This window comes from Coffea arabica, chromosome 5c, assembly GCF_036785885.1.
Source record: "Coffea arabica cultivar ET-39 chromosome 5c, Coffea Arabica ET-39 HiFi, whole genome shotgun sequence".
NCBI classification, from domain to species: Eukaryota; Viridiplantae; Streptophyta; class Magnoliopsida; order Gentianales; family Rubiaceae; genus Coffea; species Coffea arabica.
The window spans coordinates 32421935-32494023 of record NC_092319.1 but is presented as its reverse complement, the minus strand read 5'-3'; the positions used below and the strand labels follow the sequence as shown (position 1 = coordinate 32494023).

Genomic DNA, 72089 nt, shown 5'->3' with positions numbered 1-72089 from the left:
TCATTTTTGCTAATCTTATATTCTCCATTTTCTAGTTATTCATTTTGGTTATGTCTATGTATTAAATTCTTCATCAAAGGCACAATTTGTTTCAAGAATTAAACACGGCGAGCAGAAAAAGAAGACGCATCCAACAAGAGCAAATTGAAATGGAGAGTATAGGTGAAACATCCATTGAAATGGAGGAGCAACAGCCAAGCCTTTGAGGGATTATACTTTGCCAAATGAATCGGAAGCACAAACTAGCTTTGTAAGGTCAGTAATTAATGCAACTAATTTTGAAATCAAAATCTCACTCATCCAAATGGTTCAACAAAGTCAATTTAGAGAAAATGCAACAGAGGATCCTAACAATCATCTAACTAATTTCATGGATTTGTATGGTACAATCAAAATAAATGAAGTGAAGATGCAATTAAGTTATGATTGTTTCCCTTTTCCCTTTGTGATAAAGCGAAAATATGGTTTAATTCTTATCCATCTAATACTTTCACTTCTTGGGGTGAGTTGACAAAAATATTTTTAAATAAATATTTTCCTCCCAAAAAAATGGCTAAATTTGGCATGGATATTACAGGTTTCACTCAACATGAATATGAGTCGCTATATGAAATTTGGGAGAGATTTACAGATCTTCAAAGAAGATGTCCCCCTCCCAATGGTCTCCCTGATTGGTTAGTCATTCAAACCTTCTATAACGGCCTCAACTATCCAACCAAAATTAACATAGATACCGTCGTCGGTGGAGCTTTAAGGGGAAAATCAACCGAAGATGCTCAAACTTTGATAGAGGAAATGGTCTCTAACAACTATTAATAGGCAAATGAAAGAGGTAACTCAAGAAGAGTAGCCGATATGTATGAAATTGACACTCTCAAATTTTTAAGTGCTAAATTAGAAAATATGTTTAATTATCGAATGGATAATTTTGAGAGATTGCCGCCAAGTAAACAAGAGGAAAGTGGTTCAAATTCTCATGTAAATATTGTTTATTATTCAACATGTGGTGGTAATTATGATAGTACTAATTGTTTTCATATGAAACAAGTTCATGATATTAACAAGGGTAAAATACACAAAACTCCCTTGTGGTTTAACTAATTGACACGCTACCTCCTTATTATTGAAAAACACACACACTATCCTCTCGTACTTTAGACTAAAATGAAATTTGACCGGCAACCTGTATGCTACCTACAAGTGATGTATTATTATTTTTTAATATTTTTTTATTTTATTGTCATTTTTTCTTTCAATTTTGGTGCTTTGACTTAACTATCATAGGTATTTTTATAAATTTTATAATTAGTTATGCACTTTTAAAATTTTCTAAAAATTATTCATATCCTCTCACTATTTTGCTCTGCCATCTCTCTCTACTAACGCCAGTCGCCACCACCGCCCGCGGCTTTGTCTCCAAAGATTCTTTCAAAACAATGGCCCCAAAATCCTCCCTCAATTTATACAACACAGGGTCCTCATTAGATGCTGAACCAGGAAATTCCTATGGGTTCGCTCTGGCCCCATTACTCAAATTACGCAGATTAAGGTAGTAGGACATACTCTCAGAAGTCGGGTCAGACGGGCCAGATTCAACAACTTCAAATTGGAGCATCGGTTGCTCTTGAGCATCAATTGGAGTGGGAGCTTGAGGTTCTTCATCTTCTTAGTCAGCCTCCATTTGTTGGGCTTAGGAGGAGTTACCCGATTATCCCGATTTTTTGCGGTTGGGGCCTTGGAGAAGTCGAATTTGGTAACGAATTCTTTTGACTCTTTGACGTCGGTGGCGGTAGCAGAGGGTTTCTTGAGGGTCGAATTTTGGGGCTTTGAGAAGAGGGAGAAAGAGAGCTTCATCTTAGCAAAGAATTGAAAGAATATTCTAAACTAAAATCTCTGATCCCCTAAAAACCTACAAATAAAGGCGAAGACTACCTGCCAATGACTCTCCAATGCAACTGATGCAGCAATTTTGCCTGCAGTTATATAGGGCTAGCAAGAACCCAACCCCAAGGCTAGCAAGAAGCCAAAGAAAAGGTCGCCGCCTCCTGGGTTTCACCAAGAACCGTTGTTGGATCGATTGACAGGAGCCGATCCAATGGCGGCGGACCCCGTTATCCCACTGGTAGGGTGTCTCCGGCGATAGAGAAGCCGTCTCTGAAGGTTTCGGTATTTGGGTTTTGCACTTGCAGTGCTTTTGGGAAACCACCACCTAAAAAGATTCGTCGGAGACCTCCCAAGCATGCTTCGATAGTGTGAGTTGTGGAGAATGTGAAATGGAGGAAGTAGGAGAGGAAGAATAGAAAAGAAAAGGAAAGGAAAAGAAAATAAAATAAAAAAATTAGTAATAGACAGACTACCGGTTCACAACAGATCAAAAAGCGTAATTCTACTCTAATCCAAAGCACGAGGGGGTAGTGTGGGTGTTTTTAAATAATGAGGAGGTAACGTGTCAATTAGTCAAACCACAAGGAGGTTTTCTGCATTTTACCCTATTAACAATTACAATTGACCACCTCAAAATAACCCCTTTTTCAAATACTTACAATCCTAGTTGGAAGTATCATCCTAATTTAGGGTGAAGAGACCAATCAAATGCACAAAAATCTATCAATCCATCCGATTTTCAAACAAGGCCACTTGAGTCACGTTTTCAACTTTGGAGGCTAAATTTGAAAATCATATTCATGAAACAAAAACAAACATGAACAACATGATGACCATGATTAGGGATATGCAAGGACAATTAGTACTATTGGTAATTCCATTAATTTGAGGCAACTGGACAAAATTTTAAATAAAATTTAGGTGAATCCTAGAGAATATGTGAATGCAATCACTCTTAAGAGTGGTAAACAATTAGAGAATAATTACCTTGGTAAAAGTGAAAAAAATGATGAAAGTGGGGGTAAAAATGAACAAGAAAACAAAAAGGATCATGTTTCAAATGAATTTGATATGTCTTCTTCTCATATTTCTCATAAGAATGCTAATAACTCTATTTCTTTTCCCGATAGGTTGAAGCAAAGCAATAAAGAGAAGAAATTTGGGAAATTTGCTCAAATGTTTAAGTAAATTAGAATTAATATTCCTTTTGTTGATGTTATCTTATAAATTTCCTCTAATGCCAAAATTTTTAAGGATATTATATTAAAAAAGAGGAAATTGAAGATCATAAGATAATAGCATTAATGGAAGAATGCTCGAGTGCAAGCGTATCGTTGATGCCACTTTTCATTGCAAGGAAACTTGATTTGAGAGAGATGAAGAATGCAAATGTCACTCTTCAATTGGCGAATAGGTCCATAAAGTGTTCGGTTGGAATAATTGAAAACGTCATCATTAATGTGAAATCATTTTTTATACCGGTTGACTTTATTGTACTTGATATGAAAGAAGACATGCATTTACCTATTATTTTAGGTATACCTTTCTTAGCCACTATCGAAGCTTTAATTGATGTTCAAAAAGGTAATTTGACCTTTAGAATTAATGGTGAAGAGTTAACGTTTAATCTTAATGAAAGTAGGGATTTTGATTTATGGCATGGAAAAACTTTTAAGCCAAAAAAGGTTAATGTTATACAAGAGTTGTGTAAAAAATGTTATCATATTGAAACTCTTGATTCTCATGCTTATAACATGCCTACTATAAAGAACAAAGGAAAAGAGATCCTTAATCTTAAACTTCAAGTAGATAAAGGTAAGAAATCAAATAAACTTTGGGATTGTTTAAAATGTTTCTCAAGAAATCCTCATACACATTGTGATCATGCTCACTCTTTTTGTTTGATGATTAGAATGATTTAGAGATAGCGCAAGTGCAAAATATGGTGAATGGAAAAAGAGGTTTTAGCCCTTGGGAAGAAACTAGTTCCTTTTCCTCTCCAAAGTGAAGTTCAAGAAGAAATGCTGTTGAGTCGAGCCAACGACTATAAACAAAAGTGCTAATTGGAAAGCAACCCAATGTTTTAAGTCATTTCTTTTATTTTAGTATGTTTTCATATGTATTAGATGTATTAAGTTATGTTTGTTATATTTCTTTCGAAGGTTTCAAAAGTTAAGGCAAAAGTTATTTTTTGAAGGTTGGCAAGGAATAAGAAACATGAAGAACTCAACTCCTCATTTTGTATTTTAGATATTTTTGATTTGTTATGAAGGGTTAGATTGCATGTTTAGATCATTTGAAACTTGTTTGAGGCATTACACTTCACGAAAAAATGATTAGAGTCATGTTTCTGCAGAAGTTGTGTGACGACCCCACCGTACCTAGAGGCGTACCAAAGGGCTTAACAGATCGTCTGCCTAACTCACGGCAGAACTCGACACTTAAAAACAAGAAAATAGACTTCATGCAAAAGAGAGTTCTATTTCCACTATTACGTCTTTAAAAGTTGCATAAAACTACTACATTAAGTCATACACACCACTAGTACTAATAAGTAAACCCTATCGAAGTTACGAACTATAACCGCTGCAACAAATATATATATCTTATTAGTCAACTTACATCAAGTATCAAGGCAAAATCAACTATTCTACAAACCAAAAGTCACCTATACTATACATCTTCCCGAGCGATCCCCGCATCGACCCCTGTTAAGGAAAACAAATGAAATGAGATAAACTATATGCTTAGTGAATAATCGGGGATAAAAACGTAAAATCACATCCAAATAAACATATAAACCAAGATATTTCACATCAATAAACAGAAATGTAACATCACAATGGTAGAATACAAGCGGCTTCAAAGCCAACTCAATTCCCCGAGCTTAATCACCTGTTAACACTTCGTCAACTAAAATACTCATAGTCCGTAGACTCCACTTACTTTCCCCGTTCACCTTATGATACGTTTCTCGATCCACGGTCGAGACACGTAGCACGTTTGCCCAAGGATCTAGCGGGGATGTCCTACGCTTGGATTGCGGAACCTTTACTCAAACGAACAACTCGATTTGATTGGAGGTGGTAGACGACACTCCGATGAAGGTGAATACTCCAGGGGAATAGGTCGGATGAACAATCAAGGACAGGACGCGAGATTGCTCAATAACCCTTGCCAAGCAAGTGAAAAGGCACGAATTCTTTATGAAAGAAAATGAATGCACTAAGAATTATATTAATTAAAAACTAGTTCTTAACCTTACAAAGCTAGCCTATTTATAGGCTAAGGAAAACAATAAAGAAACCCTAAGTGGTCGGCCATCTTAGTGTAAGGTGGGCCGGTCCATTCTACTAAGTAAGATACTCCAATAAGTGTCAAAGGCTAAGGCCCTACTCGGCCGATTCTCTTGGAAACCCACTTGAGTCGTCATGGGCTTGGATCAAGGTGTAATTGGCCCAGTGGTCTTTCTCTAAGCCCTCAATATCCTTGTGAACTCCATGATGGTCTTGGACGACTCTCACCAGGGCTTGGAGTGATTCTTTGAACAGCTTGGCCCGTGAACGTGTGACTGGGCCCAGTGGGACTCGGACTGGGTCATTGCGTGGGCCGAGACTCGTGCACACATCAGTCCCCTCCTCTTGAGAAGGATTTGCCCTCAAATCTGGATCCTGCTCGTCAAGGAATGGGCTGAGGTCCCCAACGTTGAAGGTTGCACTGACATTGTATTCCCCAGGCAGCTCCAATTTGTAGGCATTGTCATTAACCCGTTGGAGTACCCGAAATGGTCCATCACCTCTTGGGGATAATTTGCTTTGACGTTGCTTGGGGAAACGCTCTTTTCTTAAGTGTAGCCACACCCAATCTCCAGGCTCAAAAATCATCTTGCGGCGGTGCTTGTTGGCTTGTTGGATGTATTGCTGCGTGCGCTTCTCGATGTTTGCTCGCACAGCTTCATGTAACCTGCGTACAAAACCAGCTTTCTTTTCCCCATCTAAGCTTGTTTGCTCAGAGGAAGGTAAGGGCACCAGATCAAGGGGGGTGAGGGGGTTGAAGCCATAAACAATCTCAAAGGGAGAATATTGAGTTGCACTATGCACAGTGCGATTGTAGGCAAATTCAACATGAGGTAAGCACTCTTCCCAAGACTTAAGATTCTTTTTAATCAAGGCCCGAAGTAAAGTGCCAAGAGTGCGATTGACAACTTCAGTTTGTCCATCGCTTTGAGGATGACTAGTGGTGGAAAACAATAACCTAGTGCCAAGTTTGGACCACAAGGTCTTCCAAAAGTAACTTAGGAACTTCACATCCCTGTCACTAACAATAGTCCTAGGCATGCCATGCAGACGGACAATCTCTTTGAAAAATAAAGTAGCAACATGAGATGCATCGTCAGTTTTGTGACAAGGAATAAAATGCGCCATCTTAGAAAATCTATCAACCACAACATAGATGGAGTCATTACCCCTTGGTGATCTAGGCAATCCTAATACAAAGTCCATAGACAAGTCAACCCAGGGATGGTGTGGAATAGGTAATGGGGTATACAAGCCATATGGATTTGTCTTAGACTTTGCCTTGTGGCAAGTAGCACACCTACCAACCATGCGTTCAACATCTCTACGCATATGGGGCCAGTAAAAGTGCTCTTGCAACATGGCCAGAGTCTTGGCGATGCCAAAGTGGCCCATGAGACCACCACTATGTGCCTCTCGGATCAAAAGGTCACGAATGGAAGAATTAGGCACACACAGTTTATCTACATGGAATAGAAATCCATCATGCAAAAAGTACTTTCCATGCGGGTTCTTAACACAAGCAGCATAGATATCACCAAAGTCATGATCATGTGTATAGAGTTCCTTAACCATTTCGAACCCTAGTAACTTGGCATCCAGAAGTGCCAGCAATGAATGTCTACGTGATAATGCATCAGCCACTACATTCGTTTTGCCAGTCTTATACTTAATGACATACGAAAAGGTGTCAATGAAGCTTACCCATTTGGCATGTCGCTTGCTTAGCTTGGGCTGTCCCTTGAGGTACTTCAATGACTCGTGATCAGTGTGTATCACGAACTCCCGAGGGCGAAGATAGTGTTGCCAAGTCTCCAAGGCCCTCACTAGTGCGTACAACTCCTTGTCGTACGTGGGGTAGTTTAACGCAGCCCCTCCCAGTTTCTCGCTGAAGAAGGCACACGGCCTCTTGTCTTGCATGAGGACTGCTCCAATACCTACACCAGAAGCATCACAGTCAATTTCAAAGGTCTTGGTAAAGTTTGGTAATGCTAACACAGGTGCATGGGTGAGTGTGTCCTTAAGGGCGAGGAACGCTTGTTCTTGGGATTCCCCCCAGTGGAACTTGTCATCCTTCTTTGTCACGGCGGTCAATGGGGCGGCAATAGTGCTAAAGTTTTGGACAAAACGCCGATAAAAGCCCGCCAATCCAAGAAAGCTGCGCACGTCAGGAACGGATGTAGGGGTTGGCCATTGCTCGATGGCCTCGATCTTGGACTTGTCCACCTTGATGCCCTGCGAACTCACAACATAGCCTAGAAACACAAGCTCGTTAGTACAAAAGGTGCACTTTTTGAGGTTAGCGTACAGACGCGCCTGTCGAAGTGCCTCGAGGACTAATCTTACATGCTCCAGGTGCTCATGCTCACTACGACTGTAGATCAGGATGTCATCAAAGTAAACAATGACAAATTTACCAATAAAATGTCTCAAAACATGGTTCATGAGGCGCATGAAGGTGCTAGGGGCGTTAGTCAAGCCAAAAGGCATAACTAACCACTCATAGAGACCATGTTTGGTTTTGAAGGCTGTCTTCCATTCATCGCCTTCCTTCATCCTAATTTGATGATAGCCACTCCTCAAGTCAATCTTGGTGAAAATAATAGCACCATCGAGTTCATCCAACATATCATCAAGTCTAGGAATGGGATGCCGATATTTGACAGTGATAGCGTTTACAGCCCGGCAGTCAGTGCACATGCGCCAAGTGCCATCCTTTTTGGGGACAAGGACCACAGGCACAGCGCAGGGGCTTAGACTCTCCTTCACCCATCCCTTACCTAACAGGCCATCGACTTGCCTTTGAAGCTCCTTGGTCTCCTCGGGGCCCATGCGGTAGGCAGGTTTGTTGGGTAACGGTGCTCCAGGAACGAGGTCGATTTGGTGTTCAATGCCCCGAATGGGTGGTAGGCCATCAGGGACCTCGTCAGGGAAAACATCCTCAAATTCCTGCAAGAGAGCCACTATGCTCGCAGGCAGCGCCTTGTCGAGTTCAGCAACATCCAAGAGCACATGCTTGCAAATCATGAGTAGTATAGGCTGATTAGAGTTCACCACTTTTCTAACATCCTTAGCCTTAATAATCATGTTATGCTTCCTAGTGGGAGGTGCGGCAGGTGGTTTGTCGCGCATACCCCTAGATGTGCTCCCTTGACCCTTGGTGGGTGGCTCATTCGTAGATGTGGAGCCTTGACCAGGGTCGGCCGCCTTGAGTTTCCTCCTTTGACGGTCTTGTTCACACTCTCTTTGCAACAGTAGTTGGTCCTCATAAACTTGTGCAGGTGTGAGAGGTGTAAGTACCTTACGTTTGCCATCGTGCAAAAGTGTGTACTTATTTGCTCTTCCATCGAATGTGACGTGTTTGTCAAATTGCCAGGGCCGTCCCAAAATGATATGGGTAGCATGCATTGGCACTACGTCGCACACGATTTCATCAATGTAAGTACCAATGGAGAAGGGAATGCGTACTTGTTTGAAGACTCGTACTTCACCGTCCTCACTTAGCCATTGGAGGCGGTAAGGATGTGGATGCCTGGTAGTGGTGAGTTCTAGACTTTCAACCATGAGCAAACTGGCCACGTTCGTGCAACTCCCACCGTCGATGATGAGACTACATACTTTGTCGCCTACCTTACAGCGAGTGTAGAATAGGTTTTCGCGTTGTAGCTGCTCATCCTCCTTGACGCGGGCGGTTAGCACGCGCCGTGCTACTAAGCAACCTACTTCTCCTCGTGTAGGTGAGCAAGCCTCCCCAGCTGGCTCTTCTTCTAGGCAGTCATCTTCTACTAGCTCGGGCATGTCCTCACATTCGTCATCATCCGACACGATTTCGCCATTGTGAGTTATCAGCATTACCCGTTGGTTTGGACATTGAGATTGAATATGCCCAAACCCTTGGCACTTAAAGCACTTGATGTCCCTACTCCTAGCTTTAGGAGTTTCTTGCGGTGCCTTAGAAGTAGACCTGGACACATCAGAAACCTTGTTAGGTGTAGGATACGCATTACGGGTAGAAGCATTACCTTGGAAGCGGCTAGAATAGGTTGGTGTGGTCGCATTTCCAACTTCGTGGGTCACCCTTCGTGGTTGATTGCCTTTCCACGAGGTGGTGGTAGAAGATTGGAAAGGACGAGCTCCCCGTCTTAATTTCTTCCCCCGTTCGGCCTTAATGGCAAGTTCTAGAAGGTCGTGCATGTCCAAGTAATGTTGAAGCTCCAAGGCATCCTGAAGGTCAGGGTTGAGACCCCTAAGGAACCTAGCCATTGTGGCTTCATTGTCTTCTTGAATGTTGGCCCTCATCATGGCCATCTCGATTTCTTTGTGGTAATCCTCCACACTCATGTTGCCTTGCGTGAGTGTTTGCAGCTTAGAGTGGAGATCACGATTGTAGTAGCTAGGAACAAACCGCTTGCGCATCAGTGCCTTGAGTTCTCGCCAAGTCCGGACACGGGGTTCTCCCATCCTCCTCCTCGTGGTCCTCACTTGGTCCCACCAGACTAGTGCGTAGTCGGTGAACTCCACGGTGGCAACCTTCACCTTTTGTTCCTCGCTATAGTCGTAGCAGTCGAAGACCATCTCGATGCGGCCTTCCCACTCCAAGTAAGCCTCAGGGTCACTTTTGCCTTTGAATGCGGGAACTTGAATTTTAAGCCCCTTGATTTCGTTTTTGGGCATGTCCCTTGTAGGCCTCTCGGGTCGTTCCTCATCCTCACTAGCGGAGTAGTCTTCGCCATTTGTTTCTTTGGTGCCATGGTGACTCCGGTTATGGGACCGCGAACGGGAGCCTCGCGTAAGGCTCCTAGACAACTCATCAAAACGAGTGTGTAGTGTCTCCATTTGTTGCTCACTGATTCGCCTGAGCTCATTCTTCATGGCGGCGAATAATAAAGAAGGATCGGTGGTTGCTTGTTGTTGATGGTGGTGTTGTTGCTCCATGCTTCCCTTGTTGCCCCTGCAAGGGTTAGAAGAAACAAAGAAAAATGCAAATATAATCCTCACTTCACTCCCTTAGTATATCCCTCACGCTCGTGTGTAGTGTGCAAATCACTCTATAAAGCTTACCAAGTACCTTACCTGTTGGTTTATGTAGTTGAGTAATGTTGCTCGAGTCCAGTAATTGGCACCAACGTTTCCCCACAAGAGTACACAAGAAAGGACGGTTTTAGGGAAATCTTAAAGTGTTGGACAGATTTTGGAACGTATTGCCAAGAAAGGAAACTCTAAGAATCCTAAGAGGCAGGAGTGGTTTCCTAAAGAGGATGAGAGAATATAGGAGTGTATCCTAAAATGGGGGAGAAAATATAGGAGGTGTCCAAGAGTTATCCAAGTATATTACTTAGTTTCCTGAACGAAGTGGGAAACAAGTTGGAGTTTGGAAACTTCCTAATTCTGCTCGGTTCCTCCTCTCTCTTACCCGCAAGCTTCCAGAAATTCCCTCACAAAAACCCACCCCAAGGTCGGTTCAAATCCCACTCACAAACCAGAATTGGAACCCTAAAATTTCCAGAATTCCTCCCTCTTATTCCTTTCCTAAAGTCGGCTACAAGAAACCTTGGAAGGCCTCTTAAGCAGCCGCCCGCTATGCTCACAACACAAACCAGAATTGGGCCACTAAATTTTCCAGATTTCTTCCTTCTTGAAACCCTTCCCAAGTCGGTTATCCTTCCTATAAGATTCCCTCTTCACAGCCGCAACTTACCCCAAACAATTCGGCTCTCTCTCTACTCCAAGAACAAGAAATTCGACCCTCTTTCTAACAAGACAGTTTCGGTCCTTGGCACTCCAAAAATTCTGCTCCAATGGACTCCCAAGGTCAAGCAAGTGATGTTACTCAAGAATCTCCCAAGAAATTCACAACTAAGCCAAGAAAGCCTCGTATGGATGCAAGATCTTACAAGAAACTTTTTATACGAAGGGAAGTGCAATTGTTCAAGGTTCAAGGTGATCAAGTTGTTCAAAGGGTGGTTCAAGTTTCCAAGACTCAAGATCAAGAACTTCAAGAAGAGGTTGGCCAAAATTTCTGATTTCTTTTCTTTGCTTGATGTGATTTTCTGGTTTTGAAAACAAGAAATACGCGACAGATTTGACAACAAAGGGTCACGGCTCAATGCTTTTCTTTTCTTGATGTAATTTCCTGGTTTGAAAACAAGAAATAACAAGACAGATTTGACAATAAAGAGTTACGGCTTCCTTCTTGGTTTCTTGTTGGCCGAATGTTTCCTTTGTTTCTTTCTTGTCTTTTGCGTTTCTTTTTTTTTTTTTTTTGTCTTAACAAATGCAACTAAACCTGGACGGGGAAAGGTTCACACACCAGATTTCTGGTCAGCCCTACGTCCTACAACTAATCAGCCAAGAACTCCAAGAGTTACCAAGAACTTTCAAGAACTTCAAGATTTAATTCCAAGAACTCAAGAAACCCTAGATGGTTGTAGTTTCCTTCAAGATTCTCAACTCCAACAAGTTTGATCCACAAGTCAGTTTAGAAAACTAATTAAAACAGCTTGGATGACCCAAACAAAACTTGGACAGCTTGACAACAAAGACAACCCTAGCGCAAGGATTTGGAAAACCCTAGCCGCACTTGGAACCCTAGCCGCAACTTCTTGTTGTTTTTTTTTTTTTTTTTTTGTATGCAGATTCGGCAAGGCTAATTGCTGGGCAGAATGGATGTCACTAGAGTAAGAAATCTGGGCAGATTGGGATTAGCGGCAACAGCTCACGACTGTCCAGAAATTTGCGCGACACAAGGACAAGAACTAACGGACAGTTTTTTTTTTTGACAAGCGATGCAAACAGATTTTTGTTTGGTTTTTTTTTTTTTTTTTGACTAACAAAGCAGCAACGGACAGACTTGAAGACACAAACGAACAGATATGGATACGTAACAAAACACAAGCAACGACCAGAATTCTAGATAGCAACGAAGGAAACGGCACAAAGTAACAAAACTAACGAACAGAAAAAATTTTTTTTTTCTCCTTTTGAACAAGGCAGCGGAATTAATGAAGCTAAGATATAACGGAAGATACCTCCACCAATGCTCTGAAGCCAACTGATACGTTCCTCGATCCACGGTCGAGACACGTAGCACGTTTGCCCAAGGATCTAGCGGGGATGTCCTACGCTTGGTTTGCGGAACCTTTACTCAAACGGACAACTCGATTTGATTGGAGGTGGTAGACGACACTCCGATGAAGGTGAATACTCCAGGGGAATAGGTCGGATGAACAATCAAGGACAGGACGCGAGATTGCTCAATAACCCTTGCCAAGCAAGTGAAAAGGCACGAATTCTTTATGAAAGAAAACGAATGCACTAAGAATTATATTAATCAAAAACTAGTTCTTAACCTTACAAAGCTAGCCTATTTATAGGCTAAGGAAAACAATAAAGAAACCCTAAGTGGTCGGCCATCTTAGTGTAAGGTGGGCCGGTCCATTCTACTAAGTAAGATACTCCAATAAGTGTCAAAGGCTAAGGCCCTACTCGGCCGAATCTCTTGGAAACCCACTTGAGTCGTCATGGGCTTGGATCAAGGTGTAATTGGCCCAGTGGTCTTTCTCTAAGCCCTCAATATCCTTGTGAACTCCATGATGGTCTTGGACGACTCTCACCAGGGCTTGGAGTGATTCTTTGAACAGCTTGGCCCGTGAACGTGTGACTGGGCCCAGTGGGACTCGGACTGGGTCATTGCGTGGGCCGAGGCTCGTGCACACATCACCTTATCAACCCCCACTGGCTAGTCATCAGCACACAGCAGCTCGAGCAAAAGCAAAATCACTTTGCTTTTAACAATGAACAAAATCCCAAGGTTAGCATAGGACTAATTTCGACCAAACCCCGACCGGCTCGAATAGTCCGTCTACCCTTGGAACCGGACTGGAACCAAGTCCTGAGATATCCAATCTCTCAACAAAGGATACTTCTCAACAAAGTACTCATCAAAATATTCAAGTCATGTAATCACCTCCAACAGCACACAGCACAAGGGGTGATACTCAACACAATGCATGTATTCTCACATATTAAATCAAGAACAAAGAATGGACTTAGATCGAGTGAGATAAAGTATACTCTCGCCTAAGTACCCATTTAACATATACAAAGCACTTTGACAATTTATTACATCAATAAACCCAATCACTCACCCAAAACAATTAGCACGCAAATCAATTTATACGGGTCCACCAACTCCGTCCGGGTCGTCACTGCCTGTGATAGAAGATTATACTCAACTATCAGTCAAACAACTATCACAATCGAAATAAGGACTAAAACGGCCAAAACAGCAAAAAGGGCAAAAAAATGCATGCGCGTTTGTTTTAGTTTTGACAATGAAGCGATTAAAACTTTGGAATTCCCATTTGAGCATCATAAACCAAGATTAAGAGTTTCTATCCAAACTTTAGCAAGATTAAGTACAAGAAAAGGAAAGGAAACAATATTCTCTCACCAAGGCTTCTTGCGAGAGAAAACCACAACCTTTCCTTCCAAAACTTTACCACACAAAGCTTCCTAAGTTCCCAAGTGAGAGTTTAATCGGTTTAGATTTTGGATTCAACTTAAACTAAGCCAACAATCAAGATTGAAAGTGTGGTGTTTCTTCTCTCTTTTCTCTCCCTAAATCTCGGCCACCATGGAGGATAATGAGGAAGAAATGAAGCTCAAGGAAAGATAAGAAAATAGGAATTAGTTTGGTCAAAGTTGGTTAGATGACCGCCAGTGTCGCCGTAGGATCAAATCTCCTATTTTTCTTCTTTTCCTCTTTCTTTTGTGGTCAACATTTTCTGCTGACTTGAGGGATATTTTGAGCTAATTTTGCTGAAATAAAATTGAGAAAATTAAGGTAATAAAGTAGTGTTCAAGTGGTGTACTCACTTGATAACAAACGGTACATGTCGGTTCACACCATTTTCCTTAACTCGCACGTATTAGGGTTTTCGCTTATAATTCACTAATTTATTATTATCACTTCTAATCACACACTTTTTCTTATCTAAAACTTACTCTTAACTACCAAATTTAGTACACACATCTTACCAAGTGATCACATGGGCAAAATATGCAAAAACTCTAATTTACCCGAACTATAAAACTAAGGGTAAAACTCTTAAATCTCTTATTTATTACAACTATTGAGGGAGTAAATAAGTAGTAAAGATATTATAAAGTAATTTAATCAAAATAAGAGCAAGTTTTAAGAAAATATGAATGAATTTTCCAGTCGTCACAAGTTGGAAATGAATGGAGCAGTGAAAAAGTGCAGTTTTTTACACTTTAATTGCAGAAACCCAGAGATCCACAAGATAGATCTGAGAGGCTACCTCGCGAATCCTGAAGGATTGTTCTTAAAAAAAAATTGTTCCTTCTTTATCCTTTCCTTTCTTAACCGCACTCCAAGTTTGTAGTTTTTGCATCTTAACTAGTTTATTTGCCATTTTGCATTAAAGATTTTTATCACAAATGGTTATATGAAACTTTTTGCACTCTTTGACTTTCATTTACGCAGGAAATGGTTGAAATTCAACAAAAATGAAGCCATAGAAGGATGTAATCAAGAGATCATTTCACCATAGAGGGAGTATTTCTTTTACTCTTACTTTTTCTTTTCTCACATTGAGGACAATGTGCACTCTAAGTGTGTGGTTGGAGGGGATGGTTTCTTACTCTCTTAATTGTGGTGGTTTGAGAGAAAATGGTTCAAATTTTTTAAAAATTTTGTCAATTTTCAAAGAAGTTCCATGACCATTAGTAGTCAAATTCTCGGTTTAGAATACAATTGATGTATCTTAAGCATTTCATTTCCTATTTAACTTGAAAATAACTCTAATATGACTAGACTTTTACTATGAAAAAAGTATATCTTGTAAAGTGAAAGTAATTGTGCCTTGAATTTTACATGATTGATAAGTTTCCTATCTTGATTGAATTTCACAAATTAAGTGATGAATATGGTCAATATTTGCACTACTTTTTCTATGATCATTCTATATGAGGGAAGTTGCTAGGAAAAAAAAGAAAAGAAGAAGAAAAGAAGAAAAGAAGAAAATGTGAAAAAAATAATGAATAAATATTTACTCCAATGATTCTTGAACCTTAGTAATCGGGAATCTTCATCTACATATGTCGACTTTTGTGTAAAACGGCTCTTGAATTATGAGTATGCAAAGCAACTCTAATTAGTGATGAAGTTGAGTAACTAGAGGTCTTCATCTACTAATGTCGATCTTCACGTCAAAAGACATCTTCACTATTTGAGGAACCTATTTATTGTGTATTAAATAAATTCCTCTTTGTAACTTCTTGAATCATCCTTCACATATTTTCATAGAGAAAAGGTAAGAAACAAGTTAAATAAACTTAATGAAACTATTGCATGAATCCAACCAACCATTATCCACTACTTTTGTGAGAATAAGGCTAATGTGTAAGAATTTAAATCTATTTGAAAGCAACTTTCATTGCTTAACAATTATCAAATCATTCATAGTTGATGGCCAAACAACTATAAAGCATAAACACAAGTTCTCAAACTAACAAATCATGAAAAAGTATAATCATTTCCTAACAACTTAATCAAAACTACAAGAAGTTCATTTTCACCCTAGGATATGAAAAAAATTAGTTATACATCATATTAAAAACATCTAATTAAGTATAAAATAAATTTGTAACAAAGCATGACAAATAAGAACAAGCAACAAGTTTAGGAAGAAGAATTCTTTTTTAATTTCTTGAAGGTTGAATCCTTGAATTCTTTCACAAGTTGATCTCCTAAATAAGTTTGATAAAAGAGTGCTCTCACTTTCTTCTCAAATCTTTTAAATTAAAAAAGAAACTCTCAATATGAAACTAGAACTAAAACTACTTTTACCTCTACTTCTACTCTATTATACTTCATACTACAAGATGTTACAAGATGCTCAAATCAATGAGATACAAGAGGTATTTATAGATATTTTTTAAGAAGAAAATGTGGTCATCATGCAGTCATATAGTTGTTCTTCACTTTTCCAACTCAAGTAGCTAGATCCAACCGGATTTTATGAGAAAAATTGGTCCACAAAATAGTGTACAAACAACTTGCACCAGTTACTCAGGGATTTGTGAGGTGGGTCCGTGAGATATACCTCACAGATTTGCTTCACAGTTCTTCCTCTTTTACATTTTTGCACTTTCTGCTCAAAATTCAACTTTGCTTTATTTTTGGACCAAATTCAAATGCAATTTTCTTGATGATAAAAGCCAAATTACTCTTGCATAAAAAATGAAAGTTGTAGCTTGAGTCAGCTTTTCAATGAATGAAGAATCATCTCATTTGGATCTCTGTAGACTGTAAAATGACTAAAATACCTCTAACTGATCAATACTTTATTTCAGCTTTCAATAGAAAATTTGTCTGACTGTATTTTGACTTTTGATCAAGAAAATCAATGAATTGAATTTCAATGTCTCATAAGAATTGTAGAGATATGTCTTAACTTCAAAATGACTCAGGAATTATGATACGAACGTCGCCAACCTTGTGACGAAACCGGTAAAAGATTAGCTTCAGGATCGACAAGAGGACACCAAGTTTGAAGCGAATGACCTCAACCCGTTAATCACGTGGTTAACGAACCTTGGTATAATGGTAGAAGACGCCACAACCTAGTGCGATTCTAGATTGATAAGTCACGAACACCTAGAGAAATTCTAATGCATTCAAGAAGCCTTGGAGAAACCAAGAAAACTCTCAAAATCTGATTTATTGATTGAATGCCTAAAACCATTGGAAGTGTGGGCTATTTATAGCCTTACATAGAGATGAACAACTAAATGTGGAACTAGTCTTGAGTTGTGGTCTTGACTAAGACTAACAATTGTAGGCTTGACTATTTCCATAAAACTAAAAATTGTGGGCTTGACCAAACCTTATGAGGTCATTGCTTAGGTAAATAACCTTATGAGGTCATCGCTTAGGTAAATAAAGCAAGGCTATGGACCATAAAGCCCTTATTACAAACGACTTAACTAAAACAATAAATGTGATTAGATGGGCAGACGACTTGAGCTTATAAAGCGTGCCCACGCCTTATAATGACTTTGCTGCGGTGAATCAATTAAATGGCAGAAGACATATCCTTATAAAGCGTGCCCGCGCCTTATAACGTCTTTGCTGCGATGAAGCTGAATGAACTGCTCGAGCTCGTGTAACCAGTCCTAGTGGGACTTGAACCTTATCCAATGGCATAGCTTAACTCGTATCATTCCCCTCCTCTTGAAAGCAATTTGCCCACAAATTGAAGCATGAATGATGATAAGAAAAGTTACATGCCGTCGAGTCAATTTTGTTATGATTACCACAAGTTTCATCCAATGCATAAACCACTTGCTAAGCTGGAAAGTAAACCTTGTTGAACTTTGAATCTCACGAACCAGTTTCAATGTATGCCCAACTTGATCGCTTATGATCATGAGGTAAGGATCCTCAAAGTGATGCGATGTAGATCCTATGAAATCAGACTCCTCAAACTTGAATAAGCTTGCAAAGTATGGAAGCTGACTTGGTGAAGTTGGAGCTTCAAGTGGACTAGGTACAAGATAAGCATAGGTATTGTAGTGACCATTGAAGACCTCGCTCCTTGTGTAAACTCGTGGAACGTGGTCGATTCTAATGTCTTGAGGGTACACATAGTTTGATCCTCCAAAGACGTGAACAGCGTTGAAATCATCCGATTCCATGAATGGGAACCAAATTGATCTAACTCCTAGAAGACAAACTCCATGGAAACTCGCAAATTGTACAAGTGACTTTGGGATGGAACATTGTAAGATCAAAGCGATTGCACTTTGCTTAACCTGCACAAAACAAGGAACACTAGACAGAGCAATGTTAAGGTGGCAATAAACCCCCTCACTCTCATTTTTGTTGAAACTTAAAATCTCAGTCAATACTTTGGATGTTTCAATCTCTTTCTCATGCTCAATAGCTGTCTTTTTCCTCTCATTATTTTCAACCTCTTTCTCCTTTTCAACTCCCTCGGATTTTACCTCATCAGTCACAATTTCCTCATCTAGCTCTTTTTTCATACTATAATGCTCATGCTCACTTTTCATGTATGCTAGATCAGTACAAAGTTGGTCATAAATAAGTGGTACAAGTGCAGAACGACGACCATTAAATAAGAAGGAATACTTATTAGTATGTCCATCATATTTAACTTCTCGCCTCAACATCCACGCCTTGCCCAGCAACACATGTGTCATTTGAATTGGGACTACATCACACAACACCTCATCCACATACTTGCCAATTTGAATAGGTACAAGTGTGTGCTTAGTAACCCAAACATCACCATGAGCACTCGGCAACTTATACGGTTGAAGATGATCAATAGTTGGAAGATTTAATTTGTGAACCATGATAGCGCTTGCAAGATTGATTTCACAACTCTTATCAATGGCCAAGCTGCATGTTTTATCTTTGACACCACAACGAGTATAAAACCAATCATGCAACTGAGATTTGACGATATCCAATTGCTCATCTACACCACGTAATGCTACTTCTTTGACTCCCTTAGGATCAAGAAGAAGATGTTGTAAGCTAGCTTTTAAATGCCTCGTATTCGCCATGATGTATGAGGAAACCTGCAAAAAATTAGTGAAACAAAAGATATTTTTCCTCGCCACACAAGCTCACATGTTTACACTCGTCACTCGTGTATCACTCAAGTGTTTAAAACACTCTAATTTTCTCAAGGTTCTGCTTGCTCTCGTGTTTGAACACTCTAATGAACTCACCAAGGTATTTTCAAGGCTCCTCGGTCAACTTCTCGAACAAGTTAGAACTCCTTCTAGTGTGGATCGACTTACCAACCAGGGTCACAAGATTGTAGCACTTTGAACGAAAAAAAAAATAAAAGATGAAGGGACTGACCACAACTCAAAGAATGACTCAAAGTTGAATTTTAAGGATCCTAGACAAAACTCTATCCAAAACTGGAATTTTGAGCTGCTGGTTGCTGCATTTGTGGTCAGTGTTTTGGTAGGTAAATGGACACTTAGAGGATTCAGAATGACACTTAAAACTGACCTAATGATGCACGAAAATTTTCAGAATTAATGATTGGACAGAAATTCCCAATGGTTGCAAAGATGGAATCCGAATGGAAGATGAATTTGTGTTGCGGTAGGACTGTTTTGGAAACCCAAGGCTAGCTTTTCTTCCTTAATCCTTTGGAAATGAGGATTAGTCTTCCTATTTACTGGTTCCCATGAATTCTAAGGTCCAGTTCAAGATTGGAATTGATTTGGTTGTTTTTGGGAACAAGGGTGGAAAATTTGACTTGAATAGGTTGGAAAATTTGACTTGAATAGGTTGGGAAATTTGACTTGAATAGGCTGAATGTTCTTCTTCTTCCTTTGTTTTTGTTTTATAATCAGCCAAGAAGAGTCAAATTTCGTGGCTAAAATGTTCTTAGTCAAGAAAGAAGATTGTTGTGGTGAAGACAAGGATTTTGGCAGCTGGAATTTTGTAGCCTTGTTGTTTACCAAGATTTGATTCCCAAAACCCAGAAACTTCAAGATTCTTTCAAGAATTCAAGATGTTAATTTCCAGAATTCAAGAAACACGAAATTGAAGATGATTTCCTCCCCAAACAATCCAAGATTTCACGATTTGATCAAGACAGATTTTGGTTGTCTTCAAGAATCCCAACTAAAGTTCCAAGAACTTCAAGATTGTGGTTTTAAACAATCAGGAACTTCAAAAAACCCAAGTTTTGATCAAGACAGATTTCCAGGAATTTTTGTAAGGTTAGCCAGCTATATTTTTTTTTTTGTATGTAAACAACAAGAACACAAGGTAATAACTAGATAGGACTCTAAAACCCTTGCTACAAACTGATTTTTTTCGGATGAACAGTAACCTCGAATGATCAAATAGAACAAAAGACTGGAATTGAATGGATATAACAGGATAGAAACAAGACACAAACACAAACAAAGAATCAAGAATAAGAAACAAAAAAAAAGGTTGGACCAAACAAGGCTAACCACAGCAATTAACAACAACTAGACACAAGTTTATGACGTAACAAATCTGGAAAAATAACGCAAGAACACGAAGTAACAAATCTGGAAATTGCGGATAGCAACTTAGAACACGAAAACAGAATTTTCGACAACTTGACTCGAAAAGGAAATAAATAAAAGGATATAACGTGATACCTCTTAATTAGCTCTGATTACCAACTGATACGAACGTCGCCAACCTTGTGACGAAACCCGTAAAAGATTAGCTTCAGGATCGACAAGAGGACACCAAGTTTGAAGCGGATGACCTCAACCCGTTAATCACGTGGTTAACGAACCTTGGTATAATGGTAGAAGACGCCACAACCTAGTGCGATTCTAGATTGATAAGTCACGAACACCTAGAGAAATTCTAATGTATTCAAGAAGCCTTGGAGAAACCAAGAAAACTCTCAAAATCTGATTTATTGATTGAATGCCTAAAATCATTGGAAGTGTGGGCTATTTATAGCCTTACATAGAGATGAACAACTAAATGTGGAACTAGTCTTGAGTTGTGGTTTTGACTAAGACTAACAATTGTAGGCTTGACTATTTCCATAAGACTAAAAATTGTGGGCTTGACCAAACCTTATGAGGTCATTGCTTAGGTAAATAACCTTATGAGGTCATCGCTTAGGTAAATAAAGCAAGGCTATGGACCATAAAGCCCTTATTACAAACGACTTAACTAAAACAATAAATGTGATTAGATGGGCAGACGACTTGAGCTTATAAAGCGTGCCCACGCCTTATAATGACTTTGCTGCGGTGAATCAATTAAATGGCAGAAGACATATCCTTATAAAGCGTGCCCGCGCCTTATAACGTCTTTGCTGCGATGAAGCTGAATGAACTGCTCGAACTCGTGTAACCAGTCCTAGTGGGACTTGAATCTTATCCAATGGCATAGCTTAACTCGTATCAAATTATCTCAATTTGATACTTGTAGGTTAAGATATAGCCAAAATACCAATATGTGTCAAAAACTGTCAAACTCTTCTTGATTTGAATCATTTTATAAGATATCAAAACCTACAAAAACAACACAAATTTATATATTAACCCACACTTTTGCATGTTTTGATTAAGAAACATTGCTTGTATAAAAAGTAACTTATAAAGGAAGTCAATTCTTTCATTTTAACTTAAAACACACAAAACCTCCATTTAAATAGAGCATTTTGCACTCAAGTATCTTTCAAATTCATTTCCTTGATAACAAAGTAAACCTCCATTTATAACCATTCATTTCACCATAAATGCTTATTATATCAAGTAAAGGAGAAAAGAATTATATCAAGAATTAAGACTCGTTCAACTCATTTCCTCCCCTCAACTCAATTTTACTTTTAAGCAACTCATATGGCAAAGTCAAGACATATAACTTTCATGATCATCTTTATTTACTCAAAAGAGGGATTTATTCAATACACAACAAATAACTTCCTCAAGTAGTGAAGATGTCTTTTGATGCTAAAATCGACATTGATAGATGAAGACCTCCGATTACTCAATTTCATTACTAACTAGAGTTGTTTTGCATACTTATAATTCAAAATCATTTTATGCAAAAGTCGACATTTATAGATGAAAACTCTCGATTACTAAGCTGAATCATTGGAGTAAACATGTTCATGTAGAATCCTTGTAATCCACCACAATGACAACAAGGATCCTCTTTTCTCGCGTCCTTTTCAACCCAACAGGGTAGATTATGACAACCCATTAAATTGTACATTTGGGCTATCAAAAACTTCATCTATTCATTCATACTGATTCCAAACTCAATAATGCATAAATCATCATTAAAATCTACATTAGCAGAACTTTAGCAATTTGTACTGAATTCTATGTATGGATCGATGTATTGATCCCTCAGCCATAGTACCAAATTCTTCTCGCTTTTCTTATTTCACGATTTACTAAATCCAATAAGTTGATCTTTCAATTTTGCTACAAATTCTGGTCTTTTGCACTCTTATTTAGTGGAGAAAGGTTTGATTTTTGGTTGCTCTAGTCTGGAAAGCTTCAATGGAGTTTGAAAGCCGAAAACTGTCCTCATTCTATCTTTAACCTAGGTCAAAAATCATTAGACAAAATTTCCCCTAAAAACCTAGTAGTGCTACTCATGTGTTTGTGTTTTCGACTATTTTACCACCGAAAAGAGCCCTAATGACCAAAACAAAACCACTTTTACAAATTGAGTGATCTTTTTGGTCAAAACTAAAGTTAGGTGACCAATTGGTGCCAACTTAAAAAGTTTAGTGACCTTTGTCATCATTTGTACTAATTTTTAATCAATTTTTTTTTTGAAAATTAATGGGTTATAGATGATGAATTCAAATTAGGTGCTTTTTTTTTTCTCAATCATTGGATTTGGGGATATTAGTTTAGTGTTATTAAAATGATAAATGATGAAAGGAGTGGGACAAGTGTGTTGGGTTGCAAGAAACTTTTTTCATGTAGGAGTACTTTTGGAAGTTCCATAGGGAATTGATGGTAAGCTAGTCTAATCATTTCTTTTTTCCACTAGAGTGACTTGATTTCAAATAGTACCAAAAGCTTCAAAGTTAAAGGTGTTAATTGGATAAATTAAAAATTAACAGTGCTGGGGGGCCCAATGTTTGAATAGTTGAAAGGTGCAAAATGTAGTTAACCCTAAATAATGTAGGGAACACGAAGATGAAACCCAAGGCCTAAGCACATCCTAATTCCTGAATTATGATCTACATAAAACTTGTCAAACTTATTAAGAGGGAGAGTGTGAGGACTCGTAAACATTATAATTTTTTGACTCCTATTTTTGCTCATTTAATTATTTATTCGAATATTTACTTCAATTATTATTCTCTAGCCTTATTAGACTTAAATACATGGAGTTACGACTTTATTATATTTTTAAAGTGACTCGTTTCAAAAATTAATTTTTGGAAGTTCGATTAATGTAAATAGTGAAAACGTGTTTGAAAACTTTAGCCAATTGAGAGTACAATAAGCTCGGAAACTTGGAGACATGTACAATGGTTCTAAAATAGATAATTTTAGGGTTAAGTACTCAAGTGATAGTTAGTGGTACGATCGTTACAAGAATTTCTCGAAAGTTTCACTTCATCGCGTCTAAATTGAAAATACGTGTTTTCACGGGCGCGCTTAATTGAGGGACTTTGGACCATTATTTTGGAACAATGAAGAGTGAATAATATTTGTATGAATATAAGTGTACTAGAGATTTAGTGCACTAGTGAAACAAATGCGAGAAAAATCGAGCACCAAACGTGCCCTATGCGCACTATTCTCAGTTGACTTTGGAGTGATTTTGCACCACACATTGTATCTTTCTTAGGAAGCCAAAATTGGATCAAACACACTCTCTCCTAGTCTCTCTCTTGGCCGAACCATCAGCTGCAAAATACAACACAAAAGTTGCCATTTTTCATCTTCAATTCTGCACCAAACCTTCATAGATTCACACCAAAATTGAAGACCACCTAACTTGTCCCTTGGAGAGTTCATTCGGCTTCAAAAGGAGGAGCTTTCCACGGTTTTCTTGGAGCTTTTAAGGACCAAAATTTCTGTCTTGGACATCAACTAGAGTAAGTAATGATTAAGCCTTCTAGTTTTGATTTATGAAAGTTCTAGTATACCTTTAAGCTCTTATATTCATATGGGTGGTTGTTATTGTTGGAAATTTGGAAGGTGAGCTCTATGAACTCCCACCTTTGTCTTGATGGCTGATGTGATGTTTGATGATGGATTTAATGTTGGTTTAGTGCTCAAAATGGTAGATTAATGGTGTATTATTAGTATAAATTTCAAGAAATGCATGGGGTAAAAAGTTCCGATTCTGCCCCTGCTTTGAACGTACCTTTTTATACAGAATTTTGAGGTTGTAATGACTTATATATGATGTTTATATGTTGTATAGATGGTGTATAAAATTTCATTGAAAAATATTGAGGTTTGGTGGGTAAAATGAATTGATTTCACAAAGTTGGTAAACCTGGAATTCTTCCCGACATGCTTAGACCAGCTTTCTTGTTTCGTCCATAACTCTGTGCTCCGAAGTCAAAATCGAGTGCTGTTAGAGGCATTTGAAACTAAACATTCCCACCTTTCCAACGGTATAAAATGCACAATCTGGTTCCATGTATGTAAGCCGAACCAACCATTTAAAGTCGGCTGTCCTGTTTCTCTGTTTTCCTGGAACGAAATGCTGAGGCTGCAACTTGTGGCTGGAATTCGAGCTAGTTGTGTGCCGAATTTCAAAATGATTTCTTCTGTACAATTATAGCTCTATGATTGTATTTTCCAACGCCATAAACCATGCCCAATTCTGAGTTAAGGTGAGTGATTTATGATCAAAATACGAAACCTGCCCTGCTCTTGAAAACCCTAACTTTTGGACAGATTTGATGCAAGGTTTGGTGTAGACTTGCTAATTGAATTTTGTTTGGTGCTAAACACTTACCAAATGTACCATGAATGTTCCTTAGGCTTTGCCTATACCAATGAGCCATGTTCCCTTGATCAAATGTTTGGAATGGAAAACAAAAGGCTCAAGGCAGTTTTGTCTTAGGATTTTCGAAACTTTGGTTATTTGGTTGACTACCTTCCCGAAGGTATTTTTCCATGAAATTTGAGAGAGGGATACTCTTTATATTGAAGTATTATACTACTGAATTTTGTACCAATCCAAGTCTATTTCGATACCTAACTAAAGTCCCAAAGTTGGAAGCTCAAATCTGAAAATTTGTGCACTAGTTTTGAATTTTTCCCAAACTTTGAGCTACCGCGTCTCGGTGCTCGAAACTCCGATTCTTGATCCTCTTTGTCTGTTATAAACCTTACTTGAAACTCTAATTGAATTACAAATTTCAGAGGCTAGCTCGTAACGTGTGAATTTTACCGAATTTCCAAAGTTAGCGAAAAATCAACCCTAACACAACCTTAAGTACTCTGAAACAGTAACTTTGAGCCCATTTTTGGAATATTTTTCATTTAGAATCATGGAAAAGTGTTTTCTAAGAACTTTAAGTACTTTCAAAGAGGTTTCCAACAGTACCAAGTTTTTCAATTTTTGACATGTAGAATGTGAGATACGATTTTTCAAAATATCGTATCAAAACTGAAAATTTTTCGAATTCCAAAGGAAGGGATTTTTCAAGCACTCCTTATTCTTTCGATATTACTTGAACGTTTTATACTTGATTTCCCAAAATGAAAACTCGATCGCTCTTGTACTTTAAAAAACTCTAATTGAATCTCGATTTACGAGTAATTGAGGTTCATTTTCTTGAAATTTCCTTAGATTGTACTAACATATAATCTTCCTTGATAATTGGGGCACGTGAATGATAATACATTATATTTTGCTCAGGCGCACACGAGAACCTTCAAGAGGATCCTACAGTGAACACTTGAACTTCCAGAAAATATTTCTTCTTGATTTGCTCGGTGAGTGTCAAGTGCATGTTTATTTGAACTCCTGTGAACTTGATGCATGCTTGTCTTGCTTAACCTACCTGGTTTTGATAAAATGGAGTCGAATGTGTACTTTATCGCACTCATACTCATTTGAAATAATTGATTCATGTATGGCCTGGCTTGCTAGACTTACATATCCTGAAATACATGTTTTGACCTGTCAAATGCTTGTATCCATGACTTGGTATGCTATGAGTGCATACGTCGATGGAGTGAATCTCCTCGACATTTACATATACATGGGGGACGCCCAAACTCATAGGCCGACCTTGGAACTCAAGCCGACATGGGCTTGGTCGGGAACCTCAATGAACCATGAGATTCACATGATAAGCTTGATCTATTGAGATATCTTGCTTGGCATACTTGTGGAGTATCGCCTTATAAATGTCGTGCGGGCCCGGAACGGTGTACGGTGGACGGATGGGAAGTTAGTTGGGTTCTACGGATTAAAAATACCGACTCGGTTGACGGAGTGTCATCTCGGGGAGGTATACGAATGTCATCGACACAGCAAGTGGAACTTAACTTCTGAGAGCTACTATATCCTTGAATTGTTTCTGTTTACTTTCACTGGCTTTATTAATCACTTGTACTTATCTCTTAAACTGTTATCTGGGACTGTTATCTGGACTACGTACTTGCATGTGTGTTCTTGGCCTCACGAGCGTTTTGCTCACCATGTAAATTTATTTTTCTTAACAGGATTGAATTCGGAGATGTATTGGAGAAACCCTCCTGATGTGCTTTTGTTTAGGGTTTCTTTTACATTTGGCTATATCCTTGATTTTGGGTTGTACTTTTGGAATTGAAATGTAACATTTGGGGCGTGATTTATATTTGGAATTTATGATATATTTTGAACACCCGACATGCGGGTTGGATAATGGATGACTATTGTTGAGTTTGAACGCTTCCGTGTGGATTATATCTAAGTTATTTGCTTGTGTTGTGTAGACTGGTAATAAGCTTAAATGAAAATGCTTGAATCCTGGCGAGAGCTGAGCAGGCGTCCCTCGGATACCCTTTGGTTCGTCTTAAGGAGAAGTGGGAGCGTCACAATTGGTATCAGAACGCTAGGTTAGCGCTAGGTTAGAGATCTATATGGGAGACATATTAGATACTCTACCCTTAAGACCTGACACCGGATAATTAAGTTATACCCTAAGAGGTATTTAGGGCATACTAGTGATTGGTTTAGGAATGCATAAACGACATCCGAACTAGATAGTGATTTAAATTTCTAACCCGAAAAGTGCTATTATTTTGCAGGGATGGAAAACGAAAATGGAGTTCCGGTAACTGATGGGAATGACTATGCGAATGGTCATATAGTGCCTCCTAAGCCTATCTACTACCGAGTTCTAGTTGGAGGAGTTCGAGTACGCTATTCCCCACCTGACAGATATTCCCGATGTGCTTGTAGGGTAACCTTTGCTTACCCAAATCACGTTGTACTGGCCTTGGACGACGAGCGTCGTCAGTTGGTGAATGCCAACTTGGGCTTATAGGCTGAGGTGGACGAGTTTAGACAGATGGTTAACGCTCAGGATGAGAGGATCGCCGAGCTCGAGGAGGTGATTGAGGGCGAGGTAGCTACATCTGCTGTTGTTAATGAGGAGCTCCGGAGCACTAAGGCTCAACTTACTAGGTTGAGGGAGGAGGTTCGTTATAGGGCTTTCAGGATCCTAACTGATGCCACTAGACTAGTGGATGAAGCTATGGGTGTAGCTCAGGACTCTGAGGAGGAGGATCCAGAGGAGGATCTTGAGGAGGGGGTTCCTCCTGATAGTCCTACGGCGGACTAGATTTAGGCAAATTGACCTTTCTTTTGACTCTTTTGACTAGTATAGTTAGAATTAGCTGGAGTGACGCTAAGTGCTGAGGCCATTGAATTTTGCATGACTGTGTGCCCTATTTTGAGGCACTTGCTTTTACTTTAGTCTTCTGTGACTAAAAGTACTCTTGTGGCACCTGTGTGCTATATTTTTGTGACTACCCCATGACTTGCTAATTGTATGAATTTGATATGCTAATGAATGTAAATTATTGTTATTTTCGATGTTTTCTTAATTGGTTCCTGCTCTCTGCTTTGCACCGTATAATTTATTTATTTATTTCTTACACTAGGCACGTCTAGATTATGGAAGGACTAAGAGGTGGTCGAAACCGTGATCGAGATCGTGGACGAGGGACTAGACAGGCCCAACCTCAATGGGATGATCAGGGATCGGCAACTGGACTGACCCAAGGTCAAGAAAATATTGAGGGTAATCAAGTGGCCACTGCCATTAATAGAATGACTGATATCCTAGAGCGCTTAGCTGATAGACAAGGCCCTGGACCGTTCAACCAACCTGGGAGTCAGAAAAGAGGAGAGGATAGAGTCTTAGAGAGGTTCTTAAAATTTAACCCACCTAAGTTTCTTGGCGAACTTGATCCTGAAGTAGCGGAGAATTGGTTAGAAAGGATGACCAACTTATTCGCTACTTTAAACTACACTGGAGATAGGCGAGTGAATTTTGCTGCTTTCCAATTTGAGGGAGTAGCCCGTGTTTGGTGGGATCTGATAAAGGAAAAATGGGAGAGAACTCAAACCCCTTGGATTTGGGAGAATTTCACAAGAAAATTTAATGAAAAGTTTCTTCCGCCCTTAATTCAAGAGAAGAGGGAGGATGAATTTATCAAGCTGAAACAGGGAACTTTTAGTGTAGTTGAGTATGAAGGAAAATTTACTAAACTTTCAAAATATGCTCCCGAATTGGTGACCAATGAACGAAAAAGGATTAGACGGTTTGTTCAGAAATTTAATGTGGAGATACAAGAGGGGTTAGCCGCAACCCAAATCTCTACATTTACTGAAACTTTAGAAAAGGCACAAAGGGTTGAGAGTGTCAGATTGCAAGTGAGAGATTTCCACAATAGGAAAAGAAACTTTTCTAACCATACCTCTGGACAAACTAGTAAGAGTACACAGCCTTCCAAAATGGGAAGAGGAGCAGGAGGACTAAGGACCGTCGGAGTTTCGAGAGGAGATTTATCTAGAGGAGGTCGTACTGGACTGATACAGGTTAAGAGAGCGCCTTCCAGTGGATCAGCGGTGACTCCTCAAGTTACGTGTGGGTACTGCGGAAACCCAACCATTCTGAAAATGACTGTTGGAGGAAGTCTGGGAAGTGCTTGGCCTGCGGTAGTACCGAGCACCAGCTCCCGAACTGTCCAAATAAACTGAAGGCGGGAGGTGATACCCAAAGACCCGGAAAAGTCAGCCTCTAAGCAAACCAGTGCCGGAGGGAGCCGACCGAAAGTATCGGCCAGGGTTTGTGCACTGGATTATCAACAAGTTCCTGAGGCAACTGAGGTGGTAGAAAGTATAATCCCAATCTTTCACCGTTTAACTAGGGTTTCAATTGATCCAGGTGCTACACATTCTTTTGTAAACCCTAACTTCATGAGTGGGATAGACTTGAAACCAATTAAATTACCATATGATCTAGAGGTTAAAACGCCTACTGGGGATCAAAGTCTAATTGCTAACTTGGTGTATCAAGATTGTGAAGTTTGGATTGGGGAACGAAAATTATTGGCTGATTTGATGGGATTGATGATTAAGGGGTTAGTCCGTTATAATGCTCAGTTAAACTGTAGGACGAAGATTGTAGAGTTGCGTCTTCCAGAACAAACAACCCTGAAACTGGATGTAAGGGGTAAATTAGTTTCGTCTGCACTTATTTCAGGACTTCGGGTTAGAAAGCTGTTAAGTAAAGGAGTTCAAGGATATGTGGCTTTCCTTATCAACACCCCTAGTGATAAGATGAATTTGGAAGACATGTCTGTAGTGAAAGAGTTTCCCAATATTTTTCTTGAAAAATTGGAGTCCTTACCCTCGGAACGGGAAATAGCCTTTAAGATTGATGTAACTCCAGGAGTAGCCCCTATTTCTAAGACGCCATATCGAATGGCCCCAATTGAATTGAAGGAGTTGAAATTGCAACTACAAGACTTGTTAGAACGAGGTTTTATATGGAAAAGTGATTCACCGTGGGGAGCCCCGGTTTTGTTTGTTAAGAAGAAGGATGGGAGTCTGAAACTGTGTATAGTCTACCGAGACTTCAATGATGTTACAATTAAGAATAAGTACTCTTTGCCCCACATTGATGAATTATTTGACCAATTGCAAGGGGCTGTAGTATTCTCGAAATTGGATTTGAGACAGGGTTAATATCAATTGAGGATTTTGGAGAAGGACATACCCAATACTGCTTTTAACTCGAGATATGGGCATTTTGAATTTGCCGTGATGCCATTTGGGTTAACGAATGCACCTGCTGCTTTTATGGATTTAATACATAGGGTCTTTAAAACTTATCTAAATCAATTTGTGGTGGTCTTTATTGATGACATATTGGTGTATTCTAAGAATGTGAAGGATCATGAGAAGCATTTGAGAATTGTTTTGCAAACTTTTAGGGAACACTAATTATATGTTAAGTTTAGCAAGTGTGAATTTTGATTAAAAAAAGTGACTTTCTTGGGACACATAATTTCTAAAGATGGGATTAAAGTGGATCCAGCTAAAGTTGAAGCTGTTTCAAAATGGAAACGACCGAAAAATCCTATCGAGGTTCGGAGTTTTATTGGATTAGCTGGGTATTACCGGAGATTTATCAAAGATTTCTCTGGAATTGCTGGACCAATGACCGAGTTGACCAAGAAAAATGGGAAGTTTATATGGAGTCCTAAGTGTGAAAATAGTTTCCAGGAATTGAAAAGACGGTTGACAAGGGCGTCTGTGTTAGCTTTGCTAAACGGAAAGGATAGTTTTGTGATTTACACAGATGCATCTAAGGAAGGTTTGGGATGTGTTTTGATGCAAAATGACAAAATGATAGCATATACCTCTAGAAAATTGAAACCGCATGAAGGGAATTACCCAACTCATGACTTGGAGTTAGCTGTTGTGGTCTTTGCTTTGAAGAAATGGAAACATTACTTGTATGGAGTAACGTTTGAAGTCTTTACTGATCACAAAAGCTTTAAGTACTTGTTTTCACAGAAGGAACTGAATTTGAGGCAACGTAGATGGATGGAATTTTTGGAAGATTATGACTGTACGATTAAGTACCATCCAGGAAAAGCTAATGTAGTGGCTGATGCTTTGTATCGTCAAGTACAGATGGCTGGATTGATGATTAAGGAATTCCAATTGTTGGAAGAAGTTAGTTATTGGAATTCTCGATTGGAACTGAGAAAAGTAATTTTGGGGAATATTGTATTGAATTTCACTTTGATGGAATGTATCAAGGAATCTCAAGAAAAGAACACTGAAGTGCAGAAGTGGTTGGAAAAGGTTAAAAAAAGGGATAAGTCGGATTTTAACTTGGGATCGAATGGTGTATTGAGATTTCGGAATCGGGTAGTTGTGCCAGAGGATGAAGGGCTTAAAAAGAAAGTTTTAGAAGAGGCACACCGATCAAAGTTTATGGTACATCCAGGAGAAAATAAAATGTACCAAGACTTAAAGAGTCTGTATTGGTGGGAGAACATGAAGAAGGAGATTGCTAAATTTGTCCAAACATGCTTAATTTGTCAACAGCTTAAAACCGAACATCAGAAACCATCAGGACTTTTGCAACCTCTAGAAATACCTGAGTGGAAATGGGAGAATATCACCATGAATTTTGTATCGGGATTACTAAGAACACAGAGAGATCATGATGCAATTTGGGTAATAGTTGATAGGTTAACAAAATCGGCCCATTTTCTACCGATTAGTATGAAATATCCGTTAGAGAAGCTGGCCAGATTGTATTTAGATGAGATCATTAGATTGCATGGAATACCTGTAAGTATCGTGTTCGACAGGGATCCGAAATTTGTTTCGAGATTTTGAAAGAAAATGCAAGAGGTATTGGGGACTAAATTGAACTTTAGTACCACTTATCATCCCCAAACTGATGGACAGTCGGAGAGGACAATTCAAACTCTTGAGAACATGTTAAGAACTTGTGTTCTGGACTTTGGAGAGAATTGGAGTAAGTTTTTGACTTTAGTAGAATTTGTCTACAACAATAGTTTCCACTCTTCTATTCAGATGGCCCCGTATGAGGCACTTTATGGTCAGAAATATAAGTTTCCAATATATTGGGACAAAATAGGTGAACGAAAAATCTTAGATCTGACCACAGTATCTTGGATTGAAAAAACTAGTGAGAAAGTAAGGTTGGTACGCCAAAGAATTCAAACCGCCCAGAGCCGCCAAAAGAGTTATTTTACTGTTGGAGATTTGGTATTTCTCAAGATTACACCTTTGAAAGCAAGTTTGATGTCTGGAAAAGGAAAGAAGTTACAGCCAAGGTTTGTAGGGCCTTACAAGATTATTCAGCGTGTAGGGAATGTAGCATACAAATTGGAATTGCCGTCGAGTTTATCTCGAATCCATAATGTATTCCATGTGTCTATGCTTAAGAAGTACCACCCAGACCCATCACATGTCTTACAACCAGAGATTATTAAGATTGATGACATTTTGACCTATGAGAAGAAACCGGTTAAGTTTTTGGATAGGAAGGTGAAGGAATTGAGGAATAAACAGATACCATTAGTAGAAGTTCTCTGGAAGAACCATGGGTTGGAGGAAGTAACTTGGGAGGTTGAAGAAGCAATTCGAGAAAAGTATCCAAACCTATTCACCAATCAAGGTAAATTTCGAGGACGAAATTTTCTTAAGGGGGAGAGGATGTGAGAACTCGTAAAAATTATTATTTTTCGACTCCTATTTTTGCTCATTTAATTATTTATTCGAATATTTGTTTCGATTATTATTTTCTAACCTTATTAGACTTAAATACATGGAGTTATGACTTCATTATATTTTTAAAGTGACGCGTTTCAAAAATTAATTTTTGGAAGCTCGATTAATGTAAATAGTGAAAACGTGTCTGAAAATTTTAGCCAATTGGGAGTACAATAAGCTCGGAAACTTGGAGACATGTACAATGGTCCTAAAATAGGTAATTTTAGGGTTAAGTATTCAAGTGATAGTTAGTGGTACGATCGTTACAAGAATTTTTCGAAGGTTTCAATTCATCGCGCCTAAATTGGAAATACGCGTTTTCACGCGCTCGCTTAATTGAGGGACTTTGGACCATTATTTTGGGACAATTAAGAGTGAATAATATTTGTATAAATATAAGTGTACTAGAGGTTTAGTGTACTAGTGAAACAAATGCGAGAAAAATTGAGCACCAAACGTGCCCTATGCGCACTATTCTCAGTTGACTTTGGAGTGATTTTGCACCACACATTGTATCTTCCTTAGGAAGCCAAAATTGGATCAAACACACTCTCTCCTAGTCTCTCTCTTGGCCGAACCATCAGCTGCAAAATACAACACAAAAGTTGCCATTTTTCATCTTCAATAGATTCACACCAAAATTGAAGACCACCTAGCTTGTCCCTTGGAGAGTTCATTCGGCTTCAAAAGGAGGAGCTTTCCACGGTTTTCCTGGAGCTTTTAAGGACCGAAATTTCTGTCTTGGACATCAACTAGAGTAAGTAATGATCAAGCCTTCTAGTTTTGATTTATGAAAGTTCTAGTATACCTTTAAACTTTTATATTCATATGGGTGGTTGTTATTGTTGGAAAATTTGGAAGGTGAGCTCTATGAACTCCCACCTTTGTCTTGATGGCTGATGTGATGTTTGATAATGGATTTAATATTGGTTTAGTGATCAAAATGGTAGATTAATGGTGTATTATTAGTATAAACTTCAAGAAATGCATGGGGTAAAAAGTTTCGATTCTGCCCCTACTTTGAACGTACCTTTTTCTACAGAATTTTGAGGTTGTAATGACTTATATATGATGTTTATTTGTTGTATAGATGGTGTATAAAATTTTATTGAAAAATATTGAGGTTTGGTGGGTCAAATGAATTGATTTCACAAAGTTGGTAAACCTGGAATTCTTCCCGACATGCTCAGACCAGCTTTCTTGTTTCATTCATAACTCTGTGCCCCGACGTTGAAATCGAGTGCCATCAATGGCATTTGAAACTAGACATTCCTACCTTTCCAACGGTATAAAATGCACGATCTGGTTCCATGTATGTGAGCCGAACCAACCATTTAAAGTCGGCTGTCCTGTTTCTCTGTTTTCCTGGAACGAAATACTGAGGCTGCAACTTGTGGCTCGAATTCGAGCTAGTTGTGTGTCGAATTTCAAAATGATTTCTTCTGTGAAATTATAACTCTATGAATGTATTTTTCCAACGCCATAAACCATGCCCAATTCCAAGTTAAGGTGAGTGATTTATGATCCAAATACGGAACCTGCCCTGCTCTTGAAAACCCTAACTTTTGGACGGATGTGATGCAAGGCTTGGTATAGACTTGCTAATTGAATTTTGTTTGGTGCTAAACACTTACCAAATGTACCATGAATGTTCCTTAGGCTTTGCCTACACCAATGAGCCATGTTTGAGGAATTTCTTCTTGACCAAATGTTTGGAATGGAAAACAAAAGGCTCAAGGCAGTTTTGTCTTAGGATTTTCGAAACTTTGGTTGTTTGGTTGACTACCTTTCCGAAAGTATTTTTCCATGAAATTTGAGAGAGGGATACTCTTTATATAGAAGTATTATACTGCCTAATTTCGTACCAATCCAAGTCCATTTCGATACCTAATTAAAGTCCTAAAGTTGGAAGCTCAAATCTGAAAATTTGTGCACCAGTTTTGAAATTTTCCCAAACTTTGAGCTACTGCGTCTCGGTGCTCGAAACTCCGATTCTTGATCCGCTTTGTCTGTTATAAACCTTACTTGAAACTCTAATTGAATTACAAATTTCAGAGGCTAGCTCGTAACGTGTGAATTTTGCCGAATTTCCAAAGTTAGCGAAAAATTAACCCCAACACAACCTTAAGTACTCTGAAACAGTAACTTTGAGTCCATTTTTGGAATATTTTTCATTTAAAATCATGGAAAAGTGTCTTCTAAGAACTTTTAGTACTTTCAAAGAGGTTTCTGTCGCGCCCCATTTTTTGAATAAATAAATAAATGGTTTAAAAAATGTATTTTGATTTAATTTATGATTGGAAAATGAATTGTGATTTAAAAGAAAAATGGGTCTAAATGGGGGTTTGAAAATGCGACGATTTGACCCAAAATTATAGTTTAAAAAGGGTTTTTTTTTAAAAAAATGGGAGTCGCCACTTGGTAATGAGTTAAGGTGTACCAAGTCACCTAAAAATGGATTTTTTAGGAAAAAGTTGTAAGAAACCCCTTTTAAACGACTCCTAATCCACGTAAACCAAAAAAAAGGTTCGGGAGTCCATTTAACGAAGGGGAAGGCAAGGATAAAAATCCAAGGCACCCCTTCGACCTAGCCAAGGCTAGTTGCGTGATTTAATCAAAGTTTTTCTTATTTTAACCAAAGAATTTATTACATTTGGATGCACTACATGAATGCAAAAGGAAAGAAAAAATGCAAACCTAAATTCTAAAATGTCTCTTGTAAGGTTTTTGGTCCCAACCACATGAATTGTGGCGGCCAATAAAGGAAAACCTTATAGAGGTCGATTAATGTAAATGATGGCTAAAGTACAAGTGTGCAAGTGTATAAAAAGGTGCACGTGTGAAATTGTATGAAAAGTCCAAGTGTTTGTGTGCAAGTGTATGGAAAGGTGCATGTGTGAATTTGTATGAAAAATCCAAGTGTTTGTGTGCAAGTGTATAAAATATAGTGATAAGTGCATATAGGTGTAATTAAGTGCAATTTTGTGAAGTAGAAATCAAAATGAACAATAAGGAAAGGAAAAGTGATGAGGAAATGTGAATTAAAAAAATGAGTAAGTGATAAATGAGAATGAATGAACCTAAAGGAATGCATCAGGTCGGGTGTGGGAATGACTCCTAACTTTTTCGACTTCGATTTTCCCTTTGATTAGAAGGCAAAACCAGCGTGCTAAGGCTATCGAGTAGCCACACTCGCTCGTTTTCCTTATCGGAAGGGGACACTCAAGCAAAATGAACCCTATAGCTAGCATGAGATGCAAAAACCCTAAAAATGGTGGGAAAAGGGGTTTGAGGGGCATGCCCAATGATAAAACTAAAGAAAGTTGCATGATATGTGGTGAACAAGCAAATGATGCACTAATGAAAAGAAAGGAAAAAGCCTATTGGGTCTAGCGTTGGACTAGCTCATTCTATGAATTCCGACTAGCGTTGGACTAGTGGAAACGATAAAAGAAGCCACAACTAGCGTTGGACTAGTGTGGTAACGTACATTCATCCATTCCATTCATCCACACTATGGAAAGCAAGTAGACATACCAAATACTCATAAACACGTAGCACGTAACATTTAGCATGCTCGACTAGATGCAAGGCCCTAATAAAGCAATTAACAAGTAACAAATAGGCATGCAACTAAGCTAATGAACTTATTACATTCACTAACTAAAACAAAAGGGGAAGGGGAAAATGGACCAAATTGCTCGCCACAGCCCTATCTATTACAAGCCAAGAGGTGTACACATACCCCATTAAAAGAATAATTTAATGAAAACAAAAAGTAAATGATATAAGTAAAAGGAATTAAAGAAAAGCTAGGAAAGCAAAGTAGACATGCAATGCACTTAGCACGTTGGGTCACATAGGAAAGACACAAAGAGGGATAAAAGAAATTATACCTCCCTTGAATTGGGGCTCCAATGGAGTAAAACCACTTATTTACCCTCCAAAATAATAAACGAGTCAAGGCATCACTTTATTTAACAAATAATCATAAAAAATAAAATGGTAAACTTGAAATTGAATCAATTGAATCATGTAAGCAACTCACATTCAAGAAGTCAAAAGAAGAAAGGACTTGATTGCACAAATTGACAAAATTTTGGGGTCACAATTAAAGAGAAATAAAGTTTAGGGACCCAATGACAATTAAATTAAGGACCTAATCGAAAGAAACTGAAAGTTTTGAGGGCCACAGTAGAGTTAAAGGAAAATACAGGGACTGATCTGCAAAATAGTTTTCTGGTTTCTTAATGGATCAAACTATTGGACCATTTGCTTATTCGTTTGGGCCAAAACTATCTTCAGCCCTTCAAAGAAAATCCAAGAAAAACAGATGGGCTGGCCTGTTGATTGGTCCAACCAAAACATCTGGGCTCCTTCCACAAGCCCAAACCGAAAGCCTAAAAAAATCAGATTAACCCATCTTTTATCATTCCAGCCCAATCCAATCAAAAGCTTTGAATTTTTACCTTCCTAAGTCCAACAAGAAAACCAAACAAATGTTATCAAACCCAACAAGATAAAACCCAACTAAAAAAAATACTGAGCTTTGATTATGCATTAAACCACAGCATTAATCTATCCAGAAATCACATAAAATATGCAAACAGAGGATTACGCTTAGGAGGGCAAAATTAGTTCAATTTTCCAGATTTTTGGGCCATATCAGAATAAGGGGAAGCTGAGGGGTTAAATTGCAATCAGAATCAGACTGAATTGAATGAATTATGAAGATTTGGGTGGTCGAAACATGAAGTTCTAAAAACTTTGGGGCGAAATCACAGAACAAAACAAAAATGGATGGGCTGAGAATGCAATTTTAGACAGGTAATTGTCTTCTCCAACGAGCTAACATCAGTTAGCATTTCGACCATTTTCCATTCATGTAACATCAGAAATTCAGTTTCAATTTCAACCATTCTCAATCAGACAAATGGAACCTGCAAAAATTCCCCCTTTTCAAACTTCATTCGGATTCATACGGTGGAGGTAAAAGGAACGGCAAAATATAAGGCGGCAATGCATCCAAATTCTCAAATGTGAGAAAAGAAATTGGACGACTCAGTCGGTTTCCTCACACGGAAATGCAGGCAACCATCTTTGAACTAGAAAATTCAATCAGGCATTTTAACAAACAATGAATGGGCATGAAAAAACTTCAGCAAATTTCACTCAATTGACTCTAGAACCCTGCCCAGAATTTTATCAGCCACCCAAGAAATGTAGTTCAATTGATCCACAGAGCATGTGTATAAAAACATGCCTCATTAACGTGAAATTGAAACAATATGCGCACGGCAGTCCACAGCATACATGCTCTGAAAGGCTTTCAGAGCTTATGTTTAAAAGAAAACCGAATTGCAATGAAGAAAATTACCTTACTGTGGCCTTCCATAGTGAAAGTCTGTGGATGATAGTGATGATTCCGGTGAACTGGTGGGGCTCGGGTCGCAACCTTTTCCTTCTTGCCTCTGGCCTGAAGCTCTTTTCCTCCTCTGTTTTTCGTTTTCAGCCGCAGCCCTCCTTTCTAAATATTCAGCCGCCAGGCCTCTTTTGACTCGTCCGCGCTGCCTACTTGCTCCGCCGCTGCCCCCACAATTGAAGCCGATTGAAGTGGTAGGAAATTTGGCAGTGGTGATTGGAAATTTTTCGGATCCCCGAAACTGAAGCCCCTCATTTCCCTTTTCTTGTTCGTTTTTCCACCGCCTGAACCTCTTTTCTCTTTCTCAAAACCCATGGCCTTTCCTCTGTTTTTCTTTTCCGCGAAACCATCCCCAAGTTTCCAGCTGCAGCCCCTTCTCGGCCTTCCTATCTGTCACTCAGCCGCCGACCTCTTTCTCCTCTGTTTCCCTCTGCTCTCTTGGTTCTTGCTCCTCGCTTCCTTTTTCAGACTCCTTGTTTCTCCCTAGCCGGCCATCCCCTATTTTCCCCCTTTTGTTTCTGCTCTTCTTTTTTTCCGTTCCTGCCTGCTGAAGCTTCTTCCCCAATTGTTTCCTTGTCGACCCAGCTCCCCATTCCTGCTCTCTCTATTTTTCCAGCTTACCCCCCCTTGACTCAACCGCCAGCCTCTCTTCTGTTTTTCTCTCTGTTTTGTTTTTCCCCGTAGCTCCCCAAATCTCCTTAGCCGTAAGCTTCCCTTCCTCTCTTTTGCTCTCGTTGAAAACCTCCCCTCTTTTTTTTTTTTTTTTCAATTCTCAAAACCTCCCTTCTAAGCTAAACAAGTGTCCTCCTAAATGTTGTGTTGTCAATTAAACAAAAGGGACACTTGTCCCATGATTGTTTTGTACACTTGTTCAACATGCACACTTCCACCTATTTTTTGCCATTTTCATTCTTTTTCTTTCATTTTTCATTTTTCATCATTTTTCACTTTTTTTTTCTTCTTTTTCCTTTTTATTTTCATTTTCAAGAAATTCTATGCTAAAAAATAATAATAACACAAAAAACTAAAAAACTAAAAACTAAAAAGTGAAAAAAACGAGCACAGACTAAAAAATAATTAGTAAATGAAATTACACCAAAATTTGGTGTCTACAGTTTCCAACAATACCAAGTTTTTCAATTTTTGACATGTAGAATGTGAGATACAATTTTTCAAAATATCGTATCAAAACTGAAAATTTTTCGAATTCCAAAGGAAGGGATTTTTCAAACACTCCTTATTCCTTCGATATTACTTGAACGTTTTATACTTGATTTCTCAAAATGAAAACTCGATCGCTCTTGTACTTTAAGAAACTCTAATTGAACCTCGATTTATCGGTAATTGAGGTTTGTTTGCATGAAATTTCCTTAGATTGTACTAACATACAATCTTCCTTGATAATTGGGGCACGTGAATGATAATACATTATATTTTGCTCAGGCGCACACGAGAACTTTCAAGAGGATCCTACAGTGAACACTTGAAATTTCAGAAAATATTTTTTCTTGATTTGCTCGATGAGTGTCAAGTGCATGTTTATTTGAACTCCTGTGAACTTGATACATGCTTGTCTTGCTTAACCTACCTGGTTTTGATAAAATGGAGTCGAGTGTGTACTTTTTCGTACTCGTACAATAATTGATTCATGTATGGCCTGGTTTGCTAGACTTACATATCCTGAAATACATGTTTGGACCTGTCAAATGCTTGTATACATGACTTGGTATGCTATGAGTACATACGTCGATGGAGTGAATCTCCTCGATATTTACATATACATGGGGGATGCCCAAACTCATAAGCCGACCTTGGAACTTGAGCCGGTATGGGGTTGGTCGGGAACCTCGGTGAGCCATGAGATTCACATGATAAGTTTGATCTATTGAGAGAGCTTACTTGGCATACTCGTGGAGTATCGCCTTATAAATGTCGTGCGGACCCGGAGCGGTGTACGGTGGACGGATGTGAAGTTAGTAGGGTTCTACGGATTGGAAATACCGACCCGATTGACGGAATGTCACCTCGAAGAGGTATACGAATGTCATCGAAACAGCATGTGGAATTTAGCTCCTGAGAGCTACTATATCCTTGAATTGTTTCTGTTTACTTTCACTGGCTTTATTAATCACTTGTACTTATCTCTTAAACTGTTATCTGGGATTGTTATCTGGACTACGTGCTTGCATGTGTGTTCTTGGCCTCACGAGCGTTTTGTTCACCCTGTAGATTTGTTTTCCTTAATAAGATTGAACTCGAAGATGTATTGGAGAAACCCTCCTGATGTGCTTTTGTTTAGGGTTTCTATTACATTTTGGTTATGCCCTTGATTTTGGGTTGTACTTTTGGAATTGAAATATAACATTTGGAGCGTGATGTATATTTGGAATTTATGATATATTTTGAACACCCGACATGCAGGTTGGATAATGGATAACTATTGTTGAGTTTGAACGCTTCCGCATGGATTATATCTAAGTTATTTGCTTGTGTTGTGTAGATTGGTAATAAACTTGAATGAAAATGTTTGAGTCCTGACGAGAGATGGGCAGGCGTCCCGCGGATAACTTTTGGTTCGCCTTAGGGAGAAGTGGGGGCGTCACAGAAAGAGCTGTCCAATGTAAGAGGGAGGAAACTCCCTAATCGTAAAAACTTATATATGCCTTGATTAGGATTCCCAACAATTTTCAAGGAGCATATTTGTTTTGCCCAAACTTCAACAATTAATTTGACCCATTCCCAAATATTAGGAACCATAGTACAATTATTTTTCACAAGTTTTGCCTATTCCCTAAATTTTTTCCCTTTTTTGTTTGTTTTTCCCCTTAGTCTCGCCGTCCTCCCTTCCCTCTTGGAACTTGTCTTTCTCTATGATTTCCTTCTAATTGATGGAATATTCAATCTTTTTTACTTTATGTATAAAAGTATGAATTGACTTATGACTCTCGTCATTATATAAAATTTAAAATATTGGAGACTATATTTATAAGAGTCAAAGTTTAGGATCAATTACATGCATGAGTCATAGAATGGGTATCAAAACTGCAATTCTCTCCAATCAACTTATCCCTGCTTGGGGCCAAATTATAATTCTCCCAAAGACTTGCAGATTCTCCAAGTCGTTTTTTTCAATTCCAATTCCTATTAATTTTCCTTTTTCCCTTTTCCCTCTTGTGCATTTGAATTGCAATTTTTTAAAGAAAAATTAATACGTTTTTCTTGTGAACACATTTTATATTTACCAAATCATTAAAGTAATTTTTCTAAAAAAAAAAGTACAAAGAAATGAAATCCAAACAATTTTCAATCATCAAAAACTGAAAACCTTTTGTCTTCCTCCATGACTGCTTCCCACCAAGAAACTCCACCCGTTAACCAATCTTCTTCACTTTAGAATAGGAAACAACAAACAATTGTGTAGTAAACTTCTTGGCAAGATGTACAGAGGTATGAATAGATTCAGGGGTTCTGGGTCGTCAGTGTATAGATATTTAACGATGCCCCAGATGAGAAGAAAAGTTTCTAATTCATGGTCTGCTATGCAAGATACTTACTTTTCAACCAAGGTAATGATTCCTCTTGTCTTTTTTAATTTTATTTTTTAGCCAAGTTTCTAGTTCATGCTCTGCTATGCATCGGTTAAATTGGGTTTGAATTTTGTAGGATATTTTTGAGAAGCATAAAGTGGTGTTTACGATGGCAACATCTATAGCATCGGTTGCTACAGCGTGGATTGGTATGTCCACCTCTTTTTTTTTTTTTGGTAATTTCCTGCTTGTCTATTACTGTGTTATTTACTTGACTGCTTTGGAATTTGTTTGATTACGATGCTGCAAGAAAGATGGTATAATTTGTCTAGTTACACTGTTTGTTTGAGCGAATTTGTTAAATTGCATATATTGGGTGAGTTTGTTGAAAAATGTCGCAGTAGCATTCTATTAGAAATGTATGAGTGATAAATAGGCGGTTAGAAAATGTGTTTAAAGAATCCTTTTGAAATTTTTTTTTGCAGTGATGCAAACTAAACACAGAAAATTTTTGACGTGTAGTTTTAATTGGACTCTTAGTATGATCCCTTTTCCTTGAAAGATTTAAACTTTTCTGTTAAATCTACATTTGAAAAAATTTTCATTGAAGGATTCAAGCTAGGATTGCATATTCTGATGAATTTCAACGCAGATGCTATTTTAGTTTCAGCTTTTGTATTTGAAATTTGAACATGGATGCATGAACACACTCAACTGAAGATAGGTTCTTCCTGCAAATATTGTTTGGAGATGAATCTAAGATTACTCTGTCACAACCTGTGAACGCGTATAGTGGCTTTTCCTCAGTAATGACTATACAGGATAAGAAGTAAAGATTCAGTTTTGTGGCCAGAAGGGCTTGTAGAAGCAGGAAGGATTTGGAGGATTGGATTATGAATGGCTTTTCCTTAGAAAGGACAATACAGGATAAGTAAAGAGTCGGTTTTGTGGTCAGAAGGGCTTGTAGAGTAGGAAGGATTTGGAGGATTGGATTATGAATGGTCTAGCCCTATATTGTGGGGAAATTATATGCATGAGGAGCCCATGTTGGCTGATAAAGCCTTTTAGCCCATGTATTGGGCTGCGAAGTTTGCAATTGTCTGACACGTACTTGGGGTTTCCTGTTGTTGCTAAGTAGGAGGAAATACCAAGCTGTGGAATATTGTCATTTAGTGCATTGAGAAGAGGCTCGTGGCTAGTAAAGAGAAATCGTCTCTCTGATGAGAAAGAGAAATCATATATTTGATGAGTAACAGTTTCAGTAATTGAGGCTACACTATATACAATCTCTCTGATGAGCAGTTTGGTGTGGACCCCTACAAGCTTTAATGATAACTTTCAAAAAAAAAAAAACGTTAATACAAAAGGGGCTTAATACCTTAACTCTTGAAGATTACAGCAACTCGAGTAAGTTATTAACCGTATCTGACATAGCTATTTCCCTTGCTAACCTAAGCAGACTGAGAGGGTCTTAGAATACAGGTTTGTACATAACCCTCATTTGTAAAAAATCAGCCAGATGATTTCATTCTGCATGAAGAGGTGAAAAAAATAAGATGTTCTTGGTTGTGATTTTCCTAAGCTGCTGCATTTCCAACAGGGGCAGAGTCAGGACCTATGGCTAGTGGTGGCAGTATTGTACGCCTCAAATTTGTCATTTTTATGGAAAGAAAAACTTGATTTTAATCATGTTTTAACTTTTTGTTATGAGTTTCTCTTTTGTGTTCTAAAATGTTTAACGATATTTCTGTTTCAAATAGTCATCAATTTTGTGTTTTAATAACTTTACAACAATTATAACACGAGAGGTTTCTAAAAAGACATTGTTGTTTAGGGAGGTAATGTGAGGAAAGATGAGGAATTCCCATAGGGGCAACATTAAGGGAAAAGGGTATTTTCTAAAATTGAGGGGGGACAGTTATGAGAAAAAGTTAAAATTTAGTAAAAGATACAAACATATCCTTTAATTTTTGCAAAGTTGAGGGGGTGCAATTACCCACCCTCAAGAACACTTGGCTCCGGCCCTGATTTCCAAGTCTATAAATACTTATTGAGTTTGCTTAATTTGTGGCCTCCAAGTCTTATTTTCTGTATAAATGAGCTGTGACAGTATTATGAAAAGGTTCGTAATGTCATGGCTTGAGCTGGTCTTTCTTTGCGGTTTTGAAGCAAGTGTTACCTTTGGAGGTCATGGCCATGGAAATCTTTGTGGAATTACTATTGTTTTTTTTTTTCCTTCTTGTTTCTTCCTAAACTAATGTTTTGAGAATGCTATTCAAATTACCCAAAGGTACCCAAATTCCCACAATCTTTTGCTAATTCAAACAGAATTCCGTGAACCTTATTCTGCGTAACTTGATGGAAGTGAAATGTTATCAGATGAGCAGCTAGTCTGTATTTTCTATTTCATTTTTTATTTTATATGGCTGTTAGGTCTCAGATATCATAGAGGAAAATGTTCTTAAGAGGTTGAGATGAGGCTAGAAGTTGTATCAGATGAAACAAAGGAGGGACTAGGGAGAGAAAATCTCAGACTTCAACTTGTGATCTTTTGCATTAAAGTTCTTGAGAATGGTATCTATTGCATCCATCATAATAAGAGCAAATAAAGTATATTTTCTTATAACAAACTTAGTTTGTATCTGGAGGATGTTCACTTTTAGGGACAGTTTTGGAGACAGATGAACAACTACTAACAACTGAGGAATTGATCTAAAGAGAAGTGTATGCAACAACTGAGGAATGTTGCAATGGGGAGTTAAGGAGATAAAAACTAGCTTGTCCAGTATGACTCCTTGGGAACGAGGAAACCAACAAATAAAGCTTTGTAGTTTTTTGTCGGTGGTTCATTTCTCCGTATGTGTGCTTTATCAAATGGTGTTTACCAGTGCCAGTTTGAAACCTTCATATTTAATTCTAGAGGAAGAATGAAGTGTAAGATATGTTACTTTCAAGCTGAACTACTCGCCATAGGCCACACAAGGTGGGTAAAATGCAGCCATAGCTGCTAGAGCTAGAGCCACTGTATTTGCTCCTTCCTGTCTTAAGCTGCAATTTTCTGAACTTTTGCATAAATTACTTCTGGATACAGGGGAGTTAACCAAATGAAGTTTGGATATTTAACTGACCTGGGCAAAAGATTTTTTTTGGCCTATATATGAAATTTGACACGTACGTGGGCCGCTTGGTACATTTCTCTTCAATTTCTCAATATGCAAAGGTAGAAAAAATGGGAAAAAGGTGATACTGAGCTCCTTATCATCAAACAACTTTTTTGTGTTCAACCCTTTATAGAACCTTCTAAGGATTAAAATTGTAGTTTCTTTTTGTGTTGCTGGGTTGGTGTGTGAGATTTTTTCAAGATGTATGGCATTGAAGCATTTATATTGTGAACGTGTGCTTTGCCTAGTAAAATTCTATATTTTGTATGTTTATGTTTTGATCTGTTTTACTTTTGGGACTTTCTTTTTCCTCTAATTCTGCTGTCAACATTTGTGAATCCGACTGTTGTGTAAGGTTAATATTTTAGGTGATTTCTTGTTTCATATGATATATTTCTTGAGGACTTTATCTTACTTGTTTTGTGATATTGATGTAGGTTATAGTTTACGTCATTTTCATGAGACAAGAGTTGACCAAAGGCTCGAAAGAATCGAAAGTGCTGTAAGTAGTTCTTTGTTCTGTTATTATACTTGAATTTGTGTTTGTTAAATCCTTTAACTAGTGTGAATACCCGTGCTACGCACGGTGCTAACATTATTGAAAAAAATAAAAATAAATAATGAACAAATAATTTCGAAAAATTGAACCAACAAAATTAAAATATAATATCTGTTTAACAATAGTTTGAAATATAATAGAATGTGTATATATCATTCAAAAACTGTCTTTTTTCGGAAGATGGATTCTGAAAAAAAATAAAAATTTATATTAAAAAAGGGAATGATATATTTCTACAAATGAATGTAATTGAATGTTGTTAAAATGAAATATTTACAAATACTAAGCATTCGATTTGATAATCTTGCTTGAAGGTGCGAACACTCTGCACACCAATCCACTTTTAGTACGAAAGTCAAAATTGATGATTTAATTAACTCTGTTGAATTTTGTGGAGTGCGTACTATAAATGAAAATACACGATCTTTGCATGAATTAATTCGTTTGCTGAACAACCTATTACCATTTTCCTAATAATTAAGAACGTACGAAATTAGTGTATTTGTTTTATGTAGTTTATAAATAGTACTATAAAAAATAAATATATATTAAGAAATTCTATTTTCCTTTGTAATTCTCTGAGATAAGAAGCAGCACAACCAAATACAAATCGTGTATGTCTGTCTTGTAGATTAAGATGCATGTTTACCACTAAAATCTCTGATTTATATGTTAACATTGTAATTATTTGATAAATAAAATATTTATGCAATACAGAAAAATATATTGAAGTTAAATATACATGAAATTAATTACCTAATAACAGTGTCAACCGCGTCATTACAATGCATACACACTGTTTTTGAAAAATGACCTTCACATAGTTGTCCACAATTTTTCCATAGCTCGTAGAACATATTTTCTATGTTAATGCTCTGAATGTAAGCAAGTATTCGAAAATATTTAATCTAATAAGAATGAAAAAAGATATAGGTTATAATTATAAATTAAAAAAATTTACTCAGTAATTAATTAAAATTGAGTAAACTTACCGTATGCATGATTGTATATTCAGATATCCATATTCTCTTTGAATTTGCTATCAACAATGCTTGTGGTATTGTAAAATTGATTGATCTCAACCACGTAACTCACTTGCGGGCACATGTATTATTTTCAAACCTGCAATTTTTTTGAAATAAATGTCAATAAGAGTACGAAACAATATTAATAGTTTGATATAGTATTAATGAGGAACTCACTAATTGCGTAGGTATCGAGCAAAATCTAAATTGTGATTAATATACAATTTGCTAGCTCCAATTGTACATAGTGATGAACCTGCATAGTATGATTATGCTCGCTCAAAAGTTATTCAAGATATATAGAATATAAGTACAAGCAATTGATTTACTTTTGTGGCTCAAGGTCTATCTTAAATACTTATGAAGACTCACCTGACAATTTTAAGAAGGGAATTAGGTGCAGGAGTTTTTTAATCACTAATTCATTTGTGGAACATGAATTTAATTGATAGATTTCCTTAATTACTTGTTTCTTTAAGTTTGCTACCTGCTTGTTACTGGTGATGCTGCCTTCTTGGTGCTTATCACTCGAAAATAATTAATTGGTAGAACTGTAGTTTTGCTTATGATAGTTTTCTAGATGGCATGGACACCTTGCTTTTGGAGGCTTTAAGTGTATATGGACAATGGTGGCAAGTGGGAACGACAACAATGTTATTACTTATGGGTTTGAAGGAAGAGAGTTTTAGGGTATAACTTGAGATCTTGCAACACAAAAGATTTAGAAAATTCATTCAGTAATGGTTTAAATGAAAAAGAGAATTTCTCCCAGCAAGAAGCAGTTTCATAGCATGTGAAAATCTCATAGAAAACCATGCTCTGTTTTGATGGATCAAATTTGATCTGCCAACCGGTAAAGTCTAGTTATTCACTAGTAAAATTTGTAGCACAGCCAAATATTCTTTTTTCTAGATGCTAAGTTATTCTAAGGACAGTTTTAAATGGGGCTTTTTGTGATCAATCAACATTGTAATCACTTCTAGTAGAGAAGAAACTTCATTGGTAGCAAGCATCTGTCTTGTATCAGAAGAAAAATACTAGAAGTTGGGGAATTTCTAATTCAGTCAAGTTGGTCAAGAATTATGAAACAATCAAGGAACTGGCATTCTTAAAAGTATGTATCGCTATCTAGTTTAATGGAGAAATAATTAAAGGATGACAAAGGCACCAATTAATCCATCATATGAATTTCTAATCAGTATTTGCACTTTACTTTCCAGTGTTTCTTCCTGTTTTATAGATGTAGGTAATGTGTGCATTCCCAATGAGTACTTGCTTTACATTCCTCTATTTGTTCCTGTTGTTAGTTGTAAGTAATGCATGTCTTGTTAGACCGGGTGCTAAGAGGAGTTGGACTTGTCCATGTGACTTTTATACTAAGGTTGTTCTCTTGGCAAACCACAGACTGAAGTTTAATTTTGTTATAGATACTTTACTAGTTCGCTCAAGTTTTTTGTTGAAGCTGTTTCATGCCATTTATCTTTATGTGTTCCTTCTAAACTCCATCTGTACTGGATCATATCCACCATAATTAAGCTATTTCATGTGGAGAAACATCGAGGTATGCTCCATATGTTACAAAGGAGAAGACAAACAATGCATTCCTTTGTGTAAGTCAAGGGATACTTATAATTGAACTAAAAACATAAGTTCTACAACACCTCTCCTTATCGATGACAATGAATTTGACACTTTATAAGTAGCTTCTTTGCTAGTTTGGAGCTTAATTGTGTAATTTTTGGGGATTAGTAAATATTTGAATTGGGGTGCATTTGATGCAGGAGGAAACACAACAAAATGGGATATTATTTTGATTCAAGATAAGTGTTCTGGTTTTTAGGAAAAACCTCTGATTAGGTTACACAGAGACCCAAAAGTCCTATGAGATGAATTCAAAAAAGAGACTAATTTATTTGGTTACCAAACCAAAGCTGCAATTGAGAATTTAAGATTCAGAACTTATGCAAGGCTAATCCTAAAATCCTACCGAAATTCTTAGTCTTGTGTTGTGAAGCTGACTATAAATAAAGTTTATGGAGTATGCTAGCATGTAGTTGGATTTTCAGTGATTTGGGGCCTGCGAACATGTAAATAGTTATACAAATGGAAGAATACTAGTTCTAGGAGTATTTAGGAAGATTCTTAGGCCTCAGGCTTAAGGTTTATTTGCATCACAAAAGTTGCAAACCCTTCAAAAAGCTCCATAGAATTTTCTAAAATTCTTTTTTGGTCAATCTACTTAAACCATAGAAAGCCATAAATACAGTCACCAGTATGATCACGTTATCACTTTTCAAGCAAACAGTGATCCAGATTTCTGATTGTTAAATGTCACAAAAGATTACCAGTTAAAGAGTTGAAAAGATTTCTGTGATTGGCTCCTCCAACTTCTTTCCATAGTTTGTTTCTCATAGTTTGTATTTGTCAAATACATTGGTAATATAAGCTTATCCCATTTTGCGGTCTTGTTACAGTATTCAATAATTTACTGTGGTTTTGTTACAGTTGTTAATAATTTTCTGTGCATAGTGGTGTTTTCAATACTGGATATATGTGGTTTTGTGCACCTGTGCATTTTTTTTTGTCTCACCTAATCAATCATCATTTATGGGGAGGTGAGAGACTCTGTGCTGCTCTGGGAAGATTAAGTATTGCTGTGTCATTTGTGTCTTGATTTTACATTGTAGAGTTACTACTGATAATCCTTTCTCTTCCAAGAACTATACGCTTAGTATCTTATGTATGGTTTCTGCTTTAGAATTGTGTTATCGACTCAAAACTGTAACATTGCTTAATATAGAATATGACTATCTGACCAACATACTATGATAAGAGAAATGTTTCAACAGGCTTGCAATATCACCATTTTTCACTTCAGATTGGATCATTCTTTTGGAAATAGCATGCTCTGCTGTCTCATTTTGTACCATGTGCCTGTCCTTGTCATATTGGTTTTAATGACAGTACAACGAAGTGCTAGCATTAACATTTTCTTTGTCATCTTTGACAGTGCAATGACTTGTTTCTCCCCTTGACCAAATAGTTCGAGAAATTTTTTCTCAATTTAAGAAATTTTTTTAGCGTCTTTCCTTGGTTCCTAGCTGGATCTCATGCCAATGATACTTTGCCATTTTCTACACATTTGATTTTGTTTGTGTGATCATGAAGAATTTTGCATCTTCTCTTTTGTGCTTCCTTGCAGATGAAAAACAAATACGAGATTGGTGATCCTGAATTTAAGAAGCTTGTTTCAAGCTCTGTCAGTATTCCAGCTTGCATTGCAACTGCAGGAACCACGTTATTTATCGGGTTTGTCAATTCTCTGACTATAACTTCTTGTCTCTTTCATTTCTGACTTGAAGGATTTTCTGTGTTGTGGGACAATGCAAGGATTGAATGTTACTATATCCATTAGGATGTGTGATAGAAGCTAGTTGGTTGAGATGGCTATAAATTAGTGAGTTGAAACTTCTGCTAGGTAGAGGACTGTGTTCCCTTGTCTTGCTTTTAGCGCATCTTTTACATCAAGTATGCTTGCTTCTCTTGCAATTTTTTTACTTAAGGCTCGGGGTCTGTCCAGAAGGTCTGGTAGAAGAGATCCTGTCCTACATATCAAGTGTTGCTGATATGGTTGCAGATAGGCTTCATATCTTGCTCATTGGGAACTTCTAAATGATAAAGGGATACCCTGAGTATATTGTAGAATTGAAATTTGTGGATAGAACAATATTCTATTTTTCTTAGTTTTTGGGCTGGTCTCATCGTTTTCCTTCATTTACTGTAACTGAACCAAGGTGCAGCACCTACTTGTTTCGCTTTTGAGAAGGTGACTGACTTTGGTTTGTGGGGCTAACGGAAAGTGGAACATCTGCAACATGGTATTTGGTCATAGCTGGATTTGGTACTTAACCTTTATTATTTCATGTTGAGAACCAAAAAAACCCCTGACAGTCTATCCGTTTTGAAAAATATTAGATTTATTCTGGTTTTACATGTAGACATTCTCATGTAAAGCAATGAAGTACCTGCCAACGGCCCATGACTTGGTAAAACCTCTGATTTCTTAAATAGCCTAATCAAAACTGGTAAAGTCTACAAGTGGTTTATGTAATTCAGTTCCCTTTAGGTCACATTGTTAGGATCTAGGAAACCAGGATGGTCTCAAATTGATTTTCTGTGTGTTGGATAATGTTTTAGATTCTTTGTGCTCTTCAGTATGCATGTATAAGATTTTAACTACTGCTTTTTAGCAACTGACAAGATACAACTTGTTAGGTTCTGGCTCAAGGTTTTATTGGAAATGTTGTTGTCCCTATACTTGTCTAATTGTGAGAAGTTAAATCTCAAGTGGCTAGCATGACCTGTCACTCAAACAGGAACACTAATTTGTGCTAGCATGACTTGTCTAAACTCGAGATGCTGTAAAGCTTCTTATATCTGTTACATGGAATTTAGTTTGATCTGGTAATAAATTTCACTTGGACTCGCAAGAAAATAGTAGATGAAGTGCATGATAGCCAAACTATATTAAAACTATGTAGAACTAATTATTTAGTTTAGGTTTAGACATTCACTTTTGGGTACTATTTGCATATTGAATGTTAAATATCAGATCTTACTTTAAGAACTGAAGTCGAACTGCTGCATTATGTATTATTTCTTGAAGATGTATCATGAAGCCTATCATTAGGGAATATCTTCTAAACAGTGTGTCTCCAGAAGGAGATTATAAAAGCAGGTAGTGATGAATGAACTGGCTATTTGCATTGTGCCACATGGTTACCTGTTCTGTTAGCTTCGTGTCAACAAAATTAGAATTCTGTTGGGTGCTTATATTTGATACACAGTGTGCAACTTACATTCGTCTGATCATTTGACTAGATTGTTCTTTGGAGCCATGCATCTTGATCTTGATCAGCTGAGCCACAGAGGTGACACAATATCAACTACAATGGAGAGCAATTTTTATTGGCTCTATTGTTGATAGTCCACCTCAATCTTTTGGAGATCACAAGCGTATCTGAACTATACAGGCCATGGACATTATGTAAAAGGAAAAACTATCATGAACATGTAATTCTAAATGCCATGCACAATATATAAGCTACAGAAAAAATAAAAATGAAGAGAATGTCCTAGGATATACTTTTATTAGATGCGTATGGGCACAAGGTACATGGAGAGATTTATGCTCACCTTTAAATAAAAAAAAATGTTGAGGATTTGGCAGACCCAACTTGTTTTATTAAGGAGAGAGATCCTTAGCTTGCATGCTGTGAATGGCAACTTGAACTTAGGCTGCTATGACTGGTGGCAATTGGTGATGGCTGAGAAGAGATGAACTTGAACCAAGGCTGAAAAGAGATGAACCTGAATCATAGGGATCTTTGTCCAGTTGAAATACCAAGTCCAGTAAGACAACTGATGGGTAGTTTGATATTTGCCCAGGTGAAATAGTAAGTCCAGAATGATAACTTATAGGTAGTGTAACCTGTAGAATCAGCTAGGGCAAAGTTCACTTGGGCAGCATGCAGCCCTATCAATTTTATGCTTACCTTTCTTGCGTAAGTGGCAGCTTTAGCTTAGAATGCTGGGGCTAGTGGTAATCAGTTATGGCTGAAAAGACATGAGCCTGAAGTATGGGGATCTTTATCAGGGTGAAATAGTAGGTCCAGCTAAGAGATCATAGGACAACTGATTGTCTGCCCTGTGATTTCAGCTGGAGCAAAAGTCATTTGGAAATTTCTGCAGTGTATGTAGTTGTAGAAATTTTAAAGTGCTTGCTTATGGAGCCTATAAGTGGTATAGTCTCTATTGGTATGTGTGTTTGCAAGTGCAATCCCAGTTTTGTGGCATGCAAAAGCTTGTTGCGCTAACCCAGATTTTAAAGTGCTTGTTTTCACTCTGAATGAGATTAGCTGCTCCTGGAACATCTTTATCATTGTGAAATGTGAAGCTCTAGAAGTTTGCTTTGCTTTTCTACCTACGCCAAAGCCCCCCTCTATCCAAACACTTTGACTTGTACTGTTAAGATGCTCAGTAACTCGGGATTATTTTGAGGTTAAGATATGGATTTACAAGCTTTAAGCTGACTCATTGCTCTATTTTGGCTTACTTGTAAAGGATAAGTTAACTCGGATTAGCTGACTTGAAAAAGAAATAAAAGTGACTTGGGAGTGTGATTGTAAAATTTTCCTTGTTCCCTATCTTTTACTTCATACTAATGTTTCACAAACTTGCAGGTATGGATTGGGTTGGAGAGGTGGAAGATGGTATGCCCTTAGAAAGGTCAGAAGAGAGCAGATGAAGGAGCAGATGAAAATACTTGGACAGGTTAACTCTAGGCAGTGGCCCTTCAAGTTCTTAAAGGCAAAGCTGCCATTACTTGCTCGAATAAGACCTAGAAGGTGGCCTGTAAGGATCTTGAGAAGACCTAGATTAGCAGAAAGTGCTGGTAAAACATCAGAAACTTAAAAAAGGATGCTTCCATTGCAAAGCACCCAAGTGAAATTGAGCAGATTGTCCTTTTAGTAGTCCAATCTCTGGACAAAGGACTAATTAGGCCAATCGAGTTTTGTACAATGGTAACTTTCCTGTTTAGATTGATCAAGTCAATTGGTGAAAACTAGCTTAGGTACCAAGAAAATTAGCAGATGTTAATTTCTCCTTCCGGAGGGAATAGATTGGTATGGATTGCAACTTTTCCATCGCATTTCCTAGTTACATAAGGTTGCCTTGATTACTACAAAATATAATTGCAGTACATATATATCAGACCCCAATTGACAAGGTTCCAAACTTAATTCATTGATCAAAATATGAAACAGTAACAAGCAGGCTATTGTCATTGTTGTTGATTTTTTCCAAATTTAAAGTGTTGGAGTAAAATAATGCAACACTTGGGAGGCCAATTTTATCCGCATTAATTCGTTAGAGCTCTTAAACTTGTATCTTTTGCTGGAAATTACTATACGCTCTGTTTCTTGTGTCTGTTATCCTTCTGGTCCTTTCTTTTTTCTTCTCTCAGGATTAAACTTTATTATTTTCAGTGGGATGGTGATTAACTTTAATCTTTTCTCAAATGTCTTTTTAATTGTTAATGAATAACTGATTCGGCACCAGAGGATTTTACTAATTCAAGTACATATGACGTTATATTCAGGAATTTTCTCTTCCTATGTTTAACGGTGCTGTTTCTTGACTGGTTGCTAAGGTGACCCGCCATATGGCAATGTTTTTGGTTTGAAGGCTGAGTCATAGTTGACTGACTTAAATTTTACTGCTGCAAATAAATTAAGAAGATGAATAAAAATGAAAGTAACATTATAATGGAGCAACGAAAACCTAAATGACATATAGCTGGAACAAAATGACATAAAAGAAAATTTTAACAAAAACCAAGAATTTAGGGAAAAAATTCGATGCTATAGTAAAACTTCTATAATTATGAAAAATCTCCAGCTATCTCAGCTATTTTCTTTGCAGATATGCAGCCAAAATAAAAAAGAATTCCGGCAAATCAATACTTCAAGCATTGATAGCTCCTTAGGCATCGAAAAATGGAAAAAAAAAGTTCTGAGAATAAAATGTCTTGAAGCAAGTTTTTAACATTTTAAATTAATGAAATTATTTTCAAAGGCTCTTTCAACTGCAGAAAAAGAATAAATAAAATCCAACACTCCAATTTGGTATGTCCTGCCATAATTTGTTCATTTCTTGTTAACAAGTAATTTCCTTGTTTGAATGCCATCACCTCATCCCTTGTCAATTTCTTCTCTAGTTTTCTTCTTTTTACAAGTTTTTAATTTATGTATTTGGCAGTATAAGAGCAGAGATGAAATTTGAATAAAACCAAGTTGAAATGAAGCAAATATAAAGTGTTATCTTTGAGCTTTGCTGATGAGCCAGCATACTGTCAACTTCAAACTGCAATTCAGATAACATAATTTCGATAAAATTTTATAACCAAATTGGTAGATATAATACAAAAGGAATACATATGACCAAATGCGTATAAGATTACAAACTAATACAACCCAAATTGGGAGAATTAATACAAAAGGAATACATGTATATGACCAAATGACAATAAATCTACGGAAATGGTAGGAACACTACTCCATGTATGGTGGGAGAAGTATACAAATCGAACCTATCCATACATGACCACTGATTATATCTTCTAAATCATCCACACTAACAATCCAATCCTCTCCTCCAAAAGGGAATTTTACTAAATAACCAAAAATGATACCTAGGCTAAGGGTCAAATTAGTAATTTGCCTTACATCTCCCTTTCCTATGCCCATGTATCATACATGCCTCCAAAATATAGAGTCTTGAATATTAGAAGAAAAGCACCTATACCTAACAAGATTAAGTGAATACCTATAATTGTGGTCATTTTATTTTTATCTTCCGTACATAATCGAAAAATGGAAAAGATTCTTCAAGCATCTCAAAACCTAGAAGTGCTTGGTAAATACCTCCAAAGCTCAAAATCGTAGAGGAAATTAAATAAAATACTTCAGATACAAAGTATGGAAAGATGTCTATAACTTCTCCCCAGGGCCTGCCCCCAACCTAGAGTAGCTAGGTGGGGAAGTAAAACTAATCCTGGTTCATACATAGGATTCTCTAGTAAAAAATAAGCCACTTCAAATAGGTTCATTACTTTGGTCCAGAATACGAGTAACCCAGCATGGGCTACATGTGGTCCTAGTAGTTGATTGGATAAATTGATAAGTCAGGCATTTCTCACCTACCAAGTGAAACCAGTGATTACTTCGTTATGACTAGCTAAAGCTGAAGTTCCATTAAAAAGCGTTTTCATGTGGTAGAAGCTCCTCGAGGAATATAAGGTTTGCATGAGGCTGATCTTGAGCTGCCATCCAAGCACACATACCTTCATTTAAGAGAATATTTTTGGTGAAGAAAGTTTCAAATTCTGGATATTCCACTAAACGAATTCTTGAGAAACGAAATCATAGGCACATAGATTCATGGCCAAACAGACTACTCCAAGGGCACTCATCCATAAACAAATTACTAGTACAAATAACATAAAGAAATGTAAACAACGTTTATTAGAAAAAGCAACCCCAAAGATTTGGCACCAAAAGCGGTGAGTGATGACCAATGAATAAGTTTTTTGGACTTGCATTGGGTTAAAAGCATGGACTGTATTTGCTACTATTACCATCTTCAAATAAAGTATTTTCTACAATAGCACCATGAAAAGCACATAGCAAAGCAGCGCCCAATACACCGGCAAAAGTTACCCATTAGTTTCCTAAAACTCCGGGATGCACTTCCTTTGAAAACAAGAAAACTATCAATTACTTGAAAGTCTTAGGTAGAAGGATCCGAAAATAAAGAGTTTGAGACACTTTGAGTAAGATACATATTAACTAAGAGTTTTTCTAATAAAGTACTAAATGTATTTGCACCATCACCACCTTTAAATAAAGTATTTTCTACACTAGCACCATAAATAGTGCATAGCAAAGCAGCACCCAATACACCAGCAACTCCCATCATATATTGGCAAAAGTTACCTATTATTTTCCTAAAATTCGGGGATGCACTTCCTTTGAAAACAAGAAAACTATCAAATTACTTGAAAGTCTCAAGTAATAGGATTTGAAAATAAATAGTTTGTGACACTTGAGTAAGATACATATTAACTATGGGGTTTTCTAACGAATGCTCATTGAGCACTTGTTAATACACCTAACATTTACTTAATCTACCATATATACACACATACTAACAATTCTTACCCTCCGTTACATTTATATACTTTCTCTGTTTAATTTTACCTACTTTTCTTTGTATTTATTTACTTTCTCTAATTAATCTTACATTTTCAAAAATATGAAACCTGATATATATTTTAATGAGTGCCTTATGTGCATCCATTAGACCTAATACAGTATCTTTAACATCTTTCTAGACACAAAAGTGATTTTGACAAGTACAACAATTTTATTTCTTTTAAATGAATTAGCAAATTGCTCTTGCATTCGAAGCTTTAATTACAGTTGCAATGTAATTCAAGATAATGGAGTGATCTGAACAGTCTATTGCAACATGTAGAACTTGTACGAAAGGAAAATACATAATTTATGCTTTATATTACTCTTGTTTTTGTTTTGTTCCATGAGATACACATCTTTGAACAACCGAATCTAACCTTATGCTACTGTATGTATGACACAAGTTTTGATGCATTCGAGATCATTGGTCAACAACTTTGGGTACGTTTGGATGGTTGCTTTTTTTTTTTTCTTTTTTGGTGGGATATTTTCAGAAATATTAGTCAAAAGTATGTTTTTGAGATTAAAAAGTGGTTTAAAAATATTTTTAATCATTTTAGAACCATGTTACTAAGAACTCCACTCAAATTTATTTATTTTTTAAGAAAAACACTTGCATTCATCTCGTACAATATTGACAAATGCTTTCAATTGTTTAAGTTAATCAGGTCCGTATCTATTTTCTATGAACAATTATGTTATCATAGGTAGGATTTTACTTCTTTTTTTTTTGCATTTTTGTATTATTTTTTTTTTTTTTTAGTTTTTTCCCTTGTAAGCATCTTATAGAGGCTTGGTCTGCATTCTTTGTACATATCCAAATTGTTGCAGTTATAATGCCCAATTTGCAACCTTGTAATAGAGGTTAACTTATGTTTTCTTCCCAGAGTTTCAATACGAAGAAGACAGAAGTGTCTTCTACATTAGATTCTAAAAATTTTCTTCTTCTTCTTTTCCGGATGGATGTGTGAAATAAATGAATCTATTTTTGACTGTTGTTCTGGATAACAATACAAACTCCAAAATTAAAAAAATTATATACGTTTCCGATTAATTATGTTATTCTTTTTTCTGAACTTACCCACTCCATTTTTCCTATAAATGCTAATCAAGACTTGAAATTTTATAAACTGAGCAGGAACAAAACAGTTTATAATGGCAAACAATTTGTCTTCTAGATTTTTTGTGATATTGCTATTTTTGTTAGCTACTTTATGGTCAATTGATGCTTTAGATGGAATTTGCAATTTGATGGTGGAGACTAGAGGTTACAAATGTGAAGAACATGAAGTAATTAATTTCAATTCGTTCAGAAAATATTTTGTTAGTTTGCAATATGAGCTCATTTAAAGAATAATCTGATCAATTTTGATATGAATCATATCATTTCTGCCAGGTGATTACAGAAGATGGCTATATTCTCAACATGCAAAGGATTCCCTTTGGCCTGGCCGGTGAGGCTCCTAGGAAGAGGCCTCCTGTCCTGCTGCAACATGGACTGTTGATGGTTTGTTGTTCGCATGCCAATTTTTGGGATCAATTTTTCTTATAGTCATAGGATGAAGTTTTCTTTTTTAATTTAAAATTTTTTTTTCAACTCGTTGGAATGCCTGACAAGCAATCTTTATCCAAATTTGAAATTTCATTTTATTCATGTCGCATACATCTAGATCTTATAACGTAGCAAAATAAATAAATAATAAGTGTAGTAAAGTTTAGTTCATTTCATTGATTTGTAATCCTTCAAATTTTAGGTAGCATGAGTGACAAAATTAGTCTATTGCATTAGATGGTCATAGCACTAACTGGTCTTCACCTATAATTGAAGTTTAAAAACTAATCAAATCTATGAGGATTGTGTTTTTTCTTCTTTTGCATCTTAATAATCTGCTTTTGGAAATTTAGTAGCCAAAACTGCTTTCTAAATGGAAGATACTAATTATTTCAAGTATAATACTAATTCTTTATTCTGCACGTGACTCACATATATCAAAGAAAATAGATAAAATCAATCTTAATTGGTTTTAAAATTTATTTCTGAGAAAAAAAATTAATTTGTGTGATCTCAGGATGCAATAACATGGCTACTAAGTCCGCCTGATCAATCTTTGGCCCTCATATTGGCTGATAGTGGATTTGATGTTTGGCTTGTCAGTAGCCGTGGAACCAAATACAGCCTTTCCCACCAAACTCTTAGTCCGGATAATGCAGTAATTTACCTTTCTTCAAATATATATGAATTCTTTATTTTAACTCTGAAATTCTGGTTTTACTATTATTACTAACCAGAGAAAAATACTATTGCTTAGGCATATTGGGATTTTACCTGGGATGAATTAGCAGCTTATGATCTTCCAGCTTCAATCCAGTTTGTCAATGATTTCACAGGACAGAAGTTGCATTATGTTGGTCATTCCCAGGTGAAATTTTCTCCTTGGTGTTGATTTTTGGAAAGTGATTGGGTGGAGAAAACTATTATGGGTTATTGTAAACTTTCCATATAGTTGCCCAAAAAAACCAAAAAAAAAAAAAAGAAAAAAGCATTGCATATGGTTTAAGAAAATAAGTAGCTAGTTCAGATTTGGTTAGTTGACTTTGGAGTTTTCAGAAAAGGACCACTATGAAAATTGAAAGATTTTTTTGTTGGGGTAAGTAGGATGGTTTATAACAATATCGTGATGCGGATGACTTCAATATTATTTTTAATTTGTTCAAAACTCTTTGAAAAGTAAAATAGGAAGTTGGGCTTTATTTATTTCCGTTATATTGCGACAAAAAAAAAAAGAAAATCATAATATATATAAAATTGAATATATTACTATTAAATTATCGCTATTGCTTATTGATGGCAAAACTTACGTTTTCTTGAGAAAATCTAAACCTGAATTTCATATGTGTTGCAGGGAACTTTAATTGCATTGGCTTCATTTTCAAAAGGGCAACTTGTGGATAAGCTAAGATCTGCTGCCTTGTTAAGTCCTATTGGCTTTCTGGGTGAGATGACTTCTCCACTCGCAAGAATAGGTGTTGAAAGTTTCATTTCCCAGGTAGTCTTCTGTCTTCTGTTTTAGCACTACCTAATATATATATATAAAGGGCTTTATTTTAGTTTATTCAAGTTATTATGGTTACTTGGAACAAATAGCATTTCCTGAAAAAAACTAATATATAAAATTGAAAGAGCAATTGAAAATTACAAAAAGCAAAAGTTATTTCTTAAAAGCGCCTCTAAGGTTATAATTACTTCTAGAAATCAAATTGCTTCAGCTCCTATTAATAGAATCTAAAAATAAGAGTTTGAGTTTGTATCTAATGTGCACATTTCAAAACAATTCTTGACTAGACATACCCGACAACTAGAAATGCATGATTTTGAACGACAACATTCTCCTCCCTCGTGATATTATTAAGTTTGTCATACTTTGTACCATGGAAAACTATACAAGAAAATGCAGTACAAAATCTTCCAATTGTACGTATTTCAACAAATTGATAACTTGCGCTTTAGTTTTGGTAAGGAAATTGCTCTTGAGCAGCATTGGAAAGGTAGATAATGGTCTTACAAAACTTTTACAAATTAATGTTACGTTTTAACATTTCACTTCAGGCTTTGACTCGGTTAATAGTCCAATTAACAAGAAAATGAAATGGTTAATACTTTGAGGTTGCAATACTAATTGATACTACTATAAGGCTGCATAATGATGGTTTTTCTAAAACTGACTTCTTTTCTTGTTTTGACAGGCTTTGTATTGGCTGGGAATTAATGAATTTAATCCAAGAGGGTGAGACAAATTTGTCACTTGTGCTGGTGCATTACTTCAGTTTTGAATTTCCAATATCTAGTGTAGAAATTCAAAATTGTTCAATAGAACATTTATGATACATTCCGGTCTCGAAATGGCGCGAGTCACCTTTCCTTCTAAACTGTTTTCTGCCCAAAATATAAAAGGGTATATAATGTTATAACTGTTCCAAATGTTTGCACATATTGGATGAAGTGAGACAAGTTACACATTTTCCTTCTTAAAGTTTATAAAAAAAAATGAATGTTTTTGTTAATGTACTCTACAAATTAAAGTTTTCTCCCAATAAAAACCTCAAAAATTTTATGTTAAAAATCATAAGTTTCAATGCTTATAATGTTTTTCCTCTCAAAATAATTGTTTTGCATTCGTGTATGTGTCTAGGGATGCTGTTATCCAACTTCTTATGAATATCTGCAAGAATCCAGGCGTTGATTGCACCCATCTGTTGACATCTTTCACAGGTACAAATCAGAAATTATTCATGCTGCTACCTGGACATATCAGCTCATATAAATTGAGTTTTAACTTTGAGGTTATGATTTGTGTAGGCGCAAACTGCTGCATGAACTCTTCCATTATTGATGTTTTTCTAAGACATGAGCCTCAGCCAACTTCCACCAAGAACATGATCCATCTATCTCAGAGTAAGGCTTTTCTAATCTTCTTTTGGTTACTTCAATAGTAATGCTAGAAGATCATAATTGGTTTTATGACAGTTTATTTATCTTGTAGAAATGATTAGGGTTAATTACACAATAACTGACAGAAAGTTTTGAAAACTTCTACTTGATAACATTGACTCAGTAAAAGTGTCAATTTGAGCTTCAAAGTGCACTATGATTAAGATTCTAAGAGATTAGGTTGTGATTTAAGATTTAGTAGGCTGTGAATCTTTAACTTTCAAGAAATATACTTCTGTTTTTTTCCCAACCTTCTTCTAGATTTCTCTGTCTACTTCTTACTGCATTTCACATGTATATATTCAATTGGCTCAAAATTTGGCAACTTCAAACCTAACTTAACACTGTAAGAACTAATGAAATATATGATTTAAAGTTTTGATGCATTTTGTTGAAAGAAAGTTTAGAGACTTGAAAAAAACAAGAAGATCTACTGATTGCATTCAGCAAAAAAAGATATCTAGAAAGAATTTCATTTATAAATCAGTTAGATTTAAAAGTTACATAAATTATATAAACTGAAATCGAGCACTACATTTACTATAATTTCTTTTTCCATTTATAAATAAATTTGTTTGCATGAGCTTCTGAAATATAGAATAAGACAATCATATGCTTAAAACTTGAAACAAATTGCAAGAAACCCATTTCTCTTTTCTTTTCATTTTTTATAAGTAAAAGGTTTTGAATTCAAGACCTCCTACTTACTACTCGACTCAACTGTATCCCCCTAATTCGCTTGCATCACTCCTTCTGTTTCTCAGGGACTCTTCCTAAATGTATTTTCTGTCTCATACACACACACACATCCACACATATTATATATTATATATGTAACACACATATATATATGTGTGCATGTGTGGATGGGCAATGTTACTTGATTATCTCAACAATTGTTTTGTTTGTGTGTTTTTTTCTTGTGTCATTTCGTTAGTGGTCAAAGGAGGAACCATCCAAATGTACGACTATGGAAACGAGGATGAAAACAATAAGCATTATGGGCAGCCAACCCCTCCAGTCTACAACATGAAGAATATACCAAAAGATTTTCCGCTTTTCCTCAGCCATGGAGGAGCTGATGCACTCTCTGACGTGAAGGACGTGCAGCATTTGGTAGACAACCTTAAAGATCATGATAAAGACAAGATTGTTGTCCAATATATAGAGAATTATGCTCATGCTGATTATGTTATGGGGGTGAATGCCAGAGAAACTGTGTATGAGCCTCTAATGGCTTTCTTTAGGCTCTACTAAAGCCTAAAAAGTGTAGAAAACACATTTGTCACTTCTTGTATTTGCAATTTTATTCTGCATGTTGCTACCCCAAGGAAACAAATTTTTTTCCATATCTTATGTTCAAAAGGATGCTAATTGTCATTTGAGAAATATTTTTAGTGGTATACGAAAAAAAAACTGAAATTTCTCCTTTCTTATTTTATTATCATTTTAAAATTTTATGTCAATACGTGATCGTGATAGCTCAAATTGTCTAAATATGTCCTTCGATAAATGAAACTCTTAGGTTATTTCCCACTTCTATGTCATTCTTCTTCTCATTCTTTTTGGATAAAAAAATTTGATGTATATCTTCATTACATCCCAATGAGGTTTTGGTCTCGGGTTAAGTTTGAAATCCAAGAGTTTGAGATCCTTTGTTAAACTCTAACAAGTTGTGAGTTTATTCTAAATGTATAATGGTGCTTATTCAACCAAGTGTCGGTTAGTTGCAAATGATGATTCGCAAGTTTGTTTTAGTTTTGAACTTGTAATTTTGAGTTATAATTTGGATTACTTTTAATCAATGAATTGCAAGTCGTTGTCTTGATTCCAAAATCGTGGTTTACATGTAATCTAATTAAAGAAATCCTTCATTATTTTAGAATAATAATCATTCTTAAAAAATAAGAAAATGAACTAATTAATTAACCTTTTTTTATGGAGAATAATAAAAGTACCTATATCCGTCATCGTATACTCTATTACAAAGGTATAAATATCCTTCTCACAATATCAAATTTCATTCTTAAATGATATTGAAAATTTTCATACATCTCAAATATGTGATCAAAATCAAATATTTGTGCCGATTCTTATTTTATCAAGATGCTAAAAAATATTCTAAATAGTTTTGCAGTTGTGGATAGATTAAGAAATTCAAAGGTCTCTTAGTACAAGCATTGCAAGTAAGCGTGTTAATGGGTCTCATACTATCTAGGCTTAACTCAAATCCATCATGTGTTTCTTAAGTTTGAGTCCAAATTTTCGAACTCAAATTCTAGGCATATTTTAAATCCTATGAAAGAATCTTGAGCTTGGATAGAGTTTAGAGTTGCATGGCCCGTGCTCAATTCCAACTCTAGGCCCAGACTCTACCCAAACATACACAAAAGCACACACACACATATGCAAGCTTAAACTTGAATATTGATAAAAAAAATTTTCAAACAAATTAAATTACTCGGTAAAATTTCATGCTTTTAGTTCATTATTATTGCAAGCAACTTTCTTAAGTGTCGATTTTGGTATTTGAAAATGGTAAGTAGATTGTAGTTCTGTGATATATAAATTCCATATGTGTTCATCGTTTTTGAATTTAATTTTTAATACCTATAGATACTTATTAGGTACTCAAACTCATGAAGGTCTAAATCTAGATTTTCATCTACAAAACCCATAAGGTTCATAATTTGGGTCTAGGTATTAATAAATTTAATAGATTTGGGTCTAGATCTAGTGAATCCAATTGAGACGTTACCTATTAGCATGCCTAATTTGCATATAGAAATAAGGTAAGTTACACTTTGTCCTCTTGAACTTGGCTCCTAGTAACACCTTGCCCTCTTAACTCTAAATATGTATACTTCATTCCCTGCGTTGATTAGTTAAACATTAATGGTGAACTTTCTATCCAAAATTTTGATAAAATAACATTAATGCCTATACATAGTGGTTGTTGCATATTGCTATATTTTAAGTCAGAATATGCAGCACCTATTAGAAAAACTTATTGAGTCACATGACATAAAAAAAATGGTAAAATAGAAACAAATTTTTAAAAAATTAATTGTAGAATCAAAAAGTTTTAAGAGAATTTCCAAAACTTCTATAGTAGTTGTCAATCACTTCTTTTTCTTCAAATAAATTAAAAAAATATTTAATTTTGATACTTTTCTTACCTACAGTCTTAGAAATTTTCACGAATCAATAAGATGTGAATTGGTATTTTTATGCCACATTTGCATATTGCTTTATATTTTTTTTTCTTGAATGTACATTATTTGGTAAAAAAAATTTAGATTATGTAAACACATTTTCCACTCTATTTTATTTTTAATCACTTTTTTATCCCATATGAATCATATAAAAAAGTGTTTTAATAAATAAATTCTCAAATAAAAAAGTTCCATATGGATTAATTATTTTTGAAAGTTTGTTTCAAAAATTTGATTGTAACGATGTATACAAAAAAATTTTACTATAGATGATTAGGTGTTTTTGGAAATGTATTTTGGAGTATTTTTAGAATTTAAAATTTTTAAGGCAGTTTTCAAAAATTAAACACTACCATCCACCACCACTTCCATCCCGTATTTCCACCCCCTCCTTCCTCCTCCTCTCTCTCTTGCCTCTTCTCTCCTCCCTCTCCTTCCTCTTCTTCCTCTTTCTCCCCTCCTCTTCCCTCCTTTCCGCCACCTCCCCTATTTGGAAGGGAAGGGGAAGGGGGAGGCAAGATAAGGGAGGAAGGAGTGGAAAAGGGGGGCCGAGGAAGGAGGAAAGGAAGGAGTAAGGAGGGAGTTAGGAGTGGTGACAGTGGTAGGTGATGGTATGTGGTAAGTGGTAGTGGTGACGGGTGGAAAAAGAAAATGTGATATGGTTTTTTAAATTTTTTGTAAGTTATATTTGAAATTGTGTATATTTTTGTAGTTATTTTTAGAATTATTACTGTAGACACCAAATAAAAAAATAATTTTTGAAAAGAAATTTCAAATCCATACAAAGCCTTCATTTCGAACGCACTTGTTAATTTTTTTTCATCTAACCTAATTGCTGTTATTAGCACTGAGATAAACACTTTGAATTACTTAGACTTTTTTGTGAAATTTTTATTTTTTTTAATTATTGGTAAAAGGTCAAATACATGGTGTAGTTGTATTCATATAGATTTAGCAACTATTGAGAAAAATAGGCATTTGTTAGGGTTACATTTATTATATATGTTCAAGAATTAGCTGGGGGTAATTCAGTCATGTAAAATACACCTTTATCCTAATGCGGTTAACAACTTAATCATGAGGGGTCAAGTGTAAATATTTAGACATCAGGGGCAAATGTTACTAGGCGCTAAATTCAAGGGGGTAAAGTGTAATTAACTCTAGAAATAATTAATGCTGCTTCACTTAACATTAGGTGTACCTCATTGATTTTTTTTTTTGGTGTCAACTTTTTTAAGGACTTGTCGCATAGAAGGTTAATCGGGGTTTGAAATAATAATAAAAAAAGGATTACGTTTCTTTCTATTTTCCTCAAAAGAATTTTGAAGTAATGTGCTTAAGAAAAAAGTTTGAATGAAATTTACAAAAAAAAAATTCATTTTCTAAACAATATGATTTGATTCCAAAAACAATGGACTGTAGTCATCACAAAGGTAATGGCAATTTATTTGTTCTATCTTCGTCATCTTGTCTATTAGTCAAAGGAGAGAAAATTGTATTACCTTGTTCTGCACAATCGAACTTAGGACAAGCAATATTTTTTTGCGAGTATATATTCAATTATATTGCGGTATGTGCTCTATTTCTTTGACCGAATGTCTGCATCTTTACAATTTTGATTATGCAAGAATGTATCTAAAAGAGGAAGTAACCATGTCTTAACATATGTTAAGATACAAATCTAATACTTAATTCAAAATGATAAAACTTTAAATTATTTAAGAAGTTTATTGAAGAAACATATCAAAGATATAGAGTAGATTAACTGAGATATTGCTAAAGCAAAAAAAATGAAGAGGATAAACTAATTAAAGTTTCTTCTAAGGCAAAGCTGAGGAAGGGTTGCCTATGGAATTGTTTCAACATCGTAGGTGGCAAGGGAAGGACTTCATAAATAAATTTTCGACCTATTAAGGGCTTAAAACAACATTTGGGACTTGAGCAGCACCACGAGCCCCTCCCTACACCTTCGCTAGTTTTTTAAATTGCACGAATGATAGTTTGCAATCCAATAGCTCATAATGAAAACTTAATTTGTATGAACATTATGGATATTTCTCTCCCTAAATTATTAAACCAATGTGGTAGATAAATTACTCAAAGGCCCTTGTTCTATTGGATAATATCACGTGATCCTCCTAAAGTTTTAAAATATATATACAACCCCCTCTAGTTTTATGCAAAGTGAAAAATGAATGGAAAGCATCTCTATACAATGATTGACAGAGACGTGCTTCAAAAGTGTGTGTGATAAAATTATAATTGACAAGCTCGGGGTATACATATATCAATTTAGTTCATCCACAATCAAGTTTTACATTTACAAATCCTAAATACTCCACATGCGATTTTTCGCAAGTATACGAGTCGCGATTGAATATAGAGTATTAAGGGTCGAACCTACAGGAATGATTGTTAATTACTGATGATTTTCAAACTCCTTTATTATTTAGACCATCACAAGTGTAAGCAATTAAATCTACACTATAAAGGTAACAAAAATACAATAGAAAACTCCTAGAGATATGAAATTCCTTACTACTCTTGAAAATGACATTACCGGTTAAGTGAATGCTATTATCTTGGCTAATTACGGCGTAATTTTCTAATATATGTGAAACCTACTCTCGTAGTGAACCAATTAAACTTGTAGCTAAACCATACATACACCCGTGGTTATGAATTAACTATAAATTCATTTCTTCTATGAAATTACATCAAACAAGTCACTAAAGCCACAAAAGTGCACCTCTACTCTCGTGAGTGTACTCCCTAGGTTTATCACTTCCTTGAACTAGTGTTAAATCTCAATTCTCATTGGAAACTTAACACCTTTAGATAATCACAATTAATGACCGATTAATCATGATTAGAAAAGCAAAAGTGATAAATAACTTGCTAAAAATAACATAATCAAATAACCAAGTAAACATCACAAACAAGATATAGAAAATTCATCATAACTCCAAGCATAAGCTATATATAAATATGAAGAAAAGCAAATCCAAACTTGTATTATAACTAAATATGAAATCAACTACAAAAGAGAAAGTGACAAGAGAGAAGTCACCCTTGTCACATGAGCTCCAACTCTCCATCCTTGCTCTTCAAATCTTTATCCAAATCTAACTAATAATACAAGAAGGAAAAACTACACTAACTACTCTATACTATCCTAACTGATGAACTAAGGAAATTCTAGTGAAAGCTACATTTTTGGTAAGTTTCTCTAGTCTTCCAAAGTTGTGAAAATGTCTTCCAAGGCTGCTATTTATATAGGAATTCCATGCAAAAGACAAAGTGATAAATCATATTAAGATTTTTCTTGAATCCATAAACAAGCTAGATTTGAGTTGTAAAGTTTCTTTTGCAGCTGTCTTGGGCTGTTTCCACCGATATTCTTGTAGGAAAATGAGTCAAAAAACTTGTGTGAACAAAACACAAGTTGCAGAGCAATTTGCAGCTGAAATTGAGGAATACGCGAGACGCGACTTCAAGTCACGTATTCAAGGGTTGTATTTTCACTTCTGTGAATTTGGCACCACTTCAGCTGCTGTTTTATTTATGATGGAGGCTGAAATAGCTCTTGTACAAAACATGAAAGTTGTAGTCCTTTTAGTTAATTTCCAATGCCTGAAGAATCATCCAATTTGAAATTCTGTAGACTAAGAAATGACCAAAATACCCTCAACTAGTCAGAGCTCTGTTTCAGCTTTCGACAATAGAATTGCACTTTTGTATATCGACTTTTTGACAATGAAAAAGAAAGAACTAGACTTCGATGTCTGTATGCAAAATGTAGATCTATCTCTTATCTTCAAAATGGTGTAAGAATCACCTCAATTCAATGCTTGTAACTCAAGATATAGCCGCAATACCACAAGGTGTCAAAGCTAGAAAACTTCCTTTTATTGCATTTCATCTCTTGCACTTCATATCTTCTTTAAACCACTTCAAAATCATTATCAATCATCTAATTATCTTCTCAATTCACTCAATTTGCTGATTGAATCATTAAACCAATAAAAACATGAAATTTTTCCTTAAAATCCATAGAAATGCAATTTTTACTACTTAAACCATAAAATGCATATTTTCACTAGAAACCTAGTTAATTAGCTATAAAAGTAGTTAAAACACATCAAAACTAACTAATAAAATACACTTATGCACTTATCAATAATATTTTCTTAATCCTCTTATGATTCTGCATAAACATCCACCTAAACCTCTTGTGGTTTTGCATCTATTTTCACATAATCTTCCTCTAATTTCAAAAAAAATGGGTTAGACTTTTATTTAATTTAGTGATTAAGTAAGGACACTATTGACATTTTAGCTAAAAATAGAGACTATTTTCTGATAAATTTTCACCTTACATAAAGCTACAAGGGGTTTCATAAATTTTCTAAAACTTTAGAGGGATCGTGTGCTATCATGCAAAAGCACAGAGGATTATGAGTAATTACCTTTGTTTGGAAATCCCAATAAGCATTTTTCCCACTGACCTTTATGTACACCCACTTGTGTGGAGCATTGTGTCGAGCATTTGCATTTTCATTGGGAAAAAACCATTAAGCCTCTATGTACCTTACAGTCTTAGTTCTAATAAATCAGCTTGCAATTCTACTTCGCCAATGCATCCTTGAGCCGTAATCACAGACAAACGAATAATGAAGGAAAAATAACTTGCCGTATTATTTCTCAATTACATGTATTCTTCTCTCAAGCTTTGACATACAACTCGCCATATTATTTCTCAATCACAAGTATACTTCTCTTAAGCTTTAAAGTACATATATCTTGCCAAGACCAAATTTGTTCGGCCAAATCTTCTCGTAGTAAACATGAAAAGTACAATTTTGTTACAAAATCATCTTCTAAATAAGAAAAGTCTCATAAACATGAATTGACCTCCTTTTTTTTTTTTTTTTTTGGCAAAACTCGATACACCGAGGAGGGAAACAACCCTCATATTTTACTAAAATAAAATAAAGAAGTAGAAGGGGACTTAAATCTTACCCCCAAAATGCAATGACAAATTTGCAGAAAATAAATAAGAAGTACTGCTTTCTTACAAATCAAAAAGTTATACATTTCCTAAATGATGGAACTTGTAACCTATCCATTCTAATTGCACCACGAGCCATCTCCATCTCATAAATAGTGTCTGCAGAGTTCAAACAACAGGCATTAGATAAAGCATCAGCCACTTCACATGATCCCTGGCAGCTGAAACCTATTAGAGTTCTACTTTCATCCAATATCTATCGTCTCAAATTTTAAGAAGCATGTTACAGCAAAAACAGAACTATTATAGACAATGGACTGTGGAAATGTCCAATTAGTAGGAGATGAGGTAAAATCCAAGTGGATTCTACTCCTATTGAGTTTATTTGTAATAATTCTATATGTACTAGATAAATTTTTGTGGAAGCCATAAAAGATTGGACAATTTACAATTAGGGAAGCAGTTCATTATGTTCTTCATCAACCTCGGCCAGGAGTTTCTTGGTACAAATCAATGTCTTCGAAACCTTTTGCTTCGCAGATATCTTTTTTCTACATTTCCATGATTAATAAAAAAAAAAGATTGAAAATTTGTTGTGTTATATGAAAATACAATTGTGGTTTTTGTGGTACTTATTTTGAATTCTTGTAACCATCCTGTTCTTTGATTATCCTGTGACCTATCAAATTTTGAAACAAGTTCGAGGTCTAAGTTTTGTAAACAGGCACTAATTGAGAGCTACAAGAAAACAAAGAGAGTTGGGAGCTTAGTTTAGTTTGGTACTAAAATGCATGTATTTTTTCTTACCTAAAAAACAAAAAATGAATAGACTCACATAATTAAACAGTTCGTTATCTTATGTATATTCATGCCTAATCATCCTCCCCACTTATCCACATGTCTATTTAAAATTATAATATTAGTAACCAGGAATTTGTTTATACTTAAACCTGTTTCAACTATTTTAATCATCAAACTGTCTTCGTCTTCAATTATATTAATTTAGAATTTTCATTTCTAAACTCTTCCCATATGTATAGCTTGTCCTTGTGGCGGCCCCACCTCCCCCTAAGGCGAACCAGAGGGTTCGGCGAGTCGCCTGCCCAACTCTCGCCGAGACTCACTCACTCAATCATCTAACATCATCAAATATAATTCATAAATAAACTTTACTTCTCGCATAAGCCAAGTACTTAAACAAACTGTACCATTCAACTTACTCTGTCCAAAAGTACAATTTCAATCATCAAAGAAAATGTCGAACTTAAAATACTTAAATTCAACTTAATTTACAATTTAAAATCCCTAATCCAGGGCACAGAAGCACCACAGGATTCACATTTTCCCAAAGGCACAAAAGAAAATCATCCAAAAGATATTAAAGTATCTCCCAAAGTACAATTACAAAAGTGGGCATTCAAAAGATAACATTTTTTTTCTAGTTCTCCAAGACTTCATGCATTTCAGAACCTGTCAAGGAAAAACAAATTGGAAGCGATGAGCCAATAGCTCAGTGGTGCCTCGACACATGCAATTCACATAGGGCAATTTAACAAGTACAAATGGACAAGTAAGCAATCAACAATTTAGGAAAACGAAATAACATGACAAGAAAAGGATACGGGGCTCTCAGGAGCCAAAGTCCTCGCGCTTGATCAGGTAATTTATAATAGTTGACACTCCGTCAACCTTTACTACCTAATCTCCATGTAGACATTTTTCCTAATCTACACGTCTCCTAGCAATGACTTCCCCCTTATTTTCGGGCTCGACTCCAACACGAATTTTGCAAGCACTTTTACCAAGACAGCAGAGAGGTACCTCCCACTCTAATAGAGCGTGGTACGTGCATCCATTTGGTTTATTTAGTCGACGAGACCACGCTCCAATCGACATTGCAACACTTGTACTTGTGGTATTTCACACAATCACATAGCATATAACATTTCATGATATCTCTAGCAAGTACTTTTAACAAGTAGTTCAACTAGCAGTTAAACACGATTCATGCAAGAAACACTCACCTCAAGTGAAGAGTCTAGAATTCCAAACTTTGATCGAGATTGTGCTCTTCATCAACTCCTAAAATCATACAAATAATTCACATAAATTTTCACTTTTGAGTTGGCGAATTTAACTCGAGTCAACTAGCATTTAATTTCACTCAAAAATCCCAAACTAGTATTAATCGTTTTCTCAAAGTGAAATCCACAAATTTCGAGTGAAATTAAAATTTGAGGTTTCTTTAAAACCAAAAACTTGCTAAATTCGTCAAATATTCCAATAACCAAGTTCTAGAGTCATATAAGCAATTAACACCACTTTGGTGTCACAGGTTGAGAAAAATCACATTTAACCATTTAGAGGAATTTTCCCTTCTAATTTTCTCCAAAAATATCTTGGAAAATTCCTTTAAGAGGAAATCATATAAACCAAGTAAAACTAGTCGTTGGAATTTCTATAAAATAGAAACTCCTTAAATTTGCCAAATTCCATTGACCAACTTGGTTCTAGGATTTTCATGAAGGCAAGAACTTGAGTTTTCAAGAAAATTTCCAGATTTGGCATACTTCTCGAAATAGGGCATTTGGTCTAATAAAATTCAAGGTTATTGACTCGAAGTGGACCTAATAACAAAGGTTAATGCTAGGAAACATTTTCGGGACAGATTTAGTCCACATTTAACCAAAACGAAATCCAAACGTCAAAATCATTTCTAATTTCAAACAAAATTTCTGTTTTGGGTAGCCTCGTGAAGAATAAAATTTTGGTCCACTTTTTGAACGTAAACTCTACTAGATTTTGTCCCCAAATTGAGCTATACACACCCCTTAACTAAACACAAGTCAAATTGGGTTCATGTTAACGTGAAAATCATTCAACATGTCTCATGCAAAGCTGGAAAAATTTTCAAGTGCATTCGGTACAAGCAGTCCATTTTCTCTTCCATTTGTCCAAGATTTTTCAACTACTCAAAGGCTACATTTTTACCCAAACAATACTTCACATATAGGTTAACATGTTTACAGCTCAAATGGTTCAAAAACTTGTCAAAACCAAACCCCAAATTCGCCCAAAAATCTGGAAATTTCCAGAATTTTTCGGACAGCTCAAGGGCATTTTTCTCTTTGATTTTTCAATGAAATTTCCCATTGTACCAAAGCTGCATTTTCACCAAAACTACTCTACACATATAGGTGAACATATACACAATTTAAATAGCTCAATAACTTCACAAAATCCAGCTCAAAATTTCGGGTAAAAATGAAAGAAAAACAGGTTGCTGGTTCGGTTTAGCAGAGCAGAATTTTCTCCTCTTTTTGCTCAGCCATCTTCAACTTA

The 72089-nt window shown here is 36.3% G+C and overlaps 1 protein-coding gene across 1 annotated transcript; it reads left to right on the top strand.

Moving 5' to 3' along the window:
• Window positions 1–40974: 40974 nt before the first annotated feature.
• LOC113689278 (triacylglycerol lipase 2) lies at window positions 40975–61957 on the top strand. Its single transcript, XM_072049978.1, has 15 exons — window positions 40975–41508; window positions 41606–41678; window positions 45068–45132; window positions 49417–49523; window positions 52457–52685; window positions 56812–56896; window positions 57171–57322; window positions 57429–57539; window positions 58102–58242; window positions 58342–58452; window positions 58936–59079; window positions 59777–59817; window positions 60223–60302; window positions 60390–60485; window positions 61459–61957. The coding sequence occupies exons 1-15, from the start codon at window positions 41380–41382 to the stop codon at window positions 61776–61778; spliced, it is 1884 nt and encodes a 627-aa protein (XP_071906079.1). The 5' UTR covers window positions 40975–41379; the 3' UTR covers window positions 61779–61957.
• Window positions 61958–72089: the final 10132 nt, after the last annotated feature.

Coding starts and splice junctions, on each gene's coding strand:
- LOC113689278 (XM_072049978.1), top strand. CDS start 41,380: ATGTACAGAGGTATGAATAGATTCAGGGGTTCTGGGTCGTCAGTGTAT. Junction 45,133..49,416: donor TCGAAAGAATCGAAAGTGCT/GTAAGTAGTTCT, acceptor GCTTCCTTGCAG/ATGAAAAACAAATACGAGAT. Junction 59,080..59,776: donor TTGAAAGTTTCATTTCCCAG/GTAGTCTTCTGT, acceptor TTGTTTTGACAG/GCTTTGTATTGGCTGGGAAT.